At 40.7% G+C, this 60,331-nt stretch overlaps 1 long non-coding RNA gene across 6 annotated transcripts; it reads left to right on the top strand.

The window, feature by feature from the left end:
• Positions 1 to 7,712: 7,712 nt before the first annotated feature.
• Positions 7,713 to 57,383, top strand: LOC122459258. Of its 6 annotated transcripts, XR_006279808.1 has the most exons (6): positions 7,772 to 7,816; positions 8,699 to 8,736; positions 20,364 to 20,430; positions 41,708 to 41,809; positions 53,991 to 54,158; positions 56,116 to 57,383. It is a non-coding gene; the product is annotated as an uncharacterized LOC122459258 (long non-coding RNA). The 6 variants fall into 6 exon arrangements; XR_006279809.1 differs by lacking the exon at positions 41,708 to 41,809; XR_006279807.1 differs by lacking the exon at positions 8,699 to 8,736 and having other exon boundaries at positions 7,773 to 7,816.
• Positions 57,384 to 60,331: the final 2,948 nt, after the last annotated feature.

The following is a 60,331-nucleotide window of genomic DNA, read 5'->3' as shown; positions in this document are numbered from 1 at the left end:
ATTTGTCAATAATCAAATTTTACAGATAGGCAAAGTAAGAAAAACGCTGCTTACTAGAGTTTAATTTAAGGATATTTACTTTGTATTTCTTGACATGTGATGTTGACAATTTGTTTTAATGATTATAAAACTAACTTTTTGAATCTGTGTCTTTTGTATTTATATAATTGTCTGACCCATAATTATGCACAACTATGAAAATTTAAATCAAGAAACATTAAAAATGCTTAAATATACATTAAAATCCATCAAAATGATCAAAAATTAAAATATCCTTCTGCTAAGCCTACTCATGCATATTGCTGTACCTAAACAAACTATAGCCACTGAGGACAAAGACCTTGATGCTATTGTAGAGAGCTCAATGAAAACTTCAACTCAATATGAAAACACATTCAATAAAGCAAACAAAATGTTAGGATTTTAAAAGAATGAGATAGAATTATATTTAAATATTAAGTCCTATAAATTAATGGAACACACTCAATTTAAATATTGTGTATTTCAAAGAGAACATAGCAGAAACTCAGGGCATTCAGAGGTGGCTGATGAATATTATTAGAGGCATGGCAAGACATTCTAATGATGAGAGATTGAAAAGATTAGCGTGAGGATGTGAGGGAGTTTCCCAAACCTGAGCCATTCTTTTTAGGTGACAAATCTGAGGAACTGTCCCAGATTGAGGTGTCATTACAGGATGTTTTGGAACAAACTGATAAACTAAACAGTAATAAGTCACCAGGACCAGATGGTATTCATCCAACAGTTCTGAAGGAACTCAAATGTGAAATTGCAGAACTACGAACTGTAGTCTGTAATCTATCATTTAAATCAACTTCTGTATCAAATGACTGGAGGATGGCTAATGTGATGCCAATTTTTAAAAAGGGCTCCAGAGGTGACCTCAGCAATTACAGGCCAGTAAGCTTAACCTCAGTACCGGGAAAACTGGTTGAAACTATAGTAAAGAACAAAATTGTTAGACACATAGATGAACATAATTTGTTGGGGGATAGTCAACATGGTTTTTGTAAAGGGAAATCCTGCCTCACCGAGCTACTAGAATTCTTTGAGGAGGTCAACAAGCATGTGGACAAGGGGGATCTGGGGGATCCAGTGTATTTAGATTTTCAGAAAGCCTTTGACAAGGTCCCTCACCAAAGGCTCTTAAGCAAAGTAAGTAGTGATGGGATAAGAGGGAAGGTTCTCTCATGGATTGGTAACTGGTTAAAAGATAGGAAACAAAGGGTATGAACAAATGGTCAGTTTTCATAATAGAGAGAGGTAAATAGTGGTGCCCTCCAGAGATATGTACTGTGCCCAGTCCTGTTCAACATATTCATAAATGATCTGGAAAAAGGGATAAACAGTGAGGTGGCAAAATTTGCAGATGATACAAAACTACTCAAGATAATTAAGTCCCAGGCAGACTGTGAAGAGCTACAAAAGGATCTCTCAAAACTCGGTGATTGGGCAACAAAATGGCAGATGAAATTCAATGTTAATAAATACAAAGTAATGTACATTAGAAAATATAATCCCAACTATACATAATAAAATGATGGGGTCTAAATTAGCTGTTACCACTCAAGAAAGATCTTGGAGTCATTGTGGATAGTTCTCTAAAAACATCCACTCAATGTGCAGCGGCAGTCAAAAAAGTGAACAGATAGGAACCAGAGAAATGTACATTTGGTTTACGACTATGAAAGTAAATATGTTTGAATTCAAAGCTGGAATTGCAGGTTCCCCACACTCACCCACCCTTGTAGGTTCTCAGGACAGTTTATAATATTACTCTGTATTGTACAGTATAACAGTAAGTTATGGACTATCAGTCCAGAATTACAAGCTTAACACTGATTCTCAATTTTGTACCAGCAGGACGTTCTGAAAACACAAAAACAAGTTATCCAGTATTAATGGCAGAAGCTGCAGAACATAGGATTTCTGGATAGATAATACTTAGTAGAAATAGTTTCAAGATTTTCTCTTCCACCCATTTTATTTTACTATTTTCCTTTGTCACCCAATCTGCTGCATCAAGAGGACCATGCTAGCACTTTTAAAACAAACACACACACACATTTTCTTTAACTGAATTAAAACTCATATGAATAAGCAAAAATAAAACTATGATTTCCTAACCCCACATAATAATAGAGAAATACTGTGGAAGACAGCTCCACTATTGTACCTATTAATCTCTATTTTATATCCAGCAGATGGCACTAAGCAAATCGTACTCCCTAATTCTACTCAAACAGCACACATTCATCTAATCAGCTGCAGGGTAGAGTGAGCACTGCTAGATTCAACCATAAACAGGATTACTGTAACTATAATCCCCATGAAAGGATGTCCTGCTACAGCTGCTGCTAATAACTTGCTTAATTGACATTCCCCTTGTAACAGGAAGTAAGATGGACTGCAAATATGAATTTAAGAGCAATAGGAAACTCTCCAAACTGATCCCAGAAAGATGCATATATACTGGCTGAAATAGACCTGGGCTGTCCTTCATGTATGAGCATCTCTTCCCAGAAGAGCCACATTAATGACTTAATGTATTGTGAACACACCCCAACACTCAGCAGCCCACAACTGTATTTTTGGCACCTGATTGTCGGCAAAAGAGCAGGTCAGATCAGTTGAAGGAGAGCCTTACAACCACATCTCATAGGTCTATCCAATCCCATCAATTTTAACAGAGTGGAAAGCTGATCCTCCTTGCTAAATAATAGAGATGGGTGAAATTTTTCAAACAAAATTTTTTATTTTATTTTTTGCCAAAAAAAAGAAGAGAGAGAGCCAGATTTGGCAATTCTGAACCATTTCCTCAATTTGTTTTGATTTTTCCAAATGGTTTTGATACAAAAGCACATACACACAAAATACTAACAAAATCAAAATCAAAATGTTTGGTTTTGATGCTTTCTAAACCAAACCTTTTTATTCAAAATAACTTTCCTTTAATTTTATTTTTTTAATTAAATGATTTTTTTTAAAAAAAGGGCTCAAAATCTAAATTAAACATTTCATTTCAGGTCAAAGTAATTGTTTTGTTTGACCCAAAGTGATTTCTTTCAGAAGGGCTTGCCAACAAACTGGAAAATCCATTATTCACCTGGCGTGATTAAATCATTATTTCTCAGCTCTGTCAAGAATCAAAATTCCATTGCATGCCTAGAACCTTGTGTCCAAAACTAATCTGACCTCTGGGATGTCACCTCTCTCATATGATACTGCACCTGGTGATCCACATCTGTAGGGTGGGGCCTGAAAGGGCCAAAGAGGAAACAAAAGGATGTCAGGTAGAATTCTATCCGAGTCCAGTGGTTATGACTAGAGCTGGTCAAAAGTCACAGTCTCTATCCCACAGAAAATTCTGATCTTTTGATATTTTCTCTTGTCTTGATCAAAAATCAAAATATTAACATTTTTGGCAGACTGGAAAGCTCAAGAATGTTAAATGCTGAAATACTGAAATGTTTCATTTTTGATCTAAATGAAATTACATTTCGGAATCATATTGTTTCATTTTGTTTTGTCAGTCAATATACTTCATTTCAATTTGATTATTAATTAGTATTAATCTGTATCTCCCAGAGCCACTATGATACTTCATGGAGTTATAGTTCAGGTGCCTCATGTCCCCATTCTCCTCTAAGGACTGGGCTCCCTAGCCAGATAATATCTTTCATAATGCACTGTGGTTATTTTACTACCATGATGCATTGTGGTGGTTCAATCAGAGGAGAGACTATAGTGCATCATAGAAGTGTTAGTCCAGCCAAGAAGTCCAGTCCAAACAGGAAAATGAGGCACTGTGGTAGCTCAAGTGGACATAGATTAGTGTTAAAACAAAATCTTTCAATTTAGTTTGACCAGATCTGAAACAAAATATAACATTTTGATTTTCCCAGTGTAACTTGCATTTCCTTCTTAGCCTGATCATGTTTAAACATGGAGCATGGGCTAGTATTTAAGCACAGGACTGGAATAGAATAATAGAATATTAGGGTTGGAAGAGACCTCAGGAGGTCATCTAGTCCAACCCCTGCTCAAAGCAGGACCAACACCAACTAAATCATCCCAGACAGGGCTTTGTCAGGCCAGACCTCAAAAACCTTAAAAAAAGGATAGAGATTCCACCACCTCCCTAGATAACCTATTCCAGTGCTTCACCACCCTCCTAGTGAAACAGTGTTTCCTAATATCCAACCTAGACCTCCCCCACTGCAACTTGAGACCATTGCTTCTTGTTCTGTCATCTTCCACCACTGAGAACAGCCAAGCTCCATCCTCATTCAGGTAGTTGAAGGCAGCTATCAAATCCCCCCTTACTCTTCTCTTCTGTAGACTAAATAAGCCCATTTCCCTCAGCCTCTCCTCATAAATCATGTTTCCCAGCCCACTAATAATTTTTGTTGCCCTCCGCTGGAGTCTCTTCAATTTGTCCACATCCCTTCTATAGTGGGGGGGATCAAAACTGGACACAATATTCATCAGTGCCGAATAGAGGGGGCTAATCACTTCCGTCAAGCTGCTGGCAATGCTCCTACTAATACAGCCCAATATGCCATTGGCTTTCTTGGCAACAAGGGCATACTGCTGACTCATATCCAGCTTCTCATCCACTGTAATCCCCAGGTCCTTTTCTGCAGAACTGCTGCTTAGCCAGTTGGTCCCCAGCCTGTAGCAGTGTATGGGATTCTTCCTTCCTAAGTGCAGGACTCTGCACTTATCATTGTTGAACCTCATCAGATTTCTTTTGGCCCAATCCTCCAATTTGTTTAGGTCACTCTGGACCCTATCCCTACTCTCCCTTGTATCTACCTCTCCCCACAGCTTACTGCCATCCACAAATTTGCTGAGGATGCAATTAATCCCATCATCCAGATCATTAATAAAGATGTTGAACAAAACTGGCCCCAGGACTGACCCGATCTCACTTCTATTCTTAGCACTGCCACTAATTGGCTGTCCGACAATGGCCAAACATTTAGGGTTTGATCCAATGTCCATTGAGGTGAGTGGAAAGACTACATTTGACTTCAGTAGATTTTGGATCAGGTCTTTCAACTCTTTCTGACTCAGTTCCTCTGCCTGTAAAATGGGGATGATAAAACATACTCACCTGACTAGGGTGTTGGGAGGATTAATCCCTTAATAGTTTGAACTATTCAAATATAAGGTTGGAGAAGTGAAAAGTATTACAGCTATGTTACTTATTATTGAAAACATAATGCTGCGTTTAGCCCTCTGTGCCTCTGAGAAGTCATTCTAGGAAAGTTGGGAGTAGAGACATATGGACTGGTGTCATAAGTAAAAGGTCAGATGTCACAGTTGGCTTCCACATGTGAAGTATTTACTTGGCATATATGTAGTTCACAACTCTCAAATTGCTTAACTGGCAGACACCAGTCTCTCAATTAAAAAAAAAACCCCTCAGAGTATGGACTTTGCACTAACTGTCAAGATAGTATAGCCCTGCTACCATTGGACTTCATTTTGTGAGAGGTTGATTATCATTCTCTGCTCCAGAAAAAGTCAATGTGAGCTGAGGGTGAGCACAGAGGAGCTCCCTCAGCTCAGCACTGATTGGACTCCTGGTGAGTGGCATATGATGAGAGATTTCCCTACCTACTTCCCGGATGCAATAGGATAAAACCTTCAACCAGAGTGACTACTTCTCTGACAGGTTTAGCTGTATCCTTTGCTAGTTTCATTTTTATACCAGGTACTTATACATAGCTTTTAGGTAAACCCCAAGAAACAGAGGGGATCTTTATATCCAGTATAGAAAACTTTCTTCCTTTCTTTCTTCTTGGATGGCAAAAAATGCCAAATGTCAGAAGATACTGTCACAGAAATTGGTTGCCTGGCAAACTCTCAGACAGTTACGTGAGCAGCTTTGTTGTCTGCCATGTGATTATCGTACTCTCTGTGTACTCAGAGTTGGTTGTCTTACAGTTTTTGACATCATCTCCTTTTGCAACCAATGAAAGTACATACTATGCTTCCAGTTGAAGAATGATAGCTGAGACTCCTTCGTAAGATTTAACCTTGAAAGTTTCATGGCATAATCTATCCATATTGTTTGTCAAAAATATTTCCCTTAACTTTAGAACCTCATAAATTCCATTCTGTGTTCCATTTGTTTTTTTCAGTTTGTCCTTTGTGAAGCATGAAGAGAATCTGTGGCATCTCAGTGACATGTCAGAATTGCATATTGTATATTGTACAAAAATGGAAAACTATTAGAAATCATGTTTTGGCCAAAAGACTTTTTTTAAGTGTTGGAAAAAAATACAATGCTAGCTGAGGAGATTAAGGAACTAGATGACCCTGATACAGTTAGGGGCTTGATTCCTCAAACCACCACAAATAGTGGAATTGACCTCAGTGGGAATTCTTCGTGAAGCTTCAAAGATAAAAGAGAAAGATACTGAAGAAAAAAATATAAGAAGATATAAGGTGACCTGTATATCCTGTAAAGGAAGAGAAGATGGTCATAGCGCTTCACTTTGTATATCAACTCTAAGGTGGCACACATTTTGTTTCATGTTTTTTGTCCATAAATGCAGAGCCATACATTTGTGAAGGGAATAATTAACCCCTTGGCACCAGGAGTTGGGCCTCCCAAATGGCAACTGCAAATGAAAACTGTCTCAGAGCTGAGTGCTGGGAAATCCTGGCATCTAGGAGTAAGGTCTGGATTACAGTGCAAGAAATCCTAACAACTGTCCCAAGCCTAGTATTATCTAATTTCTACATTGGAAACTGGCAAGAAATACTAGTTCCCAAATGGGGTTTGTTTTATAAAAGTTGAAAAAGAAATTGTATATATTCAGTAAGTCCTTTCATAGTACTTCTCAGAAAAAACAACAACAAAAAACGAAGACCAAAACATAGCCCTGGTTCTGTGATTATGATCTCCGAGAACTTGCTTTAAATATATACAATCCACTGAACCGGGGAACTCTTTAATTTGCTTTTCAGTGTTTTAAGAGGAAGGGGCTGAACTGATTTTTACAAGAAACTTTCCTTTGCCCTCTATGGACAAAACTGAAAGTGTGCTTAAGGAATCCAGTAGATAGCAGCTTATCCAATGGCAGCTGGGAATTCCTGCCCCAAACACATAGATCCACAACATTGGATATTGCATTTATACTCCAGATAGTCACCAAAAACAATACATCAACTAATAAAATCCCAGTGCACAAACTACTATGTATTAGACCCCATTGGTCGTCGCTCAAAGTACTGAGTTATAAAGTCAAAACCCAGTTACAAACTCTATTATCAATTTGCCTTTAAAGACTTTGGGGAATTTTATATACACTAACAAAAACACTAAGCCTAAGAAAAAAAAATCCTCAGAATAATTTGCTAATGACACATTGGGTAACATAGACTGGTTAGGACGTTGATAGCAACTACATTATCCCATGTTGAATCAAAACTCACTTTTAATAATGTCTGATTTTAGGTTGGGTGCGAAACAGACATTGATGATCAGACAGCAAGTTTGGAGACAAATTTGATAATGATGATGGGCTTTGGTGGCTCCTGGAGGTGACACCTGCAGGCTTACCATGCTCACCCCAGTGGTATCCCTAAGAGGAGCTCCTGCCAATGCCAGGAAGCCTGAGGGTTAATTTCCAGCCAGGATTCTGTGGCAGATCAAGAATGCACTCCCAGCTGAGAGCTGATTGAGCCAATTTAGAAGGGCATTATGCAGTCAGAGAAGAGAGGTTGAGGCTGGGGGTTTGCTGCCTAGATACTATAGTAAGGAACTCTGTAGAAACAGGTGATTTTGGGGTTTGTTTCCCCCTTTCTATTAAGTGCAACTACATGGGAAGAATAACCTGGAGACTTTTGCCAAATTTGTTAGTTAGGTAGTCTGAGTTAGTAGCAGAACCTCTCCAATAAAACACTACAGAATGGTGGAAAAGAGTAGTTCGAGCCATGATCCTGTAGTGAACTTTCATATCTATTGTTCTACCCGAAGCCTCTTGGCAGACCCTTATATCATCTGACCATGTGGAAAAATGAGTATCTGGTTGCAGTCTTTTTTCTACATGCTATCAGAAGCAACCAGCGTATGAAAACTACATGGTTTAATATTGTGGATGGAGTTGATGCTAGTGTATAAAAGAAATCAGAGTGGCTTTAGTTACCATAGGTAAAAATTTTTTTGATTTTGTTATTTATGGCTTTTATTAAGCATATTTCAAATCACTACCGTTAAGATCTGCCCCCTGCTTGACTCTATAGCACTTGAATTCATTAGGGGTAAACATGCATGAAAATGTTTTTATAATTATATTTTAAGGCTTCTGCAAAGGACTTTAAAAGGCTTCTAAAATACTGTGCTAACTTCCCATGGAAGAGTCAAGTAAGTGTTGAAAATGCCAGGTGATTATAGTCCCTTGTAATATGAGATTAGCCAAAAGTTATAGCTCTATGGACTCTTCCAGTGGTATTTTACATGATCTACTGTAAGAAATCATTTGTTAGTCAACAAATAAAATCAGCTGCTCAAGTAGAATTCATTAATAGAAAGAATCTAGGTTCATAGAACAACTTATTTTTGCTATGAATTCTTTGGTCAGCTCAATTTTTAAATGAGAAAGTTAAGCGGGTATGACACTTTCAAGTTAAACTGTAACATAGATATGTCCCTTTTTAGATAAGAGTTCCTGGGAGCAATCATATATCTTGAGGCTGGTGAGTAAAGAGACTTCAACAAAAGTGTTTATTAATGTAATTGAAAGAAGCAGAATATTTGGTATCTAGAATACTCAAAGTTACAAAGGGTATTTACGTTCAGCCTTCAGGTAACTCATACAGATCCCTTACTAGAAGAAAAGGAGTACTTGTGGCACCTTAGAGACTAACAAATTTATTAGAGCATAAGCTTTCGTGAGCTACTGCTCACTTCATCGGATGCATTTGGTGGAAAAAACAGAGGAGAGATTTATATACCACACAGACAGAGAACATAAAACAATGGGTTTATCATACACACTGTAAGGAGAGTGATCACTTAAGATAAGCCATCACCAGCAGCGGGAGGGGGGAAAAGGAGGAAAACCTTTCATGGTGACAAGCAAGGCTTATCTTAAGTGATCACTCTCCTTACAGTGTGTCTGATAAACCCATTGTTTTATGTTCTCTGTGTGTGTGTATATCAATCTCCCCTCTGTTTTTTCCACCAAATGCATCCGATGAAGTGAGCTGTAGCTCACGAAAGCTTATGCTCTAATAAATTTTTTAGTCTCTAAGGTGCCACAAGTACTCCTTTTCTTTTTGCGAATACAGACTAACACGGCTGCTACTCTGAAACCTTACCTGAAGAGTGGTTGCCATTAAAAGAACAGCATTGCCAACAGTTAGCCCACAGAGGTATCTGAGCTCTTATGGGATCAGGAAATAATGGTGGCAGAATTAAGACCTAAATTATTTACTATTTAAAGTAATTCAGTATTTTCTATGAGACCACTCACAAGCTTATAATTTTCTTACCAGCTTTGTATCTATGACTTTCTTTTTTTATGTTAGCAGTTCTGATGCAACTCCTTTGCAATATCAATATTTAAAACTGAAACTAGGTGGACTGCTGTTTCAAGACTAAACTAATCTGCCAAATATAAATCAAACCCAGGTTTGAAGAGCTTAGCCTCACTCGAAAGCTTGTCTCTCTCACCAACAGAAGTTGGTCCAGTAAAAAATATTACCTCGTGCACCTTGTCTCTCAAAGATAAATCAAGATAGTCCAAACAGCTGAACTCAAGTTAACATTACAGCCGTTTTAGTTTAAATAGAAATTTGTCTAAAACTTAGCCAAGAACAAAGCAGGGCTTAGACTTGACTTCAGTCTGATTGTTTCACTGGGGGACTAATTGTGAAATTTATTTTAATTTAGACATGCTACAAGGCTTAGGTTGCCATTCGCTTTGTAACAGTGCACCAGTTCTCTCCTTCACCTAGGTTTCAGAGTAGCAGCTGTGTTAGTCTGTATTTGCAAAAAAAAGAAAAGGAGTACTTGTGCACCTTAGAGACTAACAAATTTATTTGAGCATAAGCTTTTGTGAGCTACAGCTCACTTCATCGGATGCATTCAGTGAAAAATACAGTGGGGAGATTTATATATACATACACAGAGAACATGAAACAATGGGTTTTATCATACACATTGTAAGGAGAAAGAAAAGGAGTACTTGTGGCACCTTAGAGACTAACAAATTTATTTGAGCATAAGCTTTTGTGAGCTACAGCTCACTTCATCGGATGCATTCAGTGAAAAATACAGGGGGGAGATTTATATATACATACACAGAGAACATGAAACAATGGGTTTTATCATACACATTGTAAGGAGAAAGAAAAGGAGTACTTGTGGCACCTTAGAGACTAACAAATTTATTAGAGCATAAGCTTTCGTGAGCTATAGCTGTTTTTTCCACCAAATGCATCTGATGAAGTGAGCTGTAGCTCAAAAGCTTATGCTCTAATAAATTTGTTAGTCTCTAAGGTGCCACAAGTACTCCTTTTCTTTTTGCAAATACAGACTAACACGGCTGCTACTCTGAAACCTGTCATTGTAAGGAGAGTGATCGCTTAAGATGAGCTATTACCAGCAGGAGGTGGGGGGGAAAGGAGGAAAACCTTTGTGGTGATAATCAAGGTGGGCCATTTCCAGCAGTTAACAAGAACGTCTGAGGAACAGTGGGGGGTGGGGTGGGGAGAGAAATAACATGGGGAAATAGTTTTAGTTTATGTAATGACTCATCCACTCCCAGTCTCTATTCAAGCCTAAGTTAATTGTGTCCAGTTTACAAATTAATTCCAATTCAGCAGTCTCTTCAAAAACAGACTCCAACGAGTTTTTTGTTGTTGTTGAAGGATAGCCACTCTCAGGTCTACAGGACAGGCCCAACAAAGAAAACAACAGAACGCCACTAGCCATCACCTTCAGCCCCCAACTAAAACCTCTCCAACGCATCATCAAGGATCTACAACCTATCCTGAAGGACGACCCATCACTCTCAAAGATCTTGGGAGACAGGCCAGTCCTTGCTTACAGACAGCCCCCCAACCTGAAGCAGATACTCACCAGCAACCACACAACAGAACCACTAACCCAGCAACCTATCCTTGCAACAAAGCCTGTTGCCAACTGTGTCCACATATCTATTCAGGGGACACCATCATAGGGCCTATTCACATCAGCCACACTATCAGAGCTTGTTCACCTGCGCATCTACCAATGTGATATGTGCCAGCAATGCCCCTCTGCTATGTACATTGGTCAAACTGGACAGTCTCTATGTAAAAGAATAAATGGACACAAATCAGATGTCAAGAATTATAACATTCAAAAACCAGTCGGAGAACACTTCAATCTCTCCGGTCACACGATTACAGACCTGAGAGTGGCTATCCTTCAACATGCATCCGATGAAGTGAGCTGTAGCTCACGAAAGCTTATGCTCAAATAAATTTATTAGTCTCTAAGGTGCCACAAGTACTCCTTTTCTTCTTCCCCTAGCTTCAACTCTTTTTTAAAATGAATAGATGTATAAATTCTTCCAACTTGCATTGTATCCTGTTACTTTGTCTGTTCTCACCTATCTCTGCTGGCTCAGTATTTAATGTTTGGTTGATGAAAATAAGCTAGTCCTAATCAATGCATTAAATGCCAAAGGGGATTCCAACCCATTCTTAACTAGGGCTGGGCTGCAAATGGTTTTCCTGACCGGCAAAATTAATAGTGATTTCAAAAAACTATCCTATTTGGCATCAGGACAAACCTGAGACCTTTCAAAGATCTTGAAATAAAGAGACTGCCAAAATAGCCAATAGCCATAAGGTAAAGGCACTCACCCAGGACATGGACTACTTAAATTCAAGTCCCTGGTCCCTCTCTTGACCAAATATCCATTCTGGACCTGAAAATTTCCCAATAGAAGTTTAGTCAAAACTGACCCTTTCCTCAAACAAACATCAGTTTCAACAAAATGGCATTTTTCAATGAAAAAGTGTGATCAAAAAATTCCTGACCATCTCTATTCACCCCAGTGTTGCCAGGAGCAATCCTGGTAGGGAAACTGTGTGCTCTATCTCAGGGGCTAATGTATGCTGAATTTTTTTTTTGTCTTTCCTGCTCGGTCCTTCAATTCTGTCTCCTTCCTTCCCTCCCAAAGTAAAATAAATTATTTACCTATACACATAAAATACAATTGTATTTCTCTTTCATCCAAATCCACTTTGGGCTGTTATCAGTAATGTAAATGACCTTCATTCTCTGGCATTGTTCTGTTACCACCAACCCTCCTGTAACAGTATATGAGATGGATTTGGGTATGTAACACAGAAGAGTGAAGGAAAGTTCTTCTTGCTTGGGAAGGAAGTGGTGGTGGTATTTCTGTGTGGTGGTGGATGGGGGAAGAGGAGGTGTCTTCCATATCTCTACTGGGTGGACTGTCTGTCTGTTTCATTCAGTTTCCAGGCTGCATTGGGGATGTTAGTATGACATGATAAAGGTATAAAAACCATCTTTCAAGCAAATGTAAACAAAGCTTACATCTTGTTTTTTGCAATAGACCTGAGAACAAAGGAAATGGCATATGGACCCTATTGGTTACCAGGGACTTTCTGAATTAACACCACTTGGGACTTTTGCCCTACAACCACAGTAACCTAACCTTAGCTGCTGTCTTGCTCTCTTTTTGTGGGGACAGGGAGAAGGAAAATAAGGTTGCAGAAACCCCTACATGTTGGCCATGGTGCATAAATTATGAACAAAAATGTGGGAAAAGTGGAAGGACACAGTAGTTTTGATTGTTGTGCCCTTTTGCTTCTCTCCTATTGCCCAGGGTATGTTCCAGGTCACACAGATACAGAGATGTGTCCAGGTGTGTAGTGTACTAAATGAGACCTGGATTTGGGGGGCATGTGGAGGGATGGTTTGGAGGCTTTATTTTCTGCAGAGCAATAGTGTGGCCCTGGGGGAAGTAGGTTCTGTGAGAAAGGGTATACGCTCTTGATCAGGAAACTGGAGGCCATTAAAGGAAGAGATGCAGGGAATCATAGGGCATGGAGAGGGGGGACAGCAGATTAAAGAAACCACAGAAGAGACACGGAATGGAGTTGCCTTTTATTAACATGAAAATCTTTAAAACTTTACATTTTCTAAATGCAAGTTGAAAGTCTAGCTCCACTGAAATTAATCAGAGTTTTGCCATAGACTTCAATGGGATCAAAATATCACCCACAAAACTTCTAGCCCTTAAAGGTGTTACTGTGGATGAAAGCATCTCCCAACTCCTGTCCATTCTCCTCCAAAGTCTAGTAGCCCTGTGTACAGCTTGGGTATAACTGCCGTCCCAATATATAAACCTCCTTAGTTTAGTTAATTAGTTAACAACTGCAAGAGGGGGTAGCCTCGCATTGGTGGGCCTCATAACATTTGCTAGAGGATAGGGTTGCCAACTTTCTGATTGCAGAAATGGAACACTTTTGCCCTGTCCCTGCCCTGCCCCCACTCACTCCATCCCTCCTCCCTCCATCGCTTGCTTTCCCCCACTCTTGCTCACTTGCTCATTTTCACCAGACTAGGACGGGGGTTGGGGTGTGGGAGGGGGTGAGGGTTCTGACTGGGGATGAGGGGTTTGGGTTGTGGAAGGGGGCTCAAGGCTGGGGTAGGAGGTTGGTGTGTGGGGGTGGTGAAGGCTCCAGCTGGGGGGTGTGGGCTCTGGGGTGGGGCCAGAAATGAGGGGCTCAGGATGTGGGGGAAGGGGACATCTGGATCCCTTAACTAATTCTCTCTGGATCTTTAACTTCTTCTTTAAAAAATGTTAAGTATAGAACTTCTTCTAGTATCTTTGGGGGGCAATCTGGACTCCACTGAAACCTACTTTCAGACTGAACTTATTTTTAATAAGTCTTTGGGAATCTAATCCTAAAAAGCATTGATCTCTGGATAATGCACTCTCTCTAATATTGTATTGATTAACTTTATTGCTTGTGCCTCATCCTTATTCTCAACATTAAAATATTAATTTATAAACTTGAACTAAGTGAGGAAGTCCTGGCTGTGAAATTGGTAGACTACCATGAGTAAAACAACACAGGACAGTTAATTAAATCAAATACTAAAATGCCTGTAGGAGAGAAGTTTTATGATCATCCTAAAAAAATGACCCAAGTGAATATCTCATATACCCTATATATGGTTTAAGATGGTGTAAGTATCTGTGCCATATAGTTTATGCAGTATGTCATACAGTGTGTGCTGTTACTTCGAGTGCCACCAACCTCACACAGGCAAAAGGAGTATAAATCTTGTTTTAATTATTCCCAGAATGCTATAAAAAGGTTTTTTATCAACATCTCTGTTTTACTCCAGATGTTGTGCCAGTATGTCAAGTAAAGAAACAGAGCTTGGAAGAAGTTAAACTTCAATTTCCAGAAAAAATATTTGGATTCTGTACAACTCCATATATACACATAACAAAATGTTCCTGCATATAAATGTTTAAAACAAATGTTTAAACACTTTAACAGATAAAATGCCCAGATTTAAAGTGTTCACAAACTAAAATGTATTTTGCATAATTTGATCATGGAAATTATCTCCTCGCTATGGTTGATGTTCCAGCATGCCAGTGACTATCAGAGATCTGCTTTGTAGTGCTGTAGTGCTACTCTAAAACCTGTATTATCGAAGAAAAGCTACTTGCTTCTGCACCCCAGATTCAAATAATAAACTTACCTTCTTTTTCCCTTGTACAGGACCTGTTTCTCATCAAACACTGATCAAAAGAGAAAATAACAAGCCCATATTTTCCTATATTGGTTTTTAAATCTGTGGCTCTTTGGATTCCACCTTGAGCCCCTAACTTGGAACTTATTTCAACTTGAAACTTCAATAAGAGGTTGCCTATTTTCATGTCTGCATTACTAAACTTTCTCTTACTTGATTTTTCTTTGTTTGCTCCTTTTTGTAGCTCCTCTGCGTACATCAGCTTGGACTCCATTAAGCTCTCTTACATTTCAGTGGTCCAAATTCAGATTTGATGTGTTGTGGGTATGCAAGTGTAAATTACATGGTGATGAGTGAGTGGAAGCCTAGAGGGAATCTACACATGAAGATTAGAGGATTGGGGAAGAAAATAGAAATTAAGACAATTTTAAGCCTCTCTGATCACTCTCTGAGAGGCTTTTGGATGAGATTTTTATGTAACTATGCGCACAGTACCAAAAAATGAAACCATTAGGTCAACATATTTATGGCTAGTTTAACTCAGGGCAATAGATTCCTATTGGGGAAAATGAGCTGTATTGTGTTTGAGCAGATGAAGGTGAGGACATAGGCTCTGAATTATGCAATGTATTTCTGACACTGGCTTCTTCTGTGACCTGCTTAATTTTGTGGTGGCTGAATTTAGACTGACATATGGAAAAGACATATTACTTTCAAAAATAATTGTTCTCCTCTTTATTTAACTTGGTCTTGTGATTTGTTAGAGCATATGGATGGTTTCCTGATTGTCTGCACCAAGTTGGGAGGGGCAATGAGTATACTTCCTTCCCTCAGTTGGAGTAGGCCATATTTTAATGTCAGATCAGGCCAAGAAAGGGTTAATCTGCCTCTGTGGTTTGTTACCAGATGTCCACAGGGGCCTTTACTTTTGGGTGTCCAAGTCTAGAAACCTAGATATGAACATATACAACCCCAGGGGAAGTCAGTGAGATTGGTCAATGCAAGTATTTAGATCTTTTGATCTGGTAACAGAAATTGTATGGTGGGCCATGAATGCTCACAAAATTGGGGTTGGGGTGTGGGAGGGGATGAGGGCTCTGGTTGGGGGTGCATGCTCCGGGGTAGGGCCAGAAATGAGGAGTTCAGGGGGTTAGGGTTGGGGTGTGGGAGGGGGCTCCCGTTTGGGGTGGGGAAGCATGGCCGGGGAGCTGAGGGCTCTGCTGAGGGTGTGGGCTCTGGGGTGGGGCTGGCGATAAGGAGTTTGGGGTGCAGGAGGATGCTCTGGGCTGGGACTGAGGGGTTTGGAGAGTGGGAGGGGGATTAGGGCTGTGGCAGGGAGTTGGGGCATGAGGAGAGGCTCAGGGTGCAGACTCTGAGCGCCGTTTACCTCAAGCGGCTCCTGGAAGCAGCGTCATGTTCCTTCTCTGGCTCCTACATGGAGGCATGGCCAGACAGCTCTGCACACCGTCCAGTCCACAGGCACCGCCCCTTCAGCTCCCATTGGAGTGCCAGAGGGGGCCATTGGAGTGGGGCCATTGGGGTGCCTAGGACCCCAAGGGGAACCATGCTGCTGCTTCTGGGAGCCATGTGGGGCTGCCCCCAACCCTGTGACCTGGCTGGAGTGCCAGAGCGGGGCCATGTGGCCACTTCCAGGAGCGGTGTGGAGTTACCTCTGGCTGGAGAGGGGCAAGCCCCAGACCCCGCTCCCCAGCAAGAGGTCAAAAGCTGGTTTAAAATGGATGGCGGGCTGGGTCTGGCCCGTGGACTGTAGTTTGCCCATCCTTGATTTAGATTGTGTAATGGAGCATACTTTGAGTGGCCCTTTGAGTGGTGGGGGGAGGGTAGAAGACCCTATTCCAGGGAGTTGGAATGAACAAAGGGCCAGGAAATGGCCTGAAAGGGAAAGAGAGAAAGCAGTCCCAGGGAATTAGGAGTTGAATGTTGGGTAAAGGGCGGGGGTGAACACTGGGATGCTGTTCTTTTAAGGGCCCAGGATCAGGAATCCTGTAGTGTGGGGTGTGGGAGACTCTCCTTTCTTCTAGACAATTGGGAGGTGCTCTCTGGAGGAGGGCAGTATATAGACTGCCTTTTCCCTCAAGCAGGGCAGACAGTGGCAAGGGTATAGTATTTAACAGTTCTGGTGCACAAATATTCATGCAGTTACCAATCTGATGGCTCACAGGAGTCCCTGACATTGCAGACTCTGGGAACACTCCGGAGGGTCAACAGACTCATTGCTCATTCGCTCCTGTGGCAGAGTTCATGCCCTGAGATGGCTGCTATATCATTTTGTCTGAATAGCAGAGGGATTCTCAACATTTTGTATGCTGACATCCTTGTTGCCCCACGAGACGCTCACCTCCAACCAGTAATCCGACCAGGGCAAAGTAGTTACTGCTCCTTGATGTCTACTCAAATTTGTGACCATTTTCCCCCTCTGTTGGCAACCCCTGGAATAGCCTGTTGAGTAAATGGAAGCTAGATTTGAGCCAACTAGTTAAAATGATTGGACTGTCACCTCTTTCTCCTAATGAAGTGTTCACAAACATGAATTTTCTTGAATGTACTTATTAAAGATTGTTCGTGATCTGCAAATACTTAATATTCAAAATATGAGCTGTTTAGATTGGAGTCAGGTCATATTGTGTGCTCTGTGATTGGATAAGGTGAGAGTCCTAGAACTTCATGAACTGAAAATTCACTGTCTGTGACTTAATATTTATGCTGTGATATTTTAGCAAAAATCCTAATATTCCAAGGCTGTGAAATTCATCCCTAAGCCCAGTCTTAACAAAGAGATGAATTTCTTCTGAGATCTTGACTGGGACTTACGAGGTATATGGGCCTTTCACACACTTGTGAATTTCACCAAGAAATGAACACACAGGGGAGTGAACCCAGTTACAGCACATGCATTTAAAACTCAAACATATTCCCAGAATTTATTTCGCAGTATTCACTCAGCTCCAATAACATTATATTCCATGTACATAAAAGAGTTATCTATGCTGATGCTCTATTTCCCTTTATAACAGATCCTGAATTCTCATTTGAAATGAAATTTGATCTTACACAAAATTGCTTGCAGATATCTGCCTGAAAAGTTAAATGGATGAAATGTGACATCCTCCCATTCAATGGTTCTTGAACTTTGACTCACTCCCACTAAGTAAAATCCTGCTGGGATACAACATTTATAGTTGCGTGTGTCCTTTCATGTAAAAAAACAAACCCAGGAGGTGGAAATGCAAAACATATTCTAAAACCTACTCTTAAACAACAGAGCTTAAAATGCCCCTTAGAATTGGGACTGTTCCCAGGATTTAGCAGTGGGCACTTGGTGATGGAACTTGCTATTTGTAGAATTCTGTGTCTAGCCTTTCTAGATTAAGCTATTAAGTTGGTCTCCCTTGAAAATAGGGTATAACACCGATCCAGAGTGAGAGAGTCTGTTAAAAATACCATGAGTGAGGTTACACACCCCACCCCTTTCTACCTTAAAATACAGTTAAGGGTAAATAATTTAAGAAAAAATACAACCCAGACAAACTGGAGACGAGATGAAACTTCCCCAGGTGCAGAGGATGAAATAGTCAAGAAAACAGCAGAGCAGGCAAGTAAAATGTCACCTGAGAGCTATATCAAAACTCACCAGACATCTGTGAAATAGTGTACCTGAGTAGTGCAAGGTTTCAACAGAGCATATTCACTTTAGTTCACTTGAAGAAATAATTTCTTCATCTCTATAGGGTGGCACAGTGTTTGTGAGTGTCACCTAGGTTATCCAGAGCTAGAGGGGAATGGCCATGTTTTTAGTTCCCACGCCAAGAACTTCACAATCTTCAGCAAAACAAAAGTCCAAAGAATCTTGCAGACAGTAACATACTCTAGTCCCTGAGCTAATAGGTGACTGTCTCCCTGGTTTTCAGCAAGATAGGAAATCTGTAGCTTGAATTCAAAATAAGGGTACTGGAATTCAGCCTTCATGGCACACAGATTTCTTGGTTCTGCATTGGTCAGTGGTTGAGCCCACAGGGCTGTCTCCATATTTATAACTTCCTTGTGCTGATTGGCTCAGCTGTCAAATGGTGAATATATGGAACTTGTAAAAGTGCTTGCCTGTAATGAAAACTTTCTGTACTATTGAGCATGGCTAGTAACTACTACTCCCCTTCTCTAGATGTCTGTGCGCCCTTGTTGCTAAACTGGCCTGCTCATTCTCTACATGTCTCCAGACAGACAACTCCCAGGTCTGCTTCCCACTGTTTCTCTCCCTTCATTTGGGCTTAAAAACATATTAAAAAATCAAATGCAGCAGTATAAGCTTGAGAGTTACATTTTCTGGGGCACTCATGGAATAGGTAGCTCTAATGAAGAGTGAAGTTCTAAGAGAAGGGTTCCTCTTCATTACATTAGGCCTGAGACAGGCTTTCTAGTTTATCACTTTTCCACGCCTCTAGCAAGCATCCTAAAAGAATAATCGGACACTCAGCAGTAACTTTAGAGCTAATGTTAGCGCATGGGACATTTCTACAATCTCTTGTCAAAGGGGAGACCATGGCAAATTTACATCGTTGGTGTAGGAAGAGGAATGAGGAGGAAATCCCCTCTGGAAGGTAGTGGAACATCTCGTGTATCTATGGCAATAAGTGTCTCTTATTGCTGTCTTAGAGTAGGAGCTCCCAAAGGCAGATGTCTAACAGTACAAGCCTGTCTCTAATTTTACAGTCCCTGTGAAGCCCTCCCTTAAAGATCCATTGTCAGAGAAAGATCCATTGTCACAGACCTTGGCTCAAACATGAAGTAGCCTATAGTAGGGGACTTCTAATGTTGTAGGTATTTTTGTTATGCTTATTACCCCATGGTGGCCAATGTGAGCATAGCTATTTACCATTAGAAGCCCTAGGTGGTGTGAGCTTGCTGCACATAGCATGTGAGGAATTTTTCCTAAGATGGAGGCTGCTTAGTTGTCTGGGTCAGTGTTTTTCAACCTTTCTGATACCAGGGACTGGCTTGCTGCCTTCCTAAACTGTCAGGGAGATCTCAGGGTCTGGTGCCAATCCATGGATTGACCATTGAGAAACACTGGTCTATGTAAATCAGTCTGGAGACCTCCCTTTTTAGTTCTAATCTGTTTCCGGGTCTTCATATGCTACAAGGCTCCCCTTTCATGACAAGGGAATCTGTCTGTTCTGGTGAATAGTGCTAGAAATGTGGTGGCATAGTGGAGGGATTAGGGTAGAAGGACTCCTCCATGTGACAATCTAGCAGACAAGAGATGAAGGAAAATCACTGAGGAGAGGAATTAAGGCCTATTTAAAAGGCATTCTACGGATTTACATTTGAGTGCAAAAATATTAGTTTAATCCACCTGACAAATCAGACAAAACTCTGGATAAAAAATTCAGAAGTGATTGTCTCATTACTCTTTAGCACTTTACTCCCCAGTTCATTAAAGTAAATACTCTTTATTCCCTGTCCATTTGAACCTATTGGGAAGCATTTCAGAATGTTTCCTACAACTGCAGCATTTACATCGCAGTACTAGACTTGAATAAAAGTTTGTTTGTGTTTTTTTTTTTTTAAGTCTAAGAAACACAAAGCAAATCCAGGCTTTCGGTTGGCTGAAGAATGGAGTTTTGATGGCTGAAAAAGTAAGCAATTAAAAATTATCTAAGGAGGTGTGTAGATGAAGTTTAGATTACTTAGATTGTAAACTGTTTCAGGTTTGGTACGTGTTTGTACAGCCCATCACGCAATGGGGTCTTGGTTAGATCTGGTTGGAAAAAATCCAGTGAACATTTTTTGTTGGAATTTGCTAATTTGTTGAACTCAAAACACTTTGGGGAGTGGGTTTGATTTTGATGAAGTTCCTCAGAAACCAGGCAGTATTCTGAAACCTGTCTGATTTCCTGCCAATCTGCCTACTCTGCATTCCACTGGCAGGCTGTGGGAGGGCTCTAACTTCCAGGAACAGAGCTGGGAACTCCTGGCTTCCAGAGTCTGTGGCTCGGGGAGCAGCCCAGCTGGCAAACTGTCTCTGAGCTGGGGGCCCTGGGACCTTCCCTTCCACAAAGAATTTCAAAAGTTTTGGTTTCATTCTGAATTGGAAAGAAGTCCTCCGTGAAATGGAGTCATCTTTCTCTGCACAGCTCTAGTCCTAGTCTAAGCTGGTGCTACTGCAATATGAACGTTAATGGCTATCAATGGTGAAGTAGTGAAGTTTGTTGTGCTTGTAATTCAATTTATTTTTATTTTTCTCTATAAAGAGGTTTCATGTTACTTATCCTTGCTGGAATTGTTGAACCTCCTAGTGTGAAAATAGTGAACAATATTTGCTCCATGAACACAGAAGTTTCCAAGTGTTCCCACAAAACTGCCTAAGTATAAAATACTAATCTTAGTCATCTCAAAACACCTGATGTAATTCTCCAAGTGGCTTAGAAATAATCAAAAACTTTTTGATTCTTATTAATTTTCACCTTCAGAATTATTGGTTCTTAATATATTTTTGGTACTTTTTTTAACTGCTCAAACATTGACAAAAAGCTAAAAAGTTACTTAACATATGTTGTTTCAAACACTCGAAATTGCCAGGAATCATCCAATATCTAGCCAAATTATTTGCACAGTTTGTTGAACTGGAAAAAATATATGCAGCTGACACACAATTAAGGAGCTTCGGTGTGCCCCTGATCTTGGGAGATTCTCATTTGAAACCCATGAGCTAATAAAACTACCACATGTGTTGGCTAGTAAAATGCATCTTGTTGCTATGGTCCTTGCTTTTGGAAATTTTACTCTTCTGCCTAATGTTAAAGCATGATACTTTATGTTGTAAACATGGTAAGAAGAACTGGAAACTTCCTTGCTGAGAGATGATATAGCTGTGGGGCCTACATTAGCAAAATATGCCTTAAGTTCTCTAGCACTCATATGTTTATAAAATCTAGTGTAACAGAGAGAGACAAAGTAGTAAAGCAAACGTTGCTGCATGTTAGCCATGTTACAAAGGTAGTTTTTAATTATAAATACCATTACGACTTTTTAGAGAAATCAAGATTTTAAACTCCAATAAATTCTTTGAATGATGCAATCCATAGTGATTTGGATAGCCTGTCAAAATCTTACTACTAGTCTGGGAAGAAAAAAAACAATACTGCCAGGGGTTATTTGAGGGCACAGCCTTATTCTGGTGGAGTGCAAAAGGACTATACACTTTGCAATTATGAGTAGGCAGGGTAGCCAGAATCTTTGACTCCTCCACTGTTAATGCTCAGTGGAATCGTTATATCATTATCCTTCACTAGTGGGAGTTATTTACTGCAGTGCAAAATAGCTGTGTGGTGTACTACCAAATCAAAATGGCAGTATTTTCCACCCTCTTTGCGTTCACTTTGCACTGATGTAAATGATGTGCAATATGATATATAAAAGGTGCAAGTTTACAGTTAATTGGGGCCACAGAGCACATAATGGTGCTAGATAACTCCTGTAAGGTCAGATAAGTGTATCCATGGCATTAGCCCACCTTCTGTACTAGCTGGCTGTCCTCGGCATGAGGAGCATGTAGTGACCACTCTAAAAGGTTGTAGATGTTGGTACACCTATGTGTTTTCTACATGATTTCCAGAGAGGGGCAAGTAATGTGGTCTGGTGGCTACAGCACAGATTCTTCCTCAGGAGATGTTGGCTCTACTCCCCTTGTGGATTTGACTTTGAGCAAGTCATGCAACTTCTCTTTGATTCAGTCTCTCTGTTTGTAACACTTTGGGATAGTTGTGATACTTATCCTCTATATGAAATACTGTTTGGCCTGTAGATAGAAAGTGCTACATAAGAGCTAAGTATTCTTGTTTAATTATTGTCTGCCTTTGCCCACTACACTCATAACTGGGATGTAAAATTCACAATCTAGTATAAATTAAATGGGAGTATATATGTGGAGGAGATGGCAGTGACATTTAATATATATAACAATGAGGGCACCTCAGGAAACTAAAGGCATACAGCTAGGTAAAATCCTTGGTTATGGCTTTTGTTATGGACTGAAGCCAGGTTCCCTGAGGACTGCCAATCTTTTGGTGTCTTTGTGGGTCAAGTTGCAGCAAGTTTGGACCAAATTGTAAGCAAGCCTGGGCTGGATTTTGATCAAACATTTGGGCAACTTATGGTTTTAGGCAGGACTTATTCAAAACTTGGTTTTGATCTGAAACCAGGCAGAATTAGTGGTTTTGGCTGAGTTTCATTTGCAATTTTATATCCATCTGAATGTACTAACTTGATTCTGAAACTCAGGGGCATAAACCCAAGTGGAGAAAAACTGAGCGGGAGTGTGTATGAACCAAAACTTCCAGCTGACTTTGACTATTTCTGCTAAGGATAGAATGAGCAGAGTAGTTTTGTACCATCCTACACTATAAAATCACCATGTCCAGGGACTGATAACACCACACTTGTCTCATGACAAGGTTATAATATGGTCTAGTGTTGCACAGTAGATAAGACCCAACTATGTTCTAGAATTGTATTATTGCCTGAGTCTAAACCCCTGCACGCATGGGGAACTTTGCTGTTTTTTAAATAATCCTCCATACATGTAGAGCAATTTGTAGTATCAGGCGTTAGACTCTGCAGCATCGTAGCCTGGCTCAGAAACAGAAGTAAAACAAGGCAAAGGACAATGATTTGGAACAAATATTTTTATTAAATAAACATTTGTTTCCTGCTTTATTTCACAAATTGTCTGTGAATAAGTTGTTTGCTGTGTTGGACCCAGGATATTAGAGAGACAAATGGGGTGAAAGAATAAGCTGTGGCTAAGCTTGAAAGCTTGTCTTTTACCAAGAGAAGTTGGTCCAATTAAAGATATTACCTCACCCACCTTGCCTCTGCAAACAAGCTGTCATTTTCTCAAATGGATTCATTATTCAGAGCTATGTACTAAGAAAGTTCTGCAAATAATTTTTGATCTGTAGCTTGTACTCGATGAGTCTGTTATGAGTGTCTGATGATCAAAAGTTTGAGAAGATTTTAAATTAGATACAGATGAACATAGCATGTTTTCGTTTCCTTATTGGATGAGAGTAACTCTTAAAATCAGTTAGGGTTTCAGATACAGATGCATTTGATTACAAATTCTTAATTTGCTTTCTATTAATATTCTGTGTAACATACTTCAGATTTGCTGTATGGGGAAAATATTCCTGCTTTGGTTGTCTTCATATCTCTGTTGGATTTTGACAAAATATGGAGGCCCCAGAAGGGGCTGGCCGCTGTAAAGTGGTCTGGAAGGAGGGCCTGGTCACTCCTATGGCAGGGGTAGGCCAAACACTGGGGAAACTGAAGCAAAGTAGACGCAGCCAGAGGCCATGTTGGTGCAGCAGTTTTGCTACACCTATTTTCAAAAGTGACTTAAGCACTTACAAGGACAAGTCCCATTGAATTTCAATAAAACTTAAGCTTCTGGGGTCAGATTTTTAAAATATTTAGGCTCCTAAGACTACAGATAGACATAAATATTAAGATTGTGATTTCCTTCACAGGGAGTAATGCTGTAATTTACAAATCCCTGCATTAGTGGAGATTAATTTGGTTCATTACTGATACTTCTACCCAACTATCTTCCCCTCCCCCCTTAGAAGTTTTGGCTTCACTTCTGCCCTTAATTATGCTTTAACCAAGGTTGCAAACGTTTCACTGAGACAGAATTCAAATCTCTTGCATTGGTTAGGGACCACTTCTTGGTTTCACACACCCACACCCACTGTCTTTATACAGACACAGATGCTTTTGATGTAAAACCTAATCTGAGACACTGTCAATTAAGCCTAGCAGTGACATTGAGTTTCCAGCTTCTAGATTATGCCTTGCAAAATCATTTCCACTGTGGAAAGCAGAAGTTCTGTTTCACATATAATGTGAGCTGCTGGAAAGTGTAGGAGGTTTATGCTTCAGGGTGTGCTGGGTCTCGAGGGGGATTTCCTGGGAACATCCTTATTAAATTTATATAACTTTGTGATGAGATTTGCCTCACTAAGCATCAGTTGCCTACACTTTTGGCACTCGACATTGGAAGTCAGGCTTTCAGCAGCTTACAGTGTCTTCAGTACTTTTCTTCAGTATGCAATTTTTAAAACTATTCTGTGGAGGTAATAATGGTGCCTATTCTTGTTGTAGAAGCTGAGGGCATGTTGGATCTTTTGAGGTAGCCTCTAAACAAATCATCAAATCAATACTAAGTTATAAAAAAGTCCTTATTTCCCTTTTTATCAAAATAGGCCAATCTGGGGAATTACAGACCAGTCATCTCCACTTCTGTACCAGGAAAGATAATGGAGCAAATAATTAAGCAATCAATTTGCAAACATCTAGAAGATAATAAGGTGATAAGAAACAGTCAGAATGGATTTGTCAAGAACAAATCGTGTCAAACCAACCTGATAACTTTCTTTGACAGGCCTTGTGGATAGTGGGGAAGTTGTAGACATGTTATATCTTGACTTTAGTAAAGCTTTTGATACTGTCTTGCATGACATTTTCCTAAACAAACTAGGGAAATGCATAGATGGAGTTACTATAAGGTGGGTGCAAAACTGCTTGGAACCATTCTCAGAGAGTAGTTATCAGTGGGTCAGTCATGCTGGAAGGACATAATGAGTGGGGTCCTGCAGGGATTGGTTCTGGGTCCGGTTCTGTTCAATATATTTGTCAATGATTTAGATAATGGCATAGAGAGTACACTTATAAAGTTTGCAGATGAAACCAAGCTGGAAGGGGTTGCATGTGCTTTGGAAGATAGGATTAAAATTCAAAATAATCTGGAGAAATGGTCAGAAGTAAATAAGATTAAATTCAAGAGGGACAAATGCAAAGTACTCCATTTAGGAAGGAATAACCAGTTGCATGTATACAAAATGAGAAATGACTGTCTAGGAAGAAGTACTGTGGAAAGGGATCTGGGGGTCATAGTGGACCACAAGCTAAATATGAGTCAATAGTGTAATGCTGTCACCAAAAAAAGCAAGCATTATTCTGGGATGTATTAGCAGGAATGTTGTAAGCAGGAGACAAGAAGTAATTCTTCCGCACTACTCTGCGCTGATTAGGCATCAACTTGAATATTGTGTCCAGTTCTGGGCACCACATTTCAGGAAGGATGTGGACAAATTGGAGAAAATCCAGAGAAGAATGACAAAAATGATTAAAGATCTAGAAAACATGACATATGAGGGGAGATTGAAAAAACTGGGCTTGTTTAGTCTGGAAAAGAGAAGAGTGAGGGGACACATGATAACCATTTTCAACTATGTAAAAGGTTGTTTACCAAGGAGGAGGGAGAAAAATTGTTTTTCTTAACCTCTGAGGATAGGCCAAGATGCAAATGGGCTTAAATTGCAGCAAGGACGGTTTAGGTGGGACATTGGGAAAAATGTCCTAACTATCGGGGTGGTTAAGCACTGGAATAAATTGGCTAGGGAGATTGTGGGATCACCATCATTGGAGATTTTTACGAGCAGGTTAGACAAACACACCTGTCAAGGATGGTCTAGATAATACTTTGTCCTGCTATGAGTGCAGGGGACTGGACTAGAGTTCTCAAGGTCCCTTTCAGTCCTATGATTCTATGATTCTCTCTGATTTTGAGGGGTGTCCTCTCTGGAGAAAACAGAGAGGAAAAAAACATGGGGTATTAAAGAGCAGCTTATCTGGATTCTTAGGCAATCTGCTCTAATATTATCTCCTTGTCAATTGGGTTGACAAAATTGGATCAGGCCCCAAAGCATACTGAAAGGCATAAGAAAAATTCCATGGGCTTTGATCAGCCTAATACAATGGCTGAAGGATTGCATAACTGAGGGGATTTGGTGTGGAATGTGGGACTTTTCACGTGTTTGGCGACTACCTATATCCTCACATGAGCTTCTTTTAGAAGCATACATAAAATTACATGGTAGTGTCTGCCCTGGTTCCTAGTAGGCTTCCATTTTGAAAACCACCACTTCTGTAGTCTAACTGTAATGTTTGTAGGCAAGCCTCTTCTTGGAGGCCAAGAAGTGAAGAGACAAAATGACTTAGGGCTTGTCTACACTTACATCAATCACTGATCCCCAAGTATCTGTGGTTGATTTAGCAGGTCTTCACTAGACCCGCTAAATTGACCGCAGCTTGCTGTCCCATTGACTCCTGTACTCCACCGAATTGAGAAGAGTCGGGGGAGTTGATGGGAGAGAGTCTCTTGTCGACATTGCATAGTGTGGACCCCGTAGTAAGTAGATCTAAGCTATGTCGATTTGAGTTGCACTATTCACGTGACTCAAATTGTGTAGCGTAGCTTAAATTTCACCTGTAGTGTAGACAAGGCCTTAGCTACTCCCTCATCTTTACTGGTAGCCCTTCCAGGAAGTGATGAAGCATACTGTCATGGCAGTGCAAGGAAGCCACTGGCTGTATTGTACCATCTGTTTGGTGGAAAAAATTAAAAAAAAATTTGGTAAGGATGACTCTTCCAGAGCACTCTATTAATTAAAATACTGTGGGCAACTGCAAACTATCTTAATTTCATTATAGAGCAATTTAATAGCAGAGTCAGATTTCTGAGAAAGCCCCACCCCATACTGAATTTTGTGCTATAAGAACATAAGAACTGCCATACTGGGTCAGACCAAAGGTCCATCCAGCCCAGTATCCTGTCTGCTGACAGTGGCCAATGCCAGGTGCCCCAGAGGGAGTGAACCTAATAGATAATGATCAAGTGATCTCTCTCCTGCCATCCATCTCCACCCTCTCTGACAAACCGAGGCTAGGGACACCATTCCTTACCCATCCTGGCTAATAGCCATTAATGGACTTAACCTCCATGAATTTATCTAGTTCTCTTTTAAACCCTGTTATAGTCCTAGCCATATGCTTGGGTAACCTTTGGGGCGGGGTCTAGAGTTCACTTCATTGCCCTTCTTCAGTGCCTAAAAAAACCCCAACTCCAATAGAAAGTAGGCAGAGACTGAACTCTGGGTCTCCAAGGATTTTCAGCAACGACTGAACAGGGTCAACCTCAAGTCCCAAAAGGGACTAAAGAAATGAATGTAATTTAAATAACTTTATAAAATCTTATGATAAAGAAACAATTAATTTTTATAGCATAACATGGATATTTTATAATCCAGACATCTTCACAGTTATACATAAATAAAGAAAACAGATTAAAATCTGTTGCGTCCCCACAGAAACACAGTGAGAAGAAACTGAGAGTTCCCAAAAGCTTAGGTTTAGTTCACCTAAGTCTCAGTCTTTGATCCCCAAATCTATACAGTCTGCTGAGTCTAAAACAACATCTTCCCTCCACTTGCTTGTAGGAATCTTCAGCTGGAATCCATGCAGACTCTTCCTCTGCTGAAATCACTGCTAGCCAGTCAGCTACTGATTAACCAACCAATCAGTTAAGTGTATAGATTTAAAGAAAATCCTGTTACAAGAAAATACAAAACTGAGAACAGCAAAATATAAATGACACTTTCCCCATTACTACATTTAAATAAAAGTTGGTGAATCCAACTAGTTGAGACAATTTAACTAGAAGAGTTTGACTAAAATCAAAACAACATGCAAAGCATGCAATTAAAATAGAAGTTATTTTCCCTCCCAATTTCCCCTTGCTATAATTAGCATTGCCTATGCTTCCCTGTTTGAGGGTTAACAATATCACTGGCCTGCTGCAAAATGCTTCAGAGTTAAGGACAACTGCCTGCTTTCCCAATGCACACAGGACACATGGCCCTTTGTAAAGCAGCTGCCCTGACCACTTGCCCTCCTGGAGTCTGACCCCAGCAACAGGAAACCTGTTGGATCATCCTCAAAACTACCACACCCAATTCCAGAAGCTTCTGGATGTGGAGTACTAAATCTGCCTAGCAACAATGACCCAGATACAACTCACTCTTACCTTCCTCTCCCTCACCTTATGGGTCTCTTAAAGAGATATCTCCCTATTGGGCACATGGGTCACACTTGTATCCAAAGTTTCCACCTGTCTCTGTCTGAAGGAGTGAAATTAGTATTGCCTTCACTATGGGCACGGGAGAAAAGCTCATAACATAAATGTTATGGAAGGACTAATGATCTCCTCTTAATCTTCTCAAGGCTATCCTGAGCCTTTGCCCTGACACACACACACTGTCCCATTGAAATCAATGGCACTACAAGTGAGGACCGTGTGAGTCCTTCATAGCAACTCTTGTCTGCTAGTCTTGCTGATTGATTTATAAAATGGTGGAAGGATTGTAATACACTTCTGAGGTGATAGTGGAAGATGAAACTATGTGGGGTGTAGTTTTATTTTTCTTCTTTTTGGCCAATGTTTTTAGAAGTTTTCAACCTCTGACATTGTCCCATCTATGTGACGATGTTCAGTCCAGATATTGTAGCCTCACTATACTTGAGCTTTGAGTTCAGCTTGGGATTTTGCCCAATGGACAATAACATTTAACAAGTCTGACATAGTTTGGATTCCTGTTTCTAATTTTTTTAGACACTCCAGCTTTCTCAGCATTCTTGTCAAGATGTTTTGCAGGATAAAAGGGAAATGATTAAAGTAATAAAACTGACAAATTTTATTCCAATTTTTAGTAAACTTTTAATGAACTCTGATTCATGGAAAGGTTTTTATAAGTTATTTGTGGAAAAGGGGACTTTAGGTTATGCTTTAGGTTAATTATTTAACTTGCTCTTTGAGATGCCTCATCTGAGACTTTCTTGTTCATGGTGGTGTTCCAACAATCAGATACATTGGGCAACACACAAGGAGTTAAAACAATTTTATGTTGTGTGTTCTGGATATAAAGATTCTGATGTCAACATTCATGCATTCCTATTTCTATAAAAAAAAGAGTACTTTTCTACTTTTACTCTGTATGTGTATCTCCCCACTGTATTTTCCACCGAATGCATCCAGTGAAGTGAGCTGTAGCTCACGAAAGCTTATGCTCAAATAAATTTGTTAGTCTCTAAGGTGCCACAAGTACTCCTTTTCTTTTTGCGAATACAGACTAACACGGCTGCTACTCTGAAACCTATTTCTATAAAGAGGTACTTCACCTGTTTCTCTCATCTTCCATTGGTTTCCTTTCTCATTTCCAAGAAACATATTTTATTCGAGTGGACCACTAATTCCCGCCTAACACGATTATTTTGCCTAGCTAAATTTTTGGACCCTCTTAATAAAATGGAAATAAATCTTGGCAGTAAACAAGGCAGATCTTGAATTAGTTGTATGGGTCCATTTTTACACTCCTTTTAAAAGACTAAAGAAATATTTCCAATGAGTTTAAAGAGAGATTAGGACTTTTGATACAAATATAATTTTATGATGTGACTGGGAATAGAAAGTAAAATGCAACATAAATGTCTTGCTATCAAACCTAAGTAGCTTTGTTTTTATTCTTCTTCTTGGTATTTTCTCTCTTTCCCTTATGATGGAGTATGACTTGTCTGCACTTATGCAGTTCAGTTGACTCTGGCTTTGGTTTGTTTATTTAGTTATGTGGTTCTAAGTCCAAAGTGGATGTAAAATATTATTCAGATGGTTAGTTTGTTTAGCTCAAATTATTTTAAAATGGATCATGGGCAATGTTTCATGTTTGGTGTAATATTTGGTAATTACAACCAAAATAGCACATCAATACTGTGCCTTATTCTCTGACATGCTGAGTATACTTAACTCCCAATGAGCCAAGGCTAGTGTTAATAAAGTAATAGGGTTTATGACTAATTCTCCATTCATGGGGAATTTGTGTGAATGTTTTCTTTTGTTCTAATGCAGATGATTTCACAACAATCCATCTGCTTTAAATTTCAGAAAGTGAAAGGTAGTGGAAACTACAGAGATTCACCTGGCTTCAGTTTGAATCCATAACTCAACCTCAGTTTGTTCAAAGGTAGGGCAAATTTTCTGAGAACTTGAGCAAAGATCATCCAAGCCTTTCCATTTACCTGGGTGAGATTTTTTTATTCAAAATGAAACTAGGTGGCTGCTTGCAGAATTGAAACTTTACCCTGATGTAACTGATTCTTGGGAAGGCGTGAAAAGAGGAGAAACTGAAGTCTTTGCTTATTTGTTACCCAATGAAGTAGTAGTACCGATACTTATCGCTTGCTATGATAGATCACAAATGTTATAAAATGAAGAGCCATATGGTAAATTTGCTTTGTTCCTCATTTTGCCTTCTAATGAAGCTTTCTGAGCCTCTCTCTAACACGGGAAAAAAAGAAATGGGCAGATAGTCAGACCTCAGATGACATTTGAAGAGTATGTATGTGTGTCTGATGCGGGGAGTGCACTTATGTTGGTGGGCCCCATGAAGACTTCAGAGGTAGCCACTTAGGCCTAGATCCTCAAAGGTATTTAGGTGCTGAAATACCTCCGAGGATCTGGGCCCAAGTCGCTTTCTGAAGATGTGGTACAGGGGGAAAAAATCTGAACAAGCCCAGATGGCCTATTTTAAAATAATCTTAACAGAGTTTGAGAGAGAGAGAAAAGACCAGAGTATAGGAAGCAGCCATCAAAATGAGAGAGAGATGGTTATAATTGTGCAGACACTTGTTATGGGCGAAGTGCTTTCTACTTTGAGTGGTCCTATTGATTTTATTGCAACTACTCCTGGAGGTAAACACTACTTCCTTGTGGGAAGGTGTTCTCAGGATCAGGCGCTTTGTATATACTCAAAATAATAACTGCAGATTTTCATTGTTTTATCATTTTATTAGTATTGTTTAGCAAAATGAACTAGGCTTTTGCAGGTTTTTCCTTTTATTTGAAAACAAACTGAAATATATCACACATCTAGAGGGGCCTAAACAAATGCACATGTTCCACACACAAAACAAAACTACACGTGATATTGCTGTCTGACCCAAATAATGCAAATTAAGTTGTAATATGATATTTCATCTTTAATATGTAGACTTTGTCATAGGTGCCAACTCCGTGGGTGCTCCGGGGCTGGAGCACCCAGGGGGAAAAATTGGTGGGTGCTCTGCACCCACCAGCAGCTCCCTGCCCTGCCTCCCCGCCCCAGCTCACTTGCACCTCTGCTCCGCCTCCTCCGCGAGCGTGCCACATGCCTGCTTTTTCCCTCTCTCCTAGCACTTGCTGCCGCTAAACAGCTGTTTTGTGTGGCAAGCGCTGGGAGTGAGGGGGAGGAGGAGGAACCCAGTGCGGTCTGGGGAGGAGGCGGGGCTGCGGTGGGGATTTGGGGAGGGGTCCAATGGGGCAGGGAGGGGGCGGAGTTGGGGAGGGACTTTGGGGGAAGGGGTTGGAATGGAGGCGGGGCCAAGGGTGAGGGGGGGCGCAAGCACCCACTGGCGCCATGAGAAGTTGGCACCTGTGGACTTTGGGTTCATTATTTCATTTTGTTTTTAAGCTGGAGTCCAACTTGCAATTGTTTTGTCTGAAGTAATAAGAGCTCAGATTTTGAAAAATTGGAATCTCAAGCTGGGCTCCGAGAATCATATTTTGGCACTAGGCAGTACTTATTATTATTTTTTTTAATGGGATCTGCTGACTGCTGCTCAGCACTTCTAATAAACCAGCCCTTTTTTTGATGTGAAAATATGGATATAGGAACCTAACCTTAAATTCCAATTTTTGAAAATCTTGGCCCAAAATTTTGGAAAAGAAATTGGTGTCCTGCAGAGAGCAAAGCTATTTGACCAAACACAAGACCATGGTCCCAAAGGAGGTTTAGGGACAGGTACATATAGGCTCATCTGTAATCTCTCCAATCAAATTAAGTCAATTTAAGACTTTCTCAAGGCATCTGTACGTGAAACTGACATTTTCCAAACTTGTCATATATTTTTCTGTCAAAGGCAGCTTTTTAAGAAGCAATAATCATTTCTATTGTGCCAACAAATCAGGACATTTATTTTCACCAGGATGTGAAGACTAAATGAAATATTTATGTGAACAAGTGTTTGTCTCCACTATATCAGCTCCTTTTGCCACTTCCCTTTACATTGTTGACTAGTTAAAAAGTCAATCTTTGCTGAAAAGATACCATACCGTTATCACAGATATTTCATGTTTTATGTATAGAGGAAAAATGTTTTATTTTAGCTACAATTGTTTGCCAGTGCTGATGTATTAATGGCAACCACTGAATTTAGAGGGGCATGGACTATAGTTTGCATTGGGCTGCAGCCAGGAAATTGAAGGGAAAATTAAGGCTCAGGTCTTCAAAGATATTTAGGTGGCTAACTCCCATTCATACCTTTGGGCCAAAGTCTCACTTTGTGAATGACTTATTTTGTGCACTCACATAATGTATCACATTTAAGGGAACAACTGTGAACTCTTCTGCAGGTGATGGGGAATTTAGAATGTTGTAAGTAGAGTGGAGGAGACGGGGAGGAAAGATGTAGCATTCCTGTGGACTGTACTGGATTTAATTAACTAGAAATCTTACTGCATTTTAGATGTGTTTTAGACTTCGTCTACTGCCGTGATTGATACCGGCCTAGAAGGTCAGAGTGCAACAAACTGCAGTCAATGCTATTTAACTTTAATGTCTCTCACAGCCGTTTGCAAGGATCAGCTTTCCTTATCCCCTTTATAGAAGAGTAGTAATCATTCTGTTGGTCTTACCACATGATAGCTGAAAGGAAAGCCATTGTTTACAGATAACTTTGTGGGAAAGGATCTAGAGATTACCTTCAATGCTCCTAGTATAAAAGCAATCAGAATGGTCATTTTCTATAAACAAGAAATCATTATTTGAAACATTATAGGCCACAAATCCTTTCCTAAAAATGCACATTTGAAATTTTTTCCCCAGTGTTACATATTTGACTTCATCATGACTGAACATGTGATTTCTGAAATAAATACTATATCACACTGTGGTATTTTTTTGAATTAGGAAATGTTAATTATTTTACAGCAAATCATTGGGTTTTATGTGCCAATATTAGCACTGGTTACATCATTTTTGCCATGATGCAGAGTGGTAAACAACATAATTCTATGATTAAAATGAAAGGAAACATGCTATCTTTAGATACTCATTTGGTACAAAATGAATCTGATCCTAATAAGCTTTGGTAAATGACAGTGATGTGAATGTTGAGCTATTCTAGGTAAATGCCATGTTGCGAACACCACCTGCCAATGTGTTTAACGTCTAAATAGCCTAGATACTTTCCACTTCTGATACCTAACATGTCAGACATCCTCCACTTCTGATCTTAACTAGTTACAAGGATATTTCTAACAACAAGCTCGATTGTATTATCCAGTTATAGTAGAGGCTGAACCTTTTGGAAGATGGAATAGATCTAATCTATTAACAATTAAAACAGAAGCAGATTCCAAAAGGACAGCTCTTCTCTTGAGTCTCCACGTGTCAGTCTCTATCACAGCCCGAATTTTGAAACATGACCAGTAATTTTTGGGGCCCAACTTCAGAAAATTTAGAGGAGAATCAAGGAGCAAGCCCAGGTGAGAGAGTAGGACCTGGGATTCTCTCCTAAGTAGAGAAGTCTGTCAGGAGGTCAGGAGAAAGATGAAGCAACAGGCACCACTGGTAAGCCTATGTAAGGGGACTGTTGCCCCCTTACTAACATTCAGTGGGGGTGTTTTGGTTGGCTAGCTCCCAGTACTAAAAGGGGAAGGGTCTATGGGAAACCAGGACCCTGAGACTGATAGTCCCCAGGAACAATGGGGAGAGGCCAATGCTCCTGGTCAGCCTGAATGACAGGGTGAGCAGGCTAATCGGAGAGTCAGGAGGCCAGGGAGGTCCTGTCCTCTGTGTGAGCTGGATTTGCCTGGGTCAGACAGAGTGGGGCTGAGCTAAGGAGAAAGCAGGGGCCCAAGCTGAGCTGGGGAGCAGAACCGTGCCAGATCCAGAGGGACCAGAAAAGCAGCCCAGAGAGAGCAGATCCTGTCCTGGGAGCAAAGCTGCAGCCCCAAAGGTAGAGGCATAGCTCAGAGAGAGCAGACTTGCCCTGGGAGCAGAGCTGCAGCAACAAGAGCCAGAGGGGCCAGAAAAGCAGCCCAGAAAGCAGGTCAGTGCTGGGAGCAGAGTCACAGAAGCAGCCTGCAGAGCAGACCTGTCCTGGGAGCAGAGCTGTAGCAACCAGAGGCAGAGGGGCCAAAGAAGCAGTCCAGGGAGCTGGAGGCAGAGCAACAGAGACAGGGTGGTGGAGCTGGGGCTGGAGAAGTCCGGAGCTGGGTGTGGTGAGCAACTGGGGAGAGTGAGGGGAACCCTGGGCAGCAGGCCCAGCACAGGGAGACACTTCAGCCAAGAGACTCTGCAGGCCAGGCTTGGATCATAACCCCGACAGGGCGGGGCGACACTGGGAAGAAGGGTCCTACCACTTAGAGCCTGAGAGCGGGTGTCTAACCCCTATCCCTACAGCACAGCCAGGGCCTGAGAAGAAGGCCTTGGACTTACAAGGAACAGACTGTGAACTGCCCAGACATTCCAGAGACACTGTTTGTGATGTTTCCTGCCACAGAGCGGGTTGATGTGTTTCCTTTAACCTTTCCTATTTGTCCTTATTCTTTTTAAAATTAATTGTTGATTAAATAACTTGCATTTGCTTTAACTTGTATGTAATGGTTAGGGGGCCAGAGAAGTACCCAGTGCAGAGAGAGTACCCTGGAATGGAGACACCCTAGCCCCTGTCCTAAGTGACCACAGCAGGATTGGGGGTCGAGCCCCCCCAGGAATCCTGGGCCCAGCCTTGTTGGGGTTATGAGGACTCTGCCAGACAGGAGAGTGGAAGGGGAGTCCTCAAGGGCAGGGAGGCCACTGGGTAAAGGAAGTGGGAGCGAGGACTCAGATCCTTTTGCTAGCCCACTTCACCGGGGTAGTGCAGAAGCCAGGAAAGTTCCCCACAATAGCGGGATTATTCCCCTGCTTACACCTGGATAAAAGGGCAGGAACTGGACTTCCAGGGGAGAGCCCTGGGAAGCATTGTAAGTGGGAAAAGAGTAAGGGAAACTAGAGAGAGAGATGAATGGTCAAGCCCCAGGAGGGTGGAAGTGGGTTTAAGTTTATACTTTGATGTTGGGATTTTGTTGAGGGTGGGCCCTGAAAGAAGGTCTAACCTAGAAAGGTTGAGAGGCTGAGTTGGGAGAAGTCCAGGAGGACAGTTGCAAAGAGTTGGACAGAGCAGTCTTTGGTGCGCAGCGGGGCTAAGGAGGGCTCCCTGCTCGCCCTGGCCCTACACCGCTCCCGGAAGCGGCCGGCACCATGTCCCTGGGGAAGGGCGGGGGGCAAGAGGGCTCCGTGCGCTGCCCTCACCTGTGGGTACCTCCCCCGAAGCTGCCAGTGGCTGTTCCCGGCCAATGGCAGCTTCAGGAGAGGTACCTGCAGATGAGGGCAGAGCGCGGAACCCTCTTGCCCCCCGCCCTTCCCCAGGGGCCACAGGGACATGGTGCTGGCCGCTTCCGGGAGTGGCGTGGGGTCAGGGCAGGCAGGGAGCCTGCCTTAGCCCTGTGGTGCCACAGGATTGGTAATCCTGCGGGCTGGATCCGGCCTGTGGGCCATAGTTTGCCCACCCATGGTCTAGAATGTGGGAGACCCAGGTACCACTGTGGTCTTTTGTCTGACTTTGGGAAAGTCACATAGCCCCTCTGTGTCTCAGTTCATCATCTGTAAAAGGGGGCTAATATTTCCCTACTTGTCAGAGGAGTTATGAGACTAAAAAAAATTGAAGACAGATGTGCTGAGATACTGACATTGCTATATAAGAGCTAAATATTGTATGTTAAAGAAAAGTGCATTACATATGATTGTTTTATTGTAAGTTGCCGTGAAGCAGGAGATGGAATTTTATTGAGTTAGATTAGAAGTAAGGTAATCTTACATTATGAACAGAATTAATTGGCCTTTTACAGTTTGTATGGCAACTTCCCCCTTGTGTGTGTGTGTGTGTAATATTTTCTTACTACATGTTCCATTCTATGCATCCGAAGAAGTGGGCTGTAGCCCATGAAAGCTTATGCTCTAATAAATTTGTTAGTCTCTAAGGTGCCACAAGTACTCCTTTTCTTTTTGAGAATGGTGAGAGATGACTGAATTCAAGTGCTAGACATGCAATCAACTGCAATTACATCATCCATACAAGTAAATTTAGTACACTTCCTCACTTAATTTTATGCTGAGTCATTTTCTTTTGTGGTTATTTGATGACTAATCTGATTCTGGATGTGGGTGAAAACATCTACATGCTGCAAACATATATTGTCTTTTTTGTTTATGGGCTAATTTGCTAATATTTGCTAATTTGCTAATATGTTTAATATTAATTGTGGTAATGGGTGAGTTAGGTTATGTAAGTGAATATTCTGCACATCATAGTTTTGTAAAGTCTGAATTTTTTATCAATTTCTTCAATTTGTATCTCAATGTATAGCATCACTGGAAGTGCAGGGTGATTCCTTGAGGTTAAGGCATAACATACAAAACACTAAATAATATACCTTTCATTACTCTGTTACAACTGAAACAGCTATAACCTGCTTTTTTAATACTACAAATTGGTTAGCGTTGCAATACCAAATACCTACTGTTATCCTCGTAAGAGATTATTTTAAAAATATACTGAATATCCAGGCTGGGAGAAGATTGACAATGTTGTGTCCCCAAACATAGTAACATCTAACCATGATTTTTATGGTGCAGCTGAATTCCGGTAACTACAGAATTAGAGAGCAGCCCTTTCTTTGTGCGTGCGTGTGTGTGTGGATAATATAATATAAAAGACATGACAGCACCAATTCCTTGTCTAGAAGGCACAGCTGACACAATGTAGGATATACTTCTCCACTGCCTTTCACCCTAAGCAGTCTCTCACACCTCTGCAAAGTGAGTGTCAAATACTACCAAATCAGAATTTTCTGCTCCGCCACACCACTGCATTTTACATGCTCTTTGCACAAACATAAATAACTATACACAAGAGGCAAGGCAGTGTTATATTGGATTAATTCTTAACTTCCTTCACCTAAACTCTGCATGTTTTCTTCTCAAGAGGTACTATAAAACTAAAGTGTAGAGATAGGAGACAGAAGAAAGTTTGTGGGTTTTTTTTTTAAGGGTAATAGAATCTTTAGAGGACATGGAATACATATTTTAACAACTTTTTTGAAACCGAAAATGGGGGGGTGTTATTTTCCCTATGTGGGAAATGACACAGAAAGCAAAATATGCAAACATTACAATGCATCTTTAGCACATTATAATAGAATCTATGAACATAGGGCTAGCTCTGCCATCAAAAGAGTTAACTCCAACTGATTTCAGTGGGAGTTCTTGATTGCATAACTGAAGGTAAAATTGGGTCAAATATTTTTTTTCCTATTAATGGCTTCGCAGAGGGAAAGGCACAATAAAATTTATATTTAGTCTTCAAATAAACTGAACTATGGTACAACAGGGAATTTATTGGAAAATATTTCTAAGTGTTCAGGGAAATCCTAACCCATCCATATGGTGAATATATGTGTACACTGGGTTAGAGATGGTGTTTCCACTATCCTGCCATATAAGGCTGTTGTATTAAAATATATTTTTCTGTTTATTGCATTTATTTTTTACAAAGAAGTCCAAAACTCTTAATGTATTGGCTCAACTAAATGATTATCATCAGCTCCTATAGTAGCAAAATAGGAGAGCAGAATTCACCGGAGCTGGGTTCATAAGTGCAAAAGGGCAGGAACTGGACTTCCAGGGGAGAGCCCTGGGAAGCATTGTAAGTGGGAATAGAGTAAGGGAAACTAGAGAGAGAGATGAATGGTCAAGCCCCAGGAGGGTGGAAGTAGGTTTAAGTTATTTTGTTGAGGGTGGGCCCTGAAAGAAGGTCTAACCTACAGAGATTGAGAGGCTGAGTTGGGAGAAGTCCAGGAGGACAGTTGCAAAGAGTTGGACAGAGCAGTCCTTGGTGCGCAGTGGGGCTAAGGAGGGCTCCCTGCTCACCCTGGCCCCACACCGCTCCCAGAAGTGGCCAGCACCATGTCCCTGGGGAAGGGCGGGGGGCAAGAGGGACCCTTCGAGATTTAATTTTAAGTTATTGGGGAAAAAGAACTGGATGCAGAAGAGGTCAGTTTGCTGATACGTGGAAAAGTGGCAGAAAAAACAAAAGCAAAAGAAGTCTCTTGAATATGGAGGAATTTTTAACCAGTGGACAGTATTCTTATTTAAGCTGCCAGTGTAAAGGCACTCTGTAAGCTTTCCCCATTAAAAATAAATAGAATTATCAGTTTATATCTAATTTCTGATCTGCAGCAACCTTATTATTCTAGTCTTCAGCTGGTTAGTCATACAGATGTCATGTGATACAAACAGATGTGCATTGGGATCTTGAATGAAGGCATTGACGCCTTCCAATGTTACCACTGGGGTGGTACCTCACTACTACCTGCCCTTGCATGTTTGTGCCTACTGTGGCCCAGCTCCCTGAAACCAATAGCCTGTAGCAACACAAGCATTGCCTTCCAGTCCTCTGCAGACCTCATTTCTCTATGCATGTTAGCGATAGGCATGCACCAACCCCCAAGTCCTTGGAGCTCTCCTGGGAGTGTCCAGCCCTTAACCACTGGATGCTTGCAGAAATGACCAGGTTTGCTATCCCAAAAGAGATAGTGTAAGTACTTGCTTGTTTGATTCAGATAAGGATCAACTCCTATAGGACAGCACAGCACTGAGATATATTTACAGTGAAAACAACCGTAAGTTTGTTATCAAAGGCTAAGATTTAAGAGAGAGTAAGAAGGATAACGATGGGAACAAACAGTACAACATGCTTCTTAGAGTATAAACTTGCACTATTTTTTATAAAGATTTTAGCCTGTTAATTTCACCTAATGCAATCTTCCAACATGCCTGGGATCCCTCTTTCATGAGTGCAGAAAGTGCTATCCTTTTTGCTTCTTCAGTGAAGGATCAAGAGGTGTCCTTTTGCCTTTTTCTTCTATCCCCACAAATTCGTTGTTTTGTCTCCAGAGTCAGGATGACCCTGTTGTTTGTTTCCCAGTGTGCTGACTCCAGGAAGCCTTCATGTACCCAGGTTGACTTTGTATACAAACATGGCTTCCATTGCCTTGGCTTGCAATGCTTAATTTATGTTTGAACTGAGGCAGACAGGTGAATATACATCCTTTGTCTGGCAAAAATCTGTTTGTCAATAGTGCTTTGAGTCTGACTTTAAAACATATATTCCAGTGTGTGTATATATACAATTAACTCCTTACATAATTTCAATATGTATATTTCACAATGATATGAATGATCTGTGAGATCCTGGCTTTCATTTAAGAATTTATGTGACATGATAAAGTTTGTGAAAGCAGCATGCTAGGTGTAGTGAGTTTGACAGGCCTGATAAGAGTTTGTGTTCTAAAAGAGTGAAACCTCTGCCAGTTGGCATTGAAACGGTTCTTGTGGTCACACTTACCAAGCGAAAGATGATTGACGCTAAGAGAAACTGAGGAATTACCTGGGGATAAAGTAAGAGATCTCTGACACCATTCTGTGAGAAATAAGCCTAACTAATATGGCAAAAAGAAAAGGAGTACTTGTGGCACCTTAGAGACTAATAAATTTATTAGAGCATAAGCTTTCGTGAGCTACAGCTCACTTCATCGGATGCATTATGGCAGTGTACTACATGCATTACTACATTAGCTTTCAGCACTAGGCTTCCATCTGTAGCTTTCTAGTAAGTGAAGGGATGACAGACAAGTAACTGGTTCTGTATTGTCAATGTCAGAATGGCTCGGCTGTACTGCCACTGGTGGAGGAAGAACTAAGAAATATTTATAGAGATATCTGTTCCACATGTGTGGCTGGAAGCCTGGAGGCTTCCACATGCCATCGCATGCCTTGCCACCTTCCCCTTGCACACATAGCTGCACATCTTTCTCTGGCAGGTGGATATGCAGTGGAAAAGCAAAGATTTCCAGGGATTAATATTACCCCTTTCATGAAAGGGGGTAATGTGGCCCTATCAAATCGTCAACATGGTTCTTAAGGAAACATGCATCGAGGGACTAGAGCTTTCAACATCAGCCATTAGGGAATTGATTAGATAAATTATGACTAAATATCAGTACAAATGAAAACTGAGCAACAAGGATTTAGTCAAAGTTCATTGCTCCCAAGTGAAGCTCATTGGACTAATTCACCTTCTGCTGAGATGTTACTTCTGTTTTAGTCCATTCCTATGTCTGGAGAATTGTTTTAGTCGGACTGTGATTGTCCTTTGAAAAAACCTACAATACAAGTGACTATACCGAGTCTAAGTCCGAGACTGCAAGTTAACCAACTAAGTCCGAGATTGCAAGTTAACCAACTAGAATTTTATATTCTATCTAGAGACTGATTCATATTAAGAGTGGAATCTCCAAAGCTTGATGGGATATTAGAATCCCTCCTACTGAAATGGACTTATGCTGAGAAGTTCAGATCTAAAACTAGATCTTCCCAAAGGTGAAGGCTGTATGGATCAGGTGTTCTGGTCAGGCCACATTTCCCATCATGTAGTAAAGATCAGTGTGGGCAGCATTTCCACCAGTAGGTGGAAATTAGTCTTAAGTTGTTTGTCTTGGTTTGGCGGGGATGGGGAGGGGTTTGGAGAAAGTTAAATCCTGCCTGTGTGTGCGTACAAGTTGTTACTTGCACTGTTCCAGTAAATGCTTTGACTTTTTTTAAGAAACTATTACAGTATATTAATGGGTTGATCTGGTTTTAAGAATACGCAGCAATGTTTCCAAAGTTACCTTAGCACATAGTGTTCTCTGCAAAGTTAGCCAGCTTCTCCAGACAAAATACAAGATTTTCATATAAAACGCAACTCAGTTGGCCATTTTAAAGAATACATTGCCCCCTGGTGTACAAAATGTTGAACTTTTCTTGCTTTTACTATTCAAAGGGTACTGTCTCTGAGGAGAGTATCTTCCACCATTTGACCCTCTTACCAACATCATCTGTAGCTTGCAGTGTTTGTGCAGTCATCACAGTCCCGTAAAGATTTGTAAGTTTTAAATAATAAACTAAACAGTTCAGTCACACAGGGATGCTACTTGGCTAAAGAGTAACTTTTGTAGCTATCTCTTGGTTATTTATGATTTGAGAAGAAAGTGTAAGGAACCCTACCTGGTGTAAATGCCTTGATCCATGCTTCTAGGAAGATTGGCCAGAGCATGGTAGGGTTGGAATTGAATTGAGGTTCAGTATAATCAAGTCCTTCCACATCCTGGACAGTGACGCTTAAAAATATGAGGACAGCTCCCCAGAGTAAACTCTCAGCCCATAAAGTCAGATATGGTGTAGAGAACCCTTGTGAATGTCAGCAATTGTGAAGTTACAAGATGTTGAATTAAAATGACTGTCCAGTGTAATGCTCTAATAAATTTGTTAGTCTCTAAGGTGCCACGGGTACTCCTTTTCTTTTTGTCCAGTGTAAGATATCAGTCATAAATTATGCTGTATCAATAATAAATTGCTGTACTGTAAAGAGAAGTTGGGTAAATGAAACATGTAGTTGCTGGAATGTTTTATTGACAGCCATCTAGAGCTTATCCTGCTAAGAATAGGTACTAATTAGACACACTGGAAGAGCTGCAAAATACCTCTTATAAAGTGGTTTTGAAATGGAAATGTGAACTATCTGCAAACCCCAGATTGGATCCACTTTCAGCAGAGGTCCAACTCAGAATACCAGTTCCAGACTCCAGTTCTGGACCCTCTCTAATTTATAGGGTGTAAAATCCTATTTAACTGTCCTCATAAGGTGAAAAGAATATAACTATATTGTGTTTTAAACAATGATTCCTGTTTTGTTTTTTTGCTGAATATCTCTAACAGTGTTCCTCAAATAGGGCCACTGTGGCCACATGCGGCCGCCAGGGGCTTTTCTTGCAGACAGAGCCTTGTGGGCAGTGATGGGGGGACATGGAGTGAAATGGCCCCTCTCCCAAGGCCACCAGCAGGGATTGGGTCCTGGCTGCTTTTGGAGCAGGCTGCAAGTGAGTTCCCCACCTTCCCTGGGGTGGTGGGCAGCAGGGTCTGGCCCTGGGCTCTAACCCTTCTGTTCCCCACTGCCTCTCCCGGCCCTCCAGCCATTCTCCCCATTGACTCTGGCCCCCACTGCCTCCCTCTCACCTCCCCATCCAGGGCTTAATTTGTCCCTGGGCTTGTATATTTGTAAATATTACTTTTCACAGCAGCAGACTTAGTAGCTAGCAAGTCTTGGGGGAAAAAAGCAACCAAAAGAGCAAAATAAACCCCAACAAAAAAGACACGAATGTGCAAAGCACCTTGTTTGTTTTTTCTGTTCTGTTTAGGTCTAATAAAATAGAGACAAGTGTACATTATTTTTATTATTGAGTCTTCAAAAAATCCCAACATAAATAAATTGCAATGATTTGGACATGTACATGTGCATATTTATTTGTCTTTCCTAAATTTAATTAGGAATTTTAGTTACAATTGTAACCATGGCCACCAGCAAGAGTTGGTGGCTGCACTCAGAGGCCACGGAAAAATTTGTTGCGAGAACCTCTGCTCTAGAAGCTGTTATAATGGCCTCCAGCCAATGTTGATTTGTCAGGGACTGGCTACTACTTTTTGTTTGTACAGTGCCTCGCAGAATTGTGTCACATGCTTCCTTGATCCGTAGGCACTAGCATAATAATAAACATGATTAATAATAATCTCTTATTTTGTGGTCTTGAATATCTTCTATGGCGTTATTGACATGAACTGTGACTGTATAGATCATTGTTGCAACCAAGGTCCTATAGTTGCACCAAATCTTGTACAAAGGAAGTCAAGTAAGGTGTCTATGGAAAGGTTGTAATTTGCTAGTTATGATTATACTGTCTGTACATATGTATCATTTTTGAAATTATGAATATTGGCTATGTACTTGTATCTGTGTGTTTGATTCTAAGTAGCGTCAGTGAAGCATTTGGTCAGCTTCTTGAGAAAGGACTATTCAGAGTAAGTGCCCAATCAAGAAACACTTAGCTGACAATGGACTTTGGGAGATGACAAGCCACATCTGAGCTTTCCTGGGAACATTCAAACTAACATGTAAACAATGGCATCAGCCTGCAAAAAGCTGAATCATTCATGGACGTGTGACTTCCCCAGGTGGCTACAAATTCCATCTTGTTGCTGTGATTTTGCACAGAAGAACAAAGGGGTTTCCGCCCACAAGAGAGAAAACATAAAAGGCCCTGGAAGCCTCTCCACTTTTGTCTTCAGCTGGCTCAAGAGATGGCCTCTCCACTCCCAAGAGATGCCTGAAAGAAACTGGAACAAAGGACTGTAACTACGGGGAGGGGGGCAATTGCTGGACCGAGGCCATAAACTACAACGTCGGTCTGAAAAGGATTGGGCCCAGAGCTAGTCTGTGAAAGAAGCTTATTGAAACATCTCTGAGGGTGAGATTTGCTGTACTCAGTTTCCTACTGTATTAGGCTTAGTTTTGCGTGTTTTGTTTTATTTTGCTTGGTAACTTACTTTGTTCTCTCTGTTATTACTTGAAACCACTTAAATCCTACTTTTTATACTTAATAAAATCACTTTTGCTTATTAATTAACCTCCAGTAAGTAAGTAATACCTGGTGGAGCAAACAGCTGTGCATATCTCTCTACCAATGTTATAGAGGTTGGACAATTTGAGTTTACCCTGTATAAGCTTTATACAGAGTAAAACAGATTTATTTGGGGTTTGGATCCCATTGGGAGCTGGGCGTCTGCTTGCTGGAGACAGGAGCACTTCTTAAGCTGTTTTCAGTTAAGTCTGCAGCTTTGGGGGCGTGGTTCAGACCCTGGGTCTGTGCTTGCAGCAGGCTGGCGTGTCTGGCTCAACAAGACTGGGTTCTGGAGGCCCAAACTGGCAGAGAAAACTGGCTCAGGGATCGTCTCAGCACATCAGGTGACTGTCCCAAGGGGGTCTTTGTGACTGAACCCGTCACACTTTCTTTGTTTTCTTTTTTGAGAGTCTGAACAAACACATTAGGTTACTGAATTAGGCTCTGATCCTTCTAACAACAAACATGGATTTGTTTCATTTATTCATCAAGATCTGTTTGGCTTTACAACTTACTTCCATGTTTATTTATGGTGACTTAATGGGTTACAAATATGGTCACAAAAAGTAAGGTTATAGGAACAATTCTCATTCATAATGGCTGTATGCTTTAATCTGGTGTGGACTGTATTCTAAAATATATTTGTGTGATTAAATATGAATTAAAAGTATTTAAAAATTACATCCTTAAACCGCAATTCTTTACCTTCCCATAGATCAGTATGACTTTCTTGGAGCCTTAAGGCTCCATCTAGATTATTATTAATTATATTTATTGCTTTGGTAGCCAGGGCCCCTAGTCAGGGACCAGGACCCCTTTGTGCTAGGTGCTGTACAAGCACAGTCGCTTTCTCAAAGAGTTTACAATCTAGAGTTAAAGCAGGGGTCACGATCAGTTTAGGTGTCGACAATGCTTGGGAAATACTTCTGTTTCTTGTCACTGCCACCATTGGTGCAACTTGTGACATGTTTTGAACAGCTCTCGTCATGAAATGAGGTTTAGAAAGTTTAAATTGAGAAGCAAAATAGTGTTCAATAAAGTGAAATGACCTGGCATGTCTTAGAGAAAATTAGTTTAATTTTGATTACGTTATGAGTATTTGAAAATCAGACTCTGTTGATGTATAATATTTTGGGAATGATAACACCTCCAGGCAAAGATGGGCTCTACTGCATGTCAGTGCATGCATATCAGTGCCTCTTCTAAAGTGCACATTAAATGAGGCATCATTTGATAGAACTCTGGCTCCTTAAGGCTGCATCAGCTTGGGCTATTACATACTCTGATGTGCACCTTTGTGGGGGATGCAGTAAGGAAAGCGGAAGAAACAAAACCCACCTAATTAAGAAATTCAGTTTAAAAACCTACATTAAGAAACAGTTAAGGTGAGTACCAAAGTTCAGATTGAGCACCCAACTTTAACTCTGCTTCCTTGTCTGTATGAATTACAACAGTTTTTAATTACATGATCTCAAATACTACACCAAGTCATAATTCCCCCCAGCCCCGACATCCATGTAAGGCGCATGAGGAGTGAATCAAAAGGCATTTTTTCCTATCACTAAAATGCCTCCTTACTTAGGAGTGTGCCCATAGCTGAAAGCTATGATGTCTTCAGTTCTGTTTCCACCTCTCTGCTGACTAGTTTTAATCCTTATTCACTTTGCAACTCTTACGTAGTGCAGTTTTGAAGCATGCTAGAAGAAGGCAGTAATATAACAACTTCATGTTACAAATGGGGTAACTGAGGCACAGAGAAATTAAGTGACTGTGGTGTCACAAGTAACTTGTAGCAGAAATGGAAACAGAACCCAGATCCTTGTAAATGTCATAGGTGTGGGTTTTTTTTTGAAGTAGCCTACACTGTTCTCAGAACAAATGTTTCAGAGCAGTGTGCTTCATTAGATCTGTAAATTGGGCTTATTTATATATGCTTCTCCACCTTTGACAAGTGCCTTGTGAACTAGAGATGGAAAAAGGTTTTTATTTTAGTGCCCATTTTCGATATTGGAAAGGCAAAACTGTATGATTAACGTAGCTGGCACTATAGTTCTGAAGGTCTGTATTCAGTTTTTGACCCCCATTAACCAGTGTGCAGCTCCTGATTCTGAAATTAGGAAAAAAATTCTGGCTTTTAGGGGTTTTGGAATTAAATTGCAGCACTCAATATTTTTTAATAAACTGCTATCTGAAGTAGACTTACTGATTAATTCAGTTCTGCACTTTGAAAACAGAAGCACACAATTTCAGGAGCTAAAGGAAAAAGTGAATAGGATGAGAAATAGTGGACTTTATCTGCAGCAAGGTAGATTTAAGTAAGATGTTCGAACAAACCTTCTCACTAGAACGAAAGTTGAGCTCTGTAGTAGGCTTCCAAGAGAGGTTGTGGAATCCCATCATTGGCCGTTTTTAAGAACAGGTTGGAGAAATCCCAGCAGGAATGGTCTGTGTTTACTTGGTTCTGCCTCAGAGCAGAGGGCTGGGCTAGACTTCTCAAGGTCTCTTCCCGCCCTACATTTTGATGCTTTTATACATTAGAAGCATGAATGTAAAAATTCTGTAGAGAATTTTTCACTTATTAAAGAAACTGAGTATATTAAAGAACATCCAAATCTCAAAATATTTGAATTTCATTGTCAGTCTGAGGATATGGCACATGAAAAATGTACTTCTACATGAGACCTAGTCAATCATGAAATGATAAAAAATATACTTAGTACATCTGTGTCCATTTATTTCTGAGAAATAACTTCTGAGATGCTAAGACCTGGACGAGGAGCAGGGAGATGCTGGCATGCAGGGCACCAGCTGCTAGGGGCAGGGTATGGTGTGAAAGAGCACAGTACACTAGCCACTGGGAGGACGGGAGTACAGGGGACACCCATCCACACCTACTGAGACTAAGTAGCTCCCCTTATTTTCCCTGAACCCTCTCAAATCTCCCACTTCTCTCTTCAGAAGAGAATCTCTTTTGTTACTGACTCTGGAGAAATTTAGGACAGTTTTCAAATATATATACAGATCAGCATGTGTCCTTTTTATATTGTACCTATAAAAGCTGCAAAGAATACACACATTCTTTTGAAGCACTTGAAGGAGAGGAAGGTGATCAGGAACAGTCAACAAGGATTCATCAAGGGCAAGTCATGCCTGACCAACCTGATTGCCTTCTATAATGAGAAAACTGGCTCTGTGGATATGGGGAAAGCGGTGGACGTGATATACCTTGACATTTTAGCAAAACTTTTTATACGGTCTCCCACAGTATTCCTGCCAGCAAGTTAAAGTAGTATAGATTGGATGAATGGATTATAAAGTGGACAGAAAGCTGGCTAGATTGTTGGGCTCAATGGGGAGTGATCAATGGCTTGATGTCTAGTTGGCAGCTGGTATCAAGCGGAGTGCCCCAGGGGTCGGTCCAAGGGCCAGTTTTGTTCAACATCTTTATCAATGATCTGGATGATTGGATTAATTGGACCCTCAGCAAGTTTGCAGATGACACTAAGCTGGGGGGAGAGGTAGATATGCTGCAGGGTAGGGATAGGGTCTGGAATGACCTAGACAAATTGGAGGATTGGGCCAAAAGAAATCTGATGAGGTCAACAAGGACAAGTACAGAGTCCTGCACTTAGGACGGAAGAATCTCATACACCGCTACAGACTTGGGACCAAATGGCTAAGCAGCAGTGCTTCAGAAAAGGAGCTGGGGATTACAGTGGACGAGAAGCGGATGAGAGTCAGCAGTGCGCCCTTGTTGCAAAGAAGGCCAATGGCTATGAGCTGTATTAGTAGGAGCATTGCCAGCAGATCTATTCAGCATTGGCGAGGCGAAACCTGGAATACTGTGTCCAGTTTTGGTCCCCCAATACAGAAGGGATGTGGACAAATTGGAGAGAGTCCAGCAGAGGGCAACAAAAATGATTAGGGGGCTGGGGCACATGACTTACAAGGAGAGGCTGAGAGAACTGGGGTTATCTAGTCTGCAGAAGAGAAGAGTGAGGGGGGATTTGATAGCAGCTTTCAACTACCTGAAGGGGGCGGTTCCAAAGAGGATGGAGTGAGGATGTTCTCAGTGGTGGCAGATGACGACAGAACAAGAAGCAATGGTCTCAAGTTGCAGTGCGGGAGGTCTAGGTTGGATATTAGGAAACACTATTTCACTAGGAGGGTGGTGAAGCACTGGAATGGGTTACCTGGGGAGGTAACCTCCATCCTTAGAGGTTTTTAAGACCCGGCTTGACAAAGCCCTGGTTGGGATGATTTAGTTGGTGTTGGTCCTGCTTTGAGCAGGGGATTGAACTAGATGACCTCCTGAGGTCTCTTCCAGCCCTAATAGTCTGATTCTATATTAAGACTATATTAAGACAAAAACAATTGTCCACTAGGTGGCAGAAGACACTTTGGGCAAGAAGATAACTCATAATGAGGCTTTGCAGAATTAGGGTTGTTTTGTGTTGTTGGTTTTTTTTTTTTTTTTTTTTTTTTAACAATTTTGACGGGTATTCTGTTTTTAAGACCTTTTTGATTTTTATCGATTTCAGATTTTCACAATTGCACAAAATTATGATTAAGGTTTTTTAATTTATAATCTATACTTTAGTAGTTTTGGTAAACTATGAAAGGGTCAGACAATTATTTAACGGCAGACACTGAGATTCAAAAGTTAAAATTTGATAACCATTAAAACACAAACTGTCAATATCACATGTCAAAACATAGAGAGTAAATATCCTTAAAGTTTAAGTTCTCAATAGCATTTTTCTTAATTTGCATATCTATACATTTTGATGATCATTGATGGAAATATTTGTTTGTCGGTTTGTATGTGTACAATGAAACTGACATTTACTGATTTAAAAATGTAATCCTGCCAAGCCTAATTATGAAGAGTTTTTTATGAAAATGCCAAGCATTGTTGGATTTAGATGCTGTTTTCACTCCCATAATTCGAAAGAATTCCTGTAATAAGAGTATTTCAGCCATTTAGTTAGTTTAGTGCTTTGGGGTAAGTAGGCTCCCACTCCTCCATTTAGCTATTGTATGTATTGCATATTATGGGCAGGGCCTGTTTTATAAAGGTTGTCCAACACTTCCATTCTCAGACCCTGCTTACAGTTGCTTATAACTTTTTGCCAAACTTTAACCATTTGGGCTAAAATTTGACATTGTGGGTGTCTACATCAGACTGAATTATTTTTCTGAAAATTTTCAGTCAGAATGGTTCAGCTATTTCTGAGAACAAGCCTAGGTAAATATATTTTGCTCATTAGGGGTGGGTGTGTGTGTGTGTGTGTATATTATAAAACAAACTTTTCTTTGAACAATTTTACTGTCCCCATTCTTTGAAGCAGGGACATTGAATTTGGCATGTGGTAGCCTTTGTGTTAGGGATGTGTCTTTTTGATATTCCTGTGAGAATCCACCCAAATTTGGCCAAATTATAAGCATTTGAAAAATTCCAGTTTGCACATGCTCATTAGAAACTTCTAGCAGCTAAAATATCTGAAGATTCCATCCTGACTGAGCATGCTCCAGCCTTTTGCAATGTCTAGTGCTTCCCAGACTGCATGCACCATTCCTACAGAGCAACTGAGCGTGCTCCCTCTGTTCACAACTCCCACTGCTGGCCAGACTGCACATGTGCTATCTCCACTGAGTGACTGAGCTTGCTGCATCTCCTAACAACTCCATGAGCAAGATTGTGCATATGCTGTCTCCACAGATCTCGTAGCATGCTCCAGCCCTGGACTACAGGGCACAGCTGGACTTTCCCTGCAGTGGCTACTCTGACAGTGTTTTCCCCAGGAATTGAAATGGGGGTGGGGGGTGTTCAAATTTTCAGGGTGGGAGGTCGGGGCCGATGAGTGAGACCATGAGGATGAAGGTGGGCTGTATGGCACCATAGTAAAAACTGAAAAATGTTTCATGACCATTTTATTAGATTTAACTCGTTTTAAAATCATCACACAAATTAAAGTTGGCTACTCAAGCCTTCTGTGAAGCACTACATCTACATCCTTCTTGGCTTCTTGTTAAAATTTTGCACAACTCTGTTAATGAACTTCTTGAATGCAGTGCATTCATCTTTGGTGGCTTCTTGGCCTCTTGTCTGGTACTTTCATTCCTTCAACTGATAGGCTCATTAGTTCATTCACATGATCAGGCAGAAGGTGACTTCTTTCAGAACACAAAATTCTGTTCAATGATGAAAAAGAACACTCAACTGTAGCTGTTGTGACTGGGAGTAGCAAGAGATGAATTCCTACTTCTTTCATCCCAGGAAACATATCACTAGTGGCTCGACTCAATCTTTGTGCTGATTTAAAAAAAAGAAGTTGAAGTCAAATCTTCATTCATTCGTCATGTGATATTCCACTCTGTGTTCAAATTCTCTATTCTGTCCTGAGCACATGGCAGTCCCATTGCTGGTCGTGCCTCACTTCACTCAACTGTTGGTGTTTTATAGGACAGAGATCTGTAAAAGCTACGTAGAAGTTGAGTAGAATCTAGAAGTCGCTGTTGTAGATTTTTAAGAATCAAGTTTAAGACAACTGAAAAAGTACACACGCACTTCTTGTCCTCTTCACTTAAGGATTCAATATAAATGACTTCAGTCAAGAAGCTGACTAATGACTTTGCTTCTTCCAGTACTTTTTCAATGGATAGCTCTCTGATCCAAATGTAGCTTCTATTGCTCGACAAGGATCTATTACTGTTGTAGCAGATGCCTGGATGGCATTGTTTAATGACCCAAGTGGTTTCAACAGTAGACTTACAAGAATGAGAATGGGAATAGTCTTCTCTGAATGTAGTAGCAAAAGTAATCCACCAGCCTCACTACTTAAATCCATCCCATCTTGGTAGATACTTTCCAAAGATAGTAATAACGGCTGAGTAATTTAAGAAAACAGCCAAGGATCGCTTATGAGAAAGCCAGATGGTTTTCCCAGGTTGCACTAATTTGAACTTCAGTCCCAGTGTATCTTTTTTATGTTTTCCAAGATATTCTGTCTTTTTGGACTCTGGCTGAAAAAAGAATATAATGAAGACATTAAATGTATAGCTTTTTAAATGTCTTTTGAAGAGTCTGCAGCTCGTCCTAGTGCTAGTTGGAGTAGATGGGCTCTGCAGTGTGTATAGGTGAGATTAGGGTTACACTTTTCTCTGAGCAAAGCTTGTACTCCACCATGTCTTCCAGAGAAGTCTGCAACTCCATCAAATGCACAAGCAGCCATCTGTTTGGGGTCCAGTTGACAAGCATTTAACTCTTGTAAGATGTGGGTTGTCACAGATGCAGCTGATGTGTCTTCTATAACTTGAACATCTAGAAATGCATCTACAGGCCTACCACTGACATCAAGATAACGTACACAATGACTTAATACTTGATGCCCATTTGCTTTGGTGCATTCATCAGCCATGTATGGAAATTTTTTGAATGTGGTGAGAGAGTTCTTCACTTTTTCAACCATTGACTCTTTCACTGTTTCACCACATGCTTCTAGCCAGTCAGCTGAGTTTCTTGAAGAAAGATAGTGAGCATTTGTCTTGTTCAGAACCAGTGTTCAGCTTCAGGATGAACAAGTGACAATGAACTTAACAGTGGCCTCCAGTTTGTGGTGTGTGATCTCTTGCTTAAATAGAAAGTATGATGCCACAACCATGTGTGTTCACATGAACTGTGTTGTGTCTCCAGCATTCTTAACAGCCTCATTAACACTCACTGGTGTTGTCTTTGGTCAGCGGAGACTCGGAGTTCAGAGGTGCTTTCACATGAGTTCACCTCCCAGGTGGGGGCAAGAAGGCACCTTGCTCATTCCTCCAGCTGCTCACTGTTCACTCTGGCCACTGTTGTTTGTCGTGCCATCATTCACTCCATCGATCTGTTGCCAATGGCCCTGTGCCGTCACCTTCTGCTGCCACCTGCAATTGTGACCTCTGTGAGTTGGTCTCTTGAGGTTCCACCAGCTCTGTGATTTCAGCTCTTAGTGGGGGAACCTCACTGCTAGTGCAGGCTGGGCTGTCTCTTCTATAGAAACACTGTCCCAAATCAGGTCTAAGTGCTTAGACCTGATTATCAGTGATTTCAACTGTGGTCACGTAACAAAACGATTCTCTATGGAGTCTAATCAGCTCTGTCTTTAAACAGTGGAGAGGGGCAGGTCAAATAGTACTTTGTGATGCAGGCAGACCATCAAGCAAAATACCTGTCCCCACCCTCTCTCTAGATGCCTTCAATCAGCACAGGCTAAGTACAGTTCTACTGCCCTTTACTCATACAATAAGAATAACAACATTTCACTACCCACCTGCCCCACATTCAAGTGATTTGTAACCCAACCCCAACGAAAATCTATCGCTTGGGCAACACAGCTCTGTTTGCTGGATATCTATGTAGATTAGGTGTGAATGTAAATACAATCTGGTCCTGACACCTGTCCCCCCCCCCAGCTCATCACTAGCTGTCAGGAAGAGCTCCATTTAGACTTTGCTTACAAATCAGAATTTGAAATTATTAGGTTGGCCAACATCACTGAAATGAATGCACTGACATTGTCCTAGAAAACAACAGCTGTATAAGGAAGCTAGTCTGTTCATACTTTTCAAATCTATTATACTTTTTCAGATGCACGTATTTTATCATACATGTTGTATGCTTTTAAAGTGTGTATTAATATTTCAATTTCAATTCACATTTTCAAACAATCACTAAATTGGCAACACTGCATGTAACTAGTTCACAAACTGTGGGGGAGGGTGTTGGAGAAATTCAGGGGGGAAAGGTGTAGGAAAATCCCTGGGCTATCCCCAGCTGCTCTGGGCTGGGGTGGATTTGAGCACTGGAACTGAAAGCAGGGGGCTTGTCTCCTCTGCTTTGTGACCCCCTGCTGGCACCCCGGTAGCGTGTAGGAGGAAGCCATCTAATTTGAATGCAGAGGGGCAAAAGCCAAACCAGGGCAGAGGGAAAGGAGTTGACTGCAACAAGGAATGTGATGAGAGTGGGTCCATAGTTTCTGGAACTAGGTTTCCATCATATACAGGGTTTACAGTTTGGTTCAATGGCTCTCAGCACCCCACTATACAAATTGTTCCAGCGCCCCTGACTGGGTCTGGAAGCAGAGAGGGAATCTGAGATTCTGTCGGTCTGGGCAAGGTATCATGTCCACGACCCTGGAGGTGACGTATCCATTGTGTAGAGTAATGGTGAAACCAGATGTGAGTTGCTGTGTATATTTTTAGTCATGACAATACCAGGCATTCTGAGAGGAATGAGAAGATATTCAGATAAAGCAACAAAAATGTGGGTTGGGGGCTATAGGGAAAGATTAATGGAACTAAATATGGTTCTTTGATCCATTAACATACATCTAATTTTTCAGTACCCTGATCAACAATAGGTCTTTCATTCCAAGTAGAAAACCTGGATTGAGAGAGACTTGTAGATATTGAGAGTGTTGCATGTGTCTTCAGTAGAATTCCTTTCTGTGAAAGAGGTTACAGTATTGGACCTAAAGAATTTTTTTTTCTTTTCACTAGCAGATTTAATTGAGAGTAATTAATTATCTGGGTGAAATTGACTAATGGTATTTCTTCTATCCCTGACCATCACAGGAAAGTTTTAAGGATGTTCATGGACCTCCTCTGAGAGTTTCTTCTCATGAGAGTTTAACTTCATTTGAGATCACTTGGTGTTCCATGCATGGGGTGGCTACAGAACTGAGTCCTCTATGACTGAAGATATGGGCATTGGAAGACTCTCTCTTTAACAGTGATATAGTTGTAAGCAGATTTTGGTGCCTTTCATACCACATAAACAGCCTGAGAAGACTTGAGCTGGAAACCAGTGGGAAAAAATTTCAGCTTGGTCAATTAGGGCTTTATTTGCCTATAGTCTTTTTGTCACTGTACAAGATAATACAGCCCTCCCTTAAAAATGTTTTCTGTCCCCCATAAAAGTCTTGACTCTCAGTTTGCTCTTTTTGTTAGCAAAAGACCATTATTTCCAACAGTCGTGAAGAATCAAAGACGCTTGGCAAAAATCGCATCAAATAAATCAAATTGCTTTGGACTTGATAGAACAAAACAAAAACACCATCCCATCCATGTCTGCTCAAGTTTCAATACAATCCTGGGGTAGAGAGCAGAACCCTACTCAATGTGAAAAGGAATCCTGTTATTGGGGTTAGTAATCAACCACCTGGGAGAATATAAAACTAAAATTATAGGTGGCCACGGAGATGCAGCAATGCTGCTAATTTTAAAGATTTAAATCCAAATAAAACATTATGGTAGTCTCAGGTGGTAGCATCCATAGACATTTGGACCTCATTAGGGGAATTGTAAAGCTTAGAGCTGCTTCCAGTAATACTCAATTTAGTTGGCTAAATTAAAACTGAACTAATCTCCTTTCCATAATGTGTTTTATGCAAGTTGCATAAAACTCCTTCATTAGGACTCTTGTAGGAGAGAGAAGCTGGGGTATTATACTTCAGTCAGTCAAAACACATATTCTGTGCACATAACTCTGAAATCTGGCCATTCCCAGTTAGTTTGGTAAGGGTATTTCCCTATATTGTAGAATGATGCAAGACCTGACTGTTTCAAATCCATATAAAAAAAATCAATCATTTTGAAGGGTATATGGCTTCAGATATATGCTCTATAATTTTGCTGAGGAAGATGAAAGATGTTCAGTGACACTGAATTGTGTTCAAATAATTGCTTCAGTGTAAAAGAGGCAGTGTTAAATCTTTCATCCTCATTTTGTCGTGTCCTCCATTTATTCTTCAGTCACAGAAATGGTGTCCTCAGCTTTCAGGAACTAATCACTCAACTGCTCAGAGAGCTTGTACAGCATTTGACTGGCCAGTTACAATATGCCAGTGACAATGGAGAAAACTACCCCCCAGAATGGAGTTGGCAACCATAGATATTCAACAAATAACAAGTGAATATTAAGTTTAAAAAAACAACCAAACTTAAAAAACAAAACAAACAAAAAGCCCACCTGATTAAAAATTGTTAGGGTAGGGATTATGGATAATGACCTTTGGAAATACATGTTATGTTCCACATTCTACAAGCAATAGTCACACACACACAAATCACTGTAATACTTTCAAAACATAAGTCTAAATATTTATTCAAAATTAATTAAGATATTGCTCGATCTCATCACCTATCTGCTTTTTTGGTTTTAAATTGGTGCTATATTTTCTCCATTCTTAATATTATTTTGCAGTTTTCCATAATTTATTGAGAAGTAATTGTCAGTGATACAATAAAAGTTTGTCAGAGTGGCTAATTTGTGTATGCTCAAATTTACCATGTATTTTACTGTAGATTTTGTTATAATGCTACAGCAAACATAGTGCCTTTTCATAAAAAGTTGGGTGTTCTGGCCTCTGTGCAGTCACAATAACTCGATTTGTGTTTTGCAATCTTAGTAATTGCACATATCTGAGTTTAAACAAAACAAACAACCTCCCTCCACCAAAACAACTCCCTCCCCACCTGCCATAGTGCTCTTTTGGCTTTTTTTTGTGACTTACTAGTTTCCCCAGCTGGGCCTGGAGTCAGTACAGCACTTCAAATGCTTGAGTACTTCGCTGATTAGGGACCCTATTTACTCTGCTGGTTTTGTGTCTTGTTCTTCAATAGGTATGTGATTTGTACATGGTTTCTATCACACTTTGTAACCAATTTCTTGTGCTTGTCACCTTTGTTCCTCTTGCAGCTTCACACATTTTCTAATCTCTGAAAGTACTCTCTGCATTGGGTGGGAAGTGTGGCACTGCAAAGTAAGAAGGTGGTTGTCCTGTGAAAACCATCTTACAGGGCCAAGAAGTAAGATGTGCAGGGATTGACTAGAACAGGTGAGTGTGTGGAAGGACCGAAGTGATGGAGCTGCTTTTATCCTCTGTGGAGTAAGGAAGCTGTTTACTTTCTCCAGCATACTGTTAATCAGGCATCATGTCAGATGCTCACTTCCTCCAATTTAACCTGCTTGTAGTGCACAGAATCGTATGGAGGGTGAGAGGTCTTTAAAAACAAAAACAAAACCCCCCCACAAAAACTAAAAGATTGCCTTCCCTGATATCATCATTAAGGACCCATCATCATGCAGACTCCACCCCTAGGAGGGGGAGGGATGAAAGGCTGCATATGCCACTGCATATGTCCAGCTCAGTTTCTCTCGCTGAGCGCTGGTGCGAGGATTTGGCACATATTGCATGCAGTCTTGAGAAACTTTTGAATCTCTTTTTTAAATTTTGTTTTTTTTAAATGTGGTGTCAGGGCCTGGGAAGTTAAACATAAGAAATACATTAAATACTGTTAGACATGATTTTTAAAAAATACCATAACCAAAAAGTTCCAAGTCAAAATTTCCAATCAGATCCATCCTGCTTTTCTTACTGTAACAACTGCTACCATTCAGATCCCTAAAATTACCCTCTGTTAAGATAATCTCTGCATTCATTATTGGATACAACAAGATGGATTCAGGACACAGGTGATTCACCCCATACTTAGCATTTTGGTAGATTTTGCCAGTAGACCTGATGTCAATACAAGTTGTATACAACTTAATAGGAAATTACTTTGGTTGTTGCTTAGTCCCTGCCTTCCACCCTTCCCCCCCCCCCCCCTTCTGCCTACTACAGAAATTGACCTGTGTGGTTACTGAATAGTTGTGTGGTTTTTTGTTTATATTTTTTGTAAAGAAGAGTTATTGCTTCAAGTCTGCTTTAAAGCTGACGCTAATTATACTAAATAAAAAATGTAACAATGCAATCTGACTTTCTTAAAGATAATCAACTAAAATCAAGGGCCTGAGCTAGCATTTTGTGTTCAGGCAAAACTCTCATCGACTGCAGTGTGGGAGTCTTGCCTGATTAAAGGTATGCAATACTGGGCCCCAAATTATAAAATCATCTCATACATTCATTGTAATGAGAGCTTGGAAGACTGTTAATCCAAAAATAAAATTATATGAACAAATCACTTACTGAATGGCTATGTTATATTTTCAAAATTAGTATTTTTTTATGCTTCATTCATATCGTATTGAGGGGCAGGGTGTTTTCTTTTTTTTTTTTTTAAAATAACCATGTATGATTCTCCTAAATGGCAAGAGTCTCTTTGGAATATAGCTGTTTATTTTTATTGTGCTCTGTTTAGTTTTTCTAGGGGGAAAAAAGTTACAGATGCATAATTGTAGCCATCTGTTGTGTTTTAAGTCCATTCTAGCCCAAAAGTCTAAGAAGTCATGGCAACTACTTATAAAAACAATGGCAATAATATGAACTCACTATGGTTACTGGTGAAACTTTATTTTCTGCCCAAATGAAGTAAGTTTCCTTAGAGAATTATCTTAACACTTTTTATTTTTTTTATTAAATTTGCCCATAATATGATCAGCATCTCAAATAAGATTGTCATATGGCTGTCTACTTGATGGCAAACCAGCATTTCTCTCGGATGTAGGACTTTGTTGTCACTCAAAGCCAAACATCAAGAAAAGCCTCTGTGTTTCAAAGTCCCTCTTTAAAATATATTTTTCTGGAATGAACTGAGAAAAAATTCGTTAAAAATAATCTGTTAGAGCTGGCTGAATAATAGTTTATTTAACCAATTTTATGATAGTTTTCAAATACATTTGAATATTTGCCTGATCATTCACCCAAATTACACAGCTGGCTGAATAATTCATGAACATATTCAGCACATTTATTCAATGAATTTCATGAATACATTTCAATGATATATTTGACAGATTTTTTTTACCCGCTATTAGTCCCTCTCACACATATATCTATTATTCTTATGTATTACTCCTGGGGGGGGATTCTGCGCCTAAAAATTATGCAGATTTGGTTTGTCAACATAATGCAATATAATCACACTAGTTTCAATTGTTTTGGTGTTGTTTAAACTACAATACAGAAAAAAGTCACAATAACTATTCAGCATTTCCTAAACACATGAAAGTTAAGTTACAAATACTTGGTAACTAATACCCTGCATTCCAGTGTTTAATCATGGATTTTCATTTAAATTGCATTACAGAATACCAAACAAAAAAAAAAGTAGAATGTCATTTTAAATTGCTCAGACTTTCACACACGAAAGTCGTACAGTTTTGCTAATCATTGTCCTGGACCTAGCTGGGTACTTTGAGAAGTACTTGGTTCTGATTGTCCTGACATTTTATTGACTGCTTGGTAAATTATTTATTTGCCCTCAAAAGTTTTTCTTTTTTTTTTTTAAACGGGTACATAAAAATCTAATCCCATTGTGCCACTTTGGCAAAGGGAAAAGAGTGAGAGAGTGCATAGATCTTCCTAGTTGATTCCCTTACTATCATTTATAAGGCTTTACATCACTCTGGCAATGTCGGGGCCTTAAAACTTCTACAGATTTTTATGCTCCTGTGGGAATTGACTGAGAATGGGAACAGTTAATTAACAATAGAATAATTAAAAATTGGCACAGAATTCTGTCAGGAGTAATATATGGACACATTGGCTCAGAAAAGAATAATTATTCTTTGAGTGCTTGCACATGTCCATGCCAATGTAGGTGTGTGCGCTCCCTGAGCACAGTTGTCATATTTTTTCCCTTAGTGTTATCTGTTAGGTTGGCTCTAGCGCCCTCTGTCCCACACACTGATAGCGCCAGTATAAAGGGCCCTGCCGAGCCCTCTCCCTTTCAGTTCCTCCTTACCACCGGTAATGGTTGCTGGAACCCCTCAGTGCTCAGACAATCTTTGTCTTGATTGTTTTTTTTCCTCCAATCTTTAGTGTAAATAGTTGTTGTAGTTTCAGTATTTAGATATTTTTTGAACGCCTCTGTGCTTTGTTTGTGGCGTTGTCCACTTTCCCCGGTGCCGGGGTGTCCTTGGTCACCAGTTCTTTGTTTTCAAACCCTGCACTTCCTGCAGTAAGTCTGTGCCTTTGAGCAACCTGCACTTGAGCTATCTCAAGTGCTTGGGGGAAGCTTATGGGGGAGACTGCTGCCAGATTTGCAGGGACTTCAAACCCCGGACCAAGAAGGACCAAGACACTCGACTGAAGGTCCTCTCATGGAGGCAGCCTTAAAGACATACCTCAGAGCCACGCTCGGACTTGGGACAAAGTACCTCAGCTTTGGTGCAGAGCACTCCTCCATCAACCCATGACTCTTGACACTGGTCATTTTCCCCGGTGCCCAAGAAGAAGCATTGCAAACATCAAGACAAGCAATACCAGTACCAAGGGTGAAAGAAGACAGGGAGACAGCGAGATCTGGGTCAGGCTGCTCTTCTCCCTGGCACCGCATCATCAGGTGCCTGCAACTCCAGTGCTGTAGCAAGCCCCTCACATACCTACAAAAGGGAGAAGCCTCAGAGCAAATGCACCAGCCGTCAACTCCTGAGGCTTTTGCATCTCCCAGGGACCTTCTTATCCTATCGGTGCCAAGGTCCTTGAAGGGTCAACTCTCAGTGCCATCGCATAGTATGGAGCCAGCCCCAGAACCTCACCTGGTGTCCTGGCCATTTTCCCAGGGAATACCCCCGGTTATCACCTTGGTGACTCTCCAGCACCTCGTGGTATGGCACCACCCTGGTCTCTGCACCACAGCTTTCCATCTTAATTGGACTTTGAGGTGGACTTGTATTCCCCTTCTCAGCACAGCCAATTTCATTGCTCTCAGTGCCATTCATATCCCACCCATGACCCTGACTTATGCAAAGCCTCCAGGCATTTGGCCACCAGGTCCATGGGGACTGCCAGCTATCCAATGACTGTTTTGGAACCCTTGATGGTTTACCGCACTGTAGGGCATCCCCTCCAGATGCTCCTATTCTGTTGTCTTGGTGGTCCAGGCGCCCCGGCACTGTGCAGAGAGGCTATGAATCTGGACTCTGATACTGAATATGGCACCAAGACTTGGGAGGAAGCCTAGCAGGC

The sequence above is a fragment of the Dermochelys coriacea genome, chromosome 3 (genome assembly GCF_009764565.3).
Source record: "Dermochelys coriacea isolate rDerCor1 chromosome 3, rDerCor1.pri.v4, whole genome shotgun sequence".
NCBI classification, from domain to species: Eukaryota; Metazoa; Chordata; order Testudines; family Dermochelyidae; genus Dermochelys; species Dermochelys coriacea.
This window is presented reverse-complemented; position numbering and strand designations above follow the sequence as displayed.